The sequence below is a fragment of the Anastrepha ludens genome, chromosome 3 (genome assembly GCF_028408465.1).
Source record: "Anastrepha ludens isolate Willacy chromosome 3, idAnaLude1.1, whole genome shotgun sequence".
In the NCBI taxonomy this organism is placed as follows: domain Eukaryota; kingdom Metazoa; phylum Arthropoda; class Insecta; order Diptera; family Tephritidae; genus Anastrepha; species Anastrepha ludens.
Genome location: NC_071499.1, coordinates 15,872,048 through 15,944,136, shown reverse-complemented (window position 1 = coordinate 15,944,136; position 72,089 = coordinate 15,872,048). Strand labels below are relative to the sequence as shown.

The window sequence follows — 72,089 nt, the reverse complement described above, 5'->3', positions numbered from 1 at the left end:
CTATCTCTTTCTCTGATACTTTTCTCCTTTCCTCCTGGACTATCTACCCTCTTTCAAGAGCTCTAAATACAATGGGCTTTTCAGTCTGAGTGTTTTAGGAGCTACCAAATCTCCTGGTGCTCCTTGGCTCGACCTTTTCAAATTTAATTTCAACCATTTTTCCGATAGTAAAGCCGCGAACAAAACTCTGGCGACGCCGTGGTGCAGATCCAAGCTAGTCAACTCCTGTAAGGACACCAAATCTTATGGTGTGCAAGTATCATTTCTGTGATCTGGATTCCATGACATAGAAACATAGAGGGAAATGAAATTGCTGATGAGCTTGTCAGAAAGGAGACTGAAGCGGTCTCGGAGACTTCCTGCCCGGTTATCGGAACTCACCTGACTGTCGTTGAAGGGAAATCGCGCAGTCTCTTTCTCCGAAAAGATGACGCTGCATTTGTTCAAGTGCTATTTCGAAAACCCCTTGGCTCCAGTAAAATAGACGGAGGACTCAGAAAGCCCTGGGGACTCCCAGCCTTTCAATTTCCTAACTCGTAGCTGTATTTACCGGTCACACACGCCGAACAGCTAGGATTGCCTTTTAAGCCCCCTTACCGAAGCTGCGGGGACCTTTCAGAAAAGGATACGGTTGAGCACTTTCGCTGTAAATATCCAGACTTGACAGCTAGGCGATTGAGGTGTGACTGGGTGCTGTTTTTTCGACAGCCTGGACAGTGCTTCAACCTACATAAATCATATTGCCCTTCTCCATTATATCATCGTTTCTGGATGGCTGTAGATGTCTACCTATTGGAGGTTTCACAATGGTAATGAAACGGCGCTTTGTTGCTACTTGGGGAGTGCCAGAGTGGTTCTTCACCAATTTCACTTACCTACCTAGCTGTCTGAAGTTTCTTATATGGCACATGTAAGCCAATTAATTTAGTAAATTTTCCAAATGCTCTTCACATGTGACTGTTAGTTTCCAATTGAGCACATTTGCATCACGAAACAGCTACAATAGCAACAACTTCGCCGGCGATCATTAGTTTTCAAATCCGACTTCATGGAAATTGGTGCAGAACCAGAGGTCACCACTCGTATAAACTTCACATAAAGCAAACAACACAGCATACATAAATATATATAGTAAATGTGTGTAAGTGTGCAAGAGTAAACAATCCCATTGTAGTAATAATTTACATCTGCATATTTGTGCAAGCCCTGCTAGGAATTCAGAGGCATTATTAGCCAGTTTTCTTCTCATTTTCGGCCAGCGTCTTGTCGAACTATTATACTTGTTGACAGCTCGATTGAACTAAATCCGACAGATATTACCTGATTCATTCAGTATCCTTTTTCGACAGTCTCAAGAATATTAGAATGAAATATTTGGCCATCCGAAACGAAATTTGTGAGTAACTTTGGCTGCTACATCATGGGGGACTTGACTCAGGAATTGTGTTCGCTATTTTTAGACGTATTCTAATGCTTTTCCAATCAGTCGTTTTTCAGATGGAAATAAAATAAAATGAGCGGTTGATTTTTCTCTTATTTGACCAACACAATCTCAATTTGCTTCGACATTTGTTGTAAACAAACCACCTCACTTTTTACGCCAGCAAATCAGCTGATTCCTTCAAAATCGCTCAGAGCCGGTTAACGGTTCGATGTTGGCCACATCTTTGCATTTGGTACATGATGCGATCTTCTCGCACTGAAGTTGATTTCTATGAAGTATGTTGTGTAAATTGAGAGTTTCGACTTCGAGGTCATAAGAGGCTTCGTTTATTTAGGAACCAGCATCAACACCGATAACAATGTCAGCCTTGAAATCCAAAGTAGTATCTCTCTTGCCAACAAGTGCAACTTTGGACTCAGTAGGCAACAAATAGTGAAGTTCTCTCTCTCCGAACAAAATTAACACTCTACAAGACTCTCATCATGCCCGTCCTAACGTATGGCGCAGAAGCGTGGATGATGACAACATCCGATGAAACGACGCTTGGAGTGTTTGAGAGAAAGATTTTGCGGAAGATTTTTGGACCTTTGCACGTTGGTGACAGCGAGTATCGTAGACGATGGAACAACGAACTGTATGAGTTTTACGGCGACACAGACATAGCGCAGCGAATAAAGATCTAGCGGCTACGTTGGTTGGGTCATGTCGTCCGAATGAATACAAATGCTCCGCCTCTGAAAGTACTCGATGCATTGCCAGTTGGTGACAGAAAAGGAAGAAAGCTTCCTCTATAAATAGTATACGAGTAGATTCATTTAGGTAAATATAATTTTCAAAGTTTAAAATAATTTTTAAGAACTTTTCTTTTCTAATGAGTATTAAACAATGCTATTGCAGTTTTTCTCGGACCTCTGGGTGGCCGCCGTAGCTGAATGGGCAAGTGCGTGACTACCATTCGGAAGCTCGCAGATTCGAAACCTTGGGCACGAAAAATTAAATGACAGAAATAAGTAGTTTCTAATAGGGGTCGCCCGCGGCAGGCAATGGCAAACCTGCGAGTGTATTTCTATCATGAAAAAGATCCTCATAAAAAATATCTGCCGTTCGAAGTCGTCTTGAAACTGTAGGTCCCTCCATTTGTGGAACGACATCAAGACGCACGCCACAAATAGGAGGAGGAGCTCGGCCAAACACCCAAAAAGGGTATACGCGCCAATTAATTTTCTATTTCCTTAGTATCTCTTAACCTTTTGGATAGGTACCCTCATTGAGACAAGTATGATATAAATATCCTCTAAGTAGTGCCCTTCGGGTTGATATTTACCTCAACGCGGTTTTTTTTGGAAAACCTGACAGTTTTGTTGCTCTTCGTGAAACTGTAAATTTTCGTTGAACTCCTGTCTCTCTCTACCCTGCTGCACTTTCCAATGTACGAGAAATGTAATTTTTCGCCTTTGACGCCGTCTAATTCGTTAACTTAGAATTGGCGAAATCGTACTTCCCGCCTAAACAGAAATTTCTTCCACTAGCTTAGCGTTTTCTGCAGGGTATGTGCGCTTATTTTAAACCACTTTGTATGTATGGGTGCATTTGTTATCGCGCGCGCATTGTGTAACACCAATGCAGTGGTATTTAAATTACAAATGAAATGGCAGCATAGAAAATGCCAAGAGATGCAAATGTGTGTGGGCACTTGCGGCAAATGCGCGAACATTTCCCTATAGTAGCTTCAGGACATACTTGAAATATTATGCAAGCACACACACATACATAAATGAATATATACATACACACATGTTTATCCACACATATGGTAAAGTATCAGACGGGAGCAGCTGCACTTCGTTGCTCTGTTGCTCTGTCAAACATTCCTTTAATAACACACACACACAAGCAAGCGTCAGCAGATTCTAATGTACGAATATGTGTGTGTGTGCACTGCGTCAGAGCTGTGGGTCACAAAATCCTTTTGCGATTATGAGAGTGAGTGAGTGTGTGAGTGAGTATGCAATTATGCACAGGGTGGTTCAAATGAAAAATTATGAAACGTGTATTATTTCGAAATTTACAGCCTTTACTCGCTTAAAATATTGACTGCTATTCGGTACCTACAGCTGCTGCGGCATGAAATGAGTTCGTTTACAACTTTGGAAGGCAATGGAGATAAAACACGTAAAATTAATTTTTGTAGTCAACTAACACTCTACAAGGCTCTCATCATGCCCGTCCTAACGTATGATCCAGAAGCGTGGACGATGACAACATCCGATGAAGCGACGCTTGGAGTGTTTGAGAGAAAGATTCTGCGTAAGATTTTGGGACCTTTGCACGTTGGCAACGGCGAATATCGCAGGCGATGGAGCGATGAGCTGTATGAGCCTTACGACGACATAGACAAAGCCCAGCGAATAAAGATCCAGCGGCTACGTTGGCTGGGTCCTGTCGTCCGAATGGATACAAATGCTCCGGCAGAGGAAGAGGAAGGCCTTCGCTACGTTGGAAAGATCAGGTGGGGAAGGACTTGGCTTCAATTGTGTTGTTAAACTCGGTCAAAATCGCGTAAGCGGTTATCGCACCAATTAAGAAGAAGAAGAAAGAAGAAGTTTTGTTCCCAGCGTATTCCAAGTGAACCCTGAAACTAAGTCAATGATCCACTAAGCCGCTGAAGTACGAATTCACAAATGGTTTTGACTCGATGATGCTGTCACCTATTCTGAGCTCGACCTTTCAACCCTTTTACGATTGCTGATGAGTACGGCTTCCGTCTTATGGGTAGCCAATCCTAGACTTCTTGCTCCTAACCATTTTTTGACCGCCTTTACAGCAGTGACCCTAGTACAAATCCTTGTGGCACACCAGCTGGGACTTTGTAGTCGTCAGCTCCAATGTCGGTGCCGCAGCACACCACTCAAATATACCTGGGTATTATACGCTGAAAATAATAAGGCACTTGCATCATGCGGAGGTCGCGTATTATTTCTATCCACAATTGAACGCATTAATAACATCTATGATTACCACCAGACAGCATTGTTTTGCTCCGCCTAACCAACGCTTGCCCACAATCGCCTACATGGATCACCCTATGTGGGCATGCATGCATCAGTGTGTGTGTCATTCGTGTTGACCCCATTTGGCTTCTGCTACCACTGCTTACTCTCTCTGACCGACCTTAAAAGCAGTTCAAATTGCTTTTACCGCTTCTTCAGTTGTTGTCGCCACTGCTGTTGTGACTGGCACCGGGGCTGCTGCAGCACCAACCATTACTTAATTAATTAAATTGAATTTAACCCGAATTCGCTACTTTCTGTCTACATATTTTGTCAGCGCTTTTATGACAACATTTATTGAATTTTTGTCTGCTTTGGCTTTGGCTTTTATTAGTTGCAGGTGAACAGGTGAAAGCATGTGGGCACATACCTACATACATACATATATACTCGTACAAGCTAAGCAACTTTCTCCCTGCCGTGTGGGATGCGACATTTTTTTGTTGAAAATATTTTGCGTTATTTATCTTTTTTTCTGTATTGCTGATGAAATTCAGTATTATCCCGATTTGATTGAAGCCATTCAATACCTTTTTCGAGGACATAAACGAAAGCAAGAGTTCAATATTCAATTTAGGTTGTTCAAGTCATGTCTTTGGTGAATGATGAACATACCTACATATCCTCACATATGCTGAGGGAGTGTGTGGAAAACTAATTTTGGAAAGTTAAAATTATTGCTATTTAATTTGATTTTATAATGCCGCTGTCTCATTAAAAAATAGTTGTTTAAAGTATCTCCTCTCCTACGGTTTGAGAATTTAATTTTCTTCCAAAGCTCAAGAGATCTTAACACTCAATAGATCTTACCACTATTTCAAATCATAACTGTCAACAGTGACGAGGGCACCTATACACAAGTGCGCCGACTGTTTGTTCGATGACAACAGGTACTTCGTTTTGCCATCGCCCATTCGCGTAGCTTCTTTCTCCAGTTTGGAAAAAGGCTCGGTTATAAAGGTCGATTAGTGTCCAACTTCCTTGGCCCGGAGCCCTTTCTGACACTCTCTTCTGCAGCTATCAAAGCCACGTTTAGCAAACGGGTTACTCCAACCCACAAGCGAGCTTGGCAGGCTGACAGAGGCTGCAGATGGACAAAACTGATGTTACCTGTCATGTCCGACCGACTGTCGCAGTTCCTCCTGTCACTAAGTAGAGGGGACTGTAGGAGGCTGGCTGGACTGATGACGGGGTATTTTCTATAGACAAAGCACATGGAAAAGGTAGGCATCTCGGACAGTGCACTCTGCCCAGCATGTGGAGAGCAGGATGAGACGGCGAACCACGTTTTGAGTGTCTGCCCGGTCTTCGCTTGAATCAGACTTGAGGTCTTTGGCACTGATGTGTTAAGAAGCGACCACCTTGACTCCTTCCTTCGGAGTTCGGGTAGATTTAAAGAAAATTAAAAAGTGAATCCGAGTGCAGTACAAATGACTTATTTGTGTCTGAGTATTGTACTTGCTTGCCTGTCCCGACAAAAAAAGAGGTCGATCGCCGGCATATGCCAGCAATTGTACGCTCTTATAAAAAATTGTGCCTGAGCGATTCAGATCTGCGATTCGGATGATCCTTTCCAGCAACAAGTTAAAGAAGTCACATGACAGTGAGTCACCTGTCAGAAACCTCGTTTGATATCAAAAGGTTCGGAGAGGTTCTTCCCTATTCGGATGGTGCCGCCGATATTGAACAACGTCATTTTGTATAAGTTTAGCCGTATTAGTTTTGTGGGGATACCAAATTCAGACATTGGGGGATATAGGCAACTCTTTTTCGTGCGGTCGAGTGTAGCTTTAGAATCGACAAAAATATGGTTAGTATAGATTCTCTTTTCATGGGCCTTTTCTAAGACTTGACGTATTGTGAGTATCTGGTCAATGGTGGATTTTCAGGTCTAAAGTCACACTGATAACGTCATGCAATCAGTTGGTTGATGGTGGGCTTCAGCCTTTCACACAATATGCTCGCTAGAACCGTATATGCGAGAGGAACGGGATTCACCAGAATCACTCTTCTTATGGATTGGAAATTTTTTCCTTTTTGCTTACACCTCACGGGAGCATAGGGCCTGGACAAGACTTGTCTTGCGTTGGTTTCGTTAATCTATTTGATTTCTGACAGGGTAGGTGATTAACCTGCCGCTAATTGGACATAGCACACCTAAATTCCAATCGGCAGGCGTGCTTTCATCCCACCATATTTTGAATAGAAGCTGATAGATTCTCCTTACCGGCTCCTCACCACCATGTTTGAGTAGGTCAGCCGGGAGTCCGTCAGTGCCAGCTGCCTAATCTGTATTCTCATCTCGTCATGGTCGGGTAACGGAACGAACGGTCTTAAAACCTTCTGTAAGCCGCCGAACTTTCTGATAGAATTTTGGGGCGTTGCTCCTGTTGGCCAGCATCTCAAGCTCCTCACACTCACGTATTTCGGCCTCTCGTTTCTTCTGTCGGATAATACGTCTCTCTTCCTTTTTTAGCTCTCTGTAGCGATCCCACATGGCTCGCGTTGCGCCCGATCGTAGCGTGGCTCTATAGGCGGCATCCTTTCTTTCAGTGGCAGCATGACATTCCTCGTCGTACCAACTGTTTTTTCGGGCTTGCCGAAATCCGATTTCTTTTTTGGCGGCGGTACGCAGTGAACGAGAAATGTTGCTCCATTGCTCGTGCATGCAGGATTGTTGGGCAGTACTCTCTGAGAGCTGCAGTAAGAGGCGACTGGCGAATTTTCTGGCTATCTGTTGTGATTACAGCTTTCCGATGTCGAACATTCGTTGCGCAGTTAGATGTACTTTTTGCGCTGCACAGAGACGTGCGCGTAGTTCGGCTGCAACAAGGTAATGATCCGAGTCGATGTTGGGTCCTCGGATCGTACGTACATCTAAAACACTGGAAGCGTGTCTTCCATCTATCACAACATGATCGATCCGGTTTCGCGTTTTTCGATCAGGAGACACTCACGTAGCATGGTGCATCTTTTTATGCTGGAATCTAATGCCGCATACTATCATGTGAAGTCGCTCAGCCTCTGTCCGTTGCCGGATGATGCGTTGTGCATGCTGAATTTCCCGACTGTTGGACGAAAAAATCTCTCCTTGCGCACCCTGACAATGAACTCACCAAGCATGATTTTTATATCCTGGCGAGGGCAGCGCTCATAGGAACGTTCCAGGCGCTGAATGAAAAAATCTATGGTTAAAGAGTCTTGATTTGATGCAGATTATTGTGAGACGCTCGTCCGCTGGTGTAAACGTAAGTGCTTGGCAACGAAGCCTTTCTCTCACAACAAGCCCAACACCGAATTTGCGCTCCTTTACATGGCAGCTGTAGTAGACGCCACATGGTCCTATGTTTTTCTTACCTTGCCCCGTCCATTGCATCTCCTGATGCGTGATGGTAGTGATGTCAGCTATCCAGCTATCCTGGGCTCCTTCGCCTTCTTACATTAACTCGCTCTCGAACGGCTGTACGGAAGCTAATTATAGGATACTAAGGCGAGGCCCGGAGCTTTTTCATGGCAGAAATACACTCGGAGGTTTGCCATTGCCTGCCGAGGGGCGACCGCTATTAGAAAAATGTTTTTTTTTATTAATTTTGCTTTCACCGAGATTCGAACCAATGACCTCTCTGTGAATTCCGAATGGTAATCACGCACCAACCCATTCGGCTACGGCGGCCGCCGTGTGTATTTCTGCCATGAAAAAGCTCCTCATAAAAATATCTGCCGTTCGGAGTCGGCTTAAAACTGTAGGTCCCTCCATTTGTGGAACAACATCAAGACGCACACCACAAATAGGAGGAGGAGCTCGGCCAATCACCTAACAGAAGTGTACGCGCCAATTATTTATTTTATTTTTAAGGCGAGGCCCGGAAGCTATGGGCGGCTTGGATCATATGCTGAAGAATCGTCCTGGCCATTCCCAAGTAAATGGCGAACAGCTACGATCTACACTTGTGTGGACATATGAAACCATTCTGCAAATCACCATTAGGCAGATAAAATTCAGTTCATGGGAACTTTCAGGTCATTAAAAAAGGACCATCTCTATAAAGTACTTCTGCTCTTTTCCTTCTGAACATTCATTTTTTCCCCCAAACAATTCTATCGATGGCATGTGAAAGATCAGTTCCTTGACATTGTACACACAAAACAACATTCAAGTTCTTTATGAACCTGAGTATCAGAATATCGCCCAACTAAATATAAGGCACTCGAGAAAGGGAAAGCGAGCGACGACTGATGATGTAAATAAGCTAGGGGAAATTGAGAATTTTTTGCTTCTTCAAGGCTTACTCGCAGGTCACCTCTATCTGGCGCTGAAGGTAGTTTTTTTTCTGACTGTGGTAGGGAAGTTTGTCTCTTCCTTCTGAGTGAAATTTTTGAGTACGCTTGGATCCAGATAAAAATAATAAAGAGTTTTTCAGTAAAAGGTGTTATTTTGAATGGGATTGCACTATCGAGAGATGATTAACGATTTTTTATGGCCGGAGTTGGATGGTATTGATCTGGACAACGTTTATTTTCAACAAGACAGCGCTACGTGCCACACAAAGAACGAAACAATTAATCTTTTACTGTCTGGACCGTGTTATCTCTCGAAGAGGTGACCACAATTGGCCACCGAGATCTTGTGATTGAACACCTTGTGATTTTTTTCTTTGGGACCACGTGAAAGAGAAGGTCCACGCCAACAGCCAACAGCCCAGGGTCGATTCAAGACATCAAAGATGGAATTCGTAAGGCTATCGTGGGCATAGGGCAGCCACTTTGAAATTCGGTTATGGAAAATTTCATGAAAATGATATTATCCTGTAAGCGTGGTCGTGGTGGTCATTTGCCTGATGTTATTTTCTACTATTAACGGCATACCTTTTTCTTTATAATGAAATAAACATCCGATCATTTATATTAAAAAATAGTATTTTTCTTTGAATATCAAAATAACACTTCTTATTGGAAAACCCTTTATCACAATATTTTCTGCTGACAAGGTCATTACATTAAATCTGTCACTCTGCTGATGTCTAATAGAAATAATTTCTAATATATTTCAGTGTCTGTTGCTTATTGCAGTCTATTAAATGAGTTTCTCTATTACAAACGAGTAAACTGTGAGCGCTTTTACATTACTCGCTTAAGGACATAAATAATAATTAAAAACAGGATCCTCCTTAAGGAGTTAACTTCGCTAACAGCAGCGAGAAAGAGAAAGAAAATATGCATTTTTAATTTGCTTCCAAGTAGTACCTGCAAATTGCCTTGCACTACATTTTCCACTTTTCAAATCAAAAAAGCAGCTAATTTCCTGTGAAGATTAGAATGCAACAAAGTCCTTAAGGTCATCTGCAGCTTCCATTAATGCGCTCGCTCAATGTCTGAACAAAAGTCTACACTTTACCACAAAAAAAGCAAAAAAAAAACAGGAAAGAAGAGTTGAAATTTGTTGGCGGCGTGAAGCATTTCACTTCGTTCAAGTAGCTTTTCGTTTGAATTTGTGTTGAAATGAAGGAGTTGGTAAATGTTGTGCTTCAGCTGCCGTTGTCAGGCCGCTTGAAAAGAAAGGAAACTCTCTGAAATCTCTTGGCTAGTAAAAAAGTTTGCAACTCATTTCGTTTTCAAATTCCGCCGAGAGCAGAGTGATGTCGCGTTGAAATTAAAGTACATAAGGAAGGTGGGAAGTACAGAAGCAAATGTAACAACACTACAAATGAAGGAAAGATGGACTTAGTGCAACTATTTGCAGAATCAGAATATATGTACACATTTCAAGACAAAACAAAGGAAATGGAATCTTTGTAGAGCGTGAGGGATTTGTAAGGTTAACGGTGAAAGTTGGACGAAGTTGGACGAAGTTGGGTGCAAATCGACGTGAAAATCACTGTCTGCAGCTTTGAGGCAACACAATTGTTGATTTGTTTTATACCAGTGGGTACTAGTGAACTGGGTATCACATTCTTTGTTATGGATAAAGATATACTCGCGGATATAAATACATATCTATGTACAGTCCGCCATAAAATGATAGAACCTCTAATTTTAACCTGTTTTGTCTATTTTTCGGTGCTTTCTTCTACGAAGGCGGTTCAATAAGTACCCGTGTTTGATGACAGAGGGAGTTCCACAGAAAAGTTGGTGCTAGCATCGTGTGCTGCCACCTATCAAACGACGGCCAAACAAAATTCAGACTGATTGATAGGTTAGTTTGCATTTGGCAGCTATTCGAGTAAGACGTGTTTTGTGATTTTCGCTAAGATGGAAAAAGAGGAGTGTCATTCGGCGATTCGCTTTTTGTTTTTGGATGGGGAAAAATGCGAGGAGATAAAAGCAAAAATGGTTGCCATCTATGGGGGCGCTTTGCCATCTACAGGGTTTGATTGAAAAGTAATGAGCCTTCCCCAAGCAATCAACCGAATCGGCTGGTGGGGGAAAATGATCGTTGGACCTTCCCCTTCCACTAGAAACCGGTCCCAGTTCGCTGTGTGTGTTAGGATTTTGCAGTTGCGAAAATGCAGCGATCGTCACGCGGCAGCTACTTTCACCGCATGTGCACATACATGTATAAAATATTATAATTTCATCATATCGAAATGCATTAAACCCATAAGCGCGACGATGCCATTTACCAAAATACATGCGCTGGGTGTAGTATACCGCCTCACTCTCTACTTACTTCCCTGAACTTTACTGCTTTTTAGTTTGTGGTTTTTGGAGATAAGTAAATCCACGTAAATACATAGATAATGTCTTGAAAAAGAAACCGAACTACGCTACTTAAGTGAAACTGCAGCCGCTCTCGAAATACAGTGATGAGCTTTGTGTAAATTCCAAGCAGTCGAAAATACTTCGGAAAGTATTCAAGTACATTTTCGTTAGACGCGCTGTGGTTGTTGATGTTAATGCGAACCTTGCGCACTATTAACCGATTTTAGCAATTGAAATGTGGCGTGCACGCTCGCTTTCTGCTTTGTTATACAATTTACAGAAGACTCTTCAATTACGAAGGGCTAGACTCTGCCGCTGGAGGGCAAGTACTCTAAAGCTCAGCATTGTCGCTCACTCCTTCTATTGCGACTCAGCTCCAATTCTACTGCAAGTGCAATAGAAAAACAGTGACTTCACTGATGCTGTGTTTCGGAACTCGAATTTTGTCGTGAGCAACGCTAACAGATATCTCATGTGAAGGGACTTATATGGTTAGACATAAATACGTGTATACTTCTTTTTCTTTATTTGCAAATTCTTAATACAGAATGTAAGCGATCAGAGTCATAAATTGTTCATTAATTTTAATACAAATATGAAAAATCCTTTCTTCTTCTCTACATTTAACAAAACAATAAAATATTGTATTACAGGGTGAAGCCCAAAATAAACAAGACTGAGCTAAAATAAAAACGACAGGAGCTTTGTTCTGATAATTTCGAGTTTATTTATTCAGAATATTCCCCTCTGGCTTCTATACAATGTTTTGCGCTATCTAAAAGCTTTTCGAAAGAGTGAAAGAGTGTCTCAGGTCATTGACGGGAATGGCCTTCAGGTTGTTGGTACAAGCCTTTTGGATACCTTCTACAGACGCAAAACATTTTCCTTTCTTGGCAAAATGCAATTTTCGAAATAGGTAGAAGTCACAGGGAGCCCCGAGTTAACTTGTACGGAATGAAACAGACCTTTCGTAAGCCCAAATGATCAGTTAAAATGCAATAAATCGATATTTGGGGATATTCAACTCGGATTTCATGAACGATTTCGGTTGATTTTTGATAAATTTACGAACAATTTCGATGGAGTTTCCTTTGATTACTGATTTTGAGCGGCCCGTTTGTTCATTGTCATTTAAGTCCTCACAACCATCACTCTGAAACGTGTAAATTACTCATGAACTCTGGCACGAGATAGACAATCATCGCCATATGATTTTTTTAGCAATTCAAATGTTTCGGCAAACGTTTCACCGATTTTAAAACAAAATATAATATTAGCTCTTTGTTCGAAAATAATTTTTGTACCGATGACACAAACATACTGACACTTAAATACAATAACTTCGCTTGCACTGAACCGAATATCATCAAGCTTTCACTGGAAGTCAGCTAGGGATGTAACTCCCAACGCATTAACTCATTAAAAGATGGCGCTATCAAAAGTATTTTTATGACCCCAGTCTTATTTATTTTGGACTTCACCTTGTATATATAATATTATGGCAATTGTCTCTGCTTTGAGCTGGTTAATCCTGTCTCTTATGTCACGCAACCAAAACTTTTGCTTCCTTCCAATTCATGATATGACCAAAATATGCGGTTTTGCGGCACTTTGTCATTAGTAAAAGCTCTCTCTACACTTTCTAAGTTTCGTTAAGACTTCTTTGTTATTAACTTTGTTTGCCCACGATATTTTCATCACCAATATAATACAATATAACAGACCAAACGTAACATTTAAGATACCGACGACGTAATTTTATATTCAAGCTCTTATTGAAACAACGTTCCATAATTCAAGAAAATTTCACTCGCTACTTCAATCCGACAGCAAATTTCTCTGTCATTTGTCTATGTTTCGCTAAGCCGGCATCCTAGGTATTTAAATGGCGATTCTCTTTGGATCGGATTATCATATACATAAATGTTTGAATTGGCGACTTGTTGAGAGTTTTTTAAAACAACCAACATTGGTTTTTAGGGTGTTAATATAGGGTTATTCAATAGGTGCGCTTCAACTTTTTTCCGATAGGGAGGGCGAACGACGCAATATTTTTTATTTTTCGCTTGTCATTTGTAAACTTCATTAGTATACATTTCATCATGGAACGCTACACACTTGAGCAACGATTGCAAATCGTGCAAATTTTTTATGAAAATAATCGTTCTGTTGCTGCTACTTTAAGAGCATGACGTCCATTTTACGGTCCATTTAACAAACCGTCCCGTTTTGGGGTTATGTGAAGTCATTGGTCTACAGTAACAAGCCGGCGACGATTTGTGAGCTCAGAGCCAATATTGAACGCGAAATTGCTGGAATTTCGGCCGATTTATGCAAAAGAGTGGTCGAAAATTGGGTTCAACGATTGGACTTCGTAAAACGTGCACGCGGTGGTCATGCAAAAGAAATCGAATTTCATACTTAAATGTATATGTTCAAACTCGATAATAAAAAAAAAATTAGTTAAAAAAGTCAAACCGTTTGCGTTTTATTCAAAAAAGTTCAAAAGTTGAAGCGCTCTTACTGAAAAACCCTATACTTGGATTGTATTGCAAACATTTTTCGCTGACTTCTCTAACGAGATAATGCAGGTAATTAATTTTGTCAGCAAAAATAGCGGGGTCATCGGCAAATTGTGTGTTATTTATTATTTCACCGTGGACTTTTATTCCTAAATTGACTAATGCCAAAGGTTCGTCAAATAAAGGGTGATTTTTTAAGAGCTATAGGAAAGTTTTTCAAAAACACACACGTGAAATTCAGAAAAATGCATGAAATTTTTATTTAAATCAATAGTGCCTTCCATATAATTTAATGTTTGAAGATTATTTCATGCAAATGTTGATCGCGACTGCGCTTCAAATGGTCCATCCGCTTAGTCAAATTTTGGCATACTCTTTCCAATCTTTTGGCCGGTATCTCACATATAAATGCTTAAATGTTGTCTTCCAATTCGTTAATTGAAGCAGGCTTGTCTGAATAGACATGAGGGGGCTTTAGCATAACCCCACAAAAAATAATCTAAAGGCGTTGTATCGCACGATCTGGGGGCCAATTGACAGGTCCCGAACGGGAAATAAAATGTTCACCGAACTCGCCTCTCAACAAGTCCATTGTTACGCGTATAGTGTGGCATGTGGCACTGTCTTGCTGGAACCAAAAAAACGTTGGATATCATTTGACGGTAGCACTCACCATTCACAGTTACGTTACGATTCGCAGCATCCCATTGTGATACCACCATGGCTGCCCCCTCTCCTCACTCCACACTGACCGCATTGTGCCAACCTGTGGCTTTAATGTATTTAACAAGTCTTGTTTTATTTAATTGGTTACCAAGTTATTCAAGGAACTTTTTCTTAAAATATTGAACCTTCTTCTGACGTAATTCAATAGTAGTGTTATTCTGAATATGGTTATCAGCCATTTCATAATGTGGCCCATTGTCTGTTGCAGTTGCGCAGGGACTACCTCATCTGGTCCTGGCGTTTTGTGTGGTTGGAAGTTTTCTACAGCCCAAGTTATCTTGGCTTCTGTGACAATGTTGAGGATATCGGTGCTAGGCTCCGAAGTTGGACTATTGGTGGTTATAGCTTCCTCTAAATTACCTGGGAAGTGAGTATTTAATAGTAGATCTAATGATTCTTCGCTGGATTCTGACTCCTGAAAATACTGTATGGGTTGAGCGGACTTGGATAGGATTTTTCTCTGTCGAAATGCCTCTACCGTAGCCTCGATCTCCCTATGAAAAGTTCTCCATGAAGACCTTTTCGCTTTTCTTATTTTTTTCTTATATATTTTTAGTTTGTCATAGTAAAAGTTCCATTCGCTTTCGTTTTGAGAGAGTTTGGCTTTGCTGAATTGTTTCCTGCCATTCTTTTGTAGCTTTTTCAGGTCGGGTGACCACCAGGGTGGCTTATTCTTCCCTCTGTGCTTATCAGCTGGGGACCTTGTGCAGGGCTTGATTACAGCAATTAGTCAGTCTATTGACCATGTTATCTACGTTCTCAGGAACGTTTTGCTAGTTCCTGAGAATATCTTAGCCAGATTGTTTTCTTATGGCTCCTGAATTTGAGTGCTTTATAATGAATGACCTCTTCCTGGAGCGTGCATTCTATATATCTATGATTAGAGAATGAGTACCCTCCAATTCACTACTCTATCTATAATTGACTCTGAGACTAACGTAATGTCAAGAACTTCCTGACGATTACGTACAATAAAGGTAGGGTCATTACCGCACTTGCAGAGCAATAATATTGTTCCCATAATAAAATTAAAGAGTAACTCACCTCGCTCGTTTATATCTAGACTATCCCAGGTAGTGTGATGGGCGTTTGCGTCGCCTCCCATTAGTAGTTTGTTGCCGCAAGCTTCGCTGTCCAGTATCAGCTATTTTAGCAGCTCCGACGGTACTGGATCTTCGCATGCCATGTAAAAGGACGATAGACGGTACCTGTTACCATCTGTCTCCCAGCTTATCGTTGTTGTGTCGGTGTTGCTATATTTATGGATCATAAATGTGGTTAGCTTTGTTTTTGCCATTATACCAGACCTTGTTTTATCTTCACAATCCGCCGTGTATAGCTTGTAGTTCGGTGTCCTCAACCTGCAGATACGCCCTTCATTGATCCATGGCTCCTGAATGAGGACAAAATCAGGGTTGTCTACTGCCATGCGACACGGCTTGTGACGCTAGTTTACTATGGTGCAGATTTATTTGAAGAAGGCGCATTTGTTAAGGTGGTATTCACATCTTCTTGCCATTCGCTGAAAAGTTCTCTTTCTGAGTATATTGTACTCGAACCAGCTTTAAGCTCAGTTGTTGTACTCGTACTCATTTTCTCTAGTTTAGCTGGACCCTGACGACCTTGACTAACTCCCCTCTTGATTGATGTATCACTCGTCATATCATTTTGTGCCGAATACAAGTTGGAAATACTACTTTGTACTAGGACTTGAAGGCTCAGCAACGCTCCACGCGTTCCCATAGTTTGCTTGAATCCATTGTGTACGACCCACTGATTGTTCGCATTTTGTAAATAAACGGTTGTGAAGGATCTTAAGAAATATTTTCTAGTCATGACTCATTAAACTCATAAAGATAATCATGGCATTTGTTAGCTCTGGATTTTTTAGGCAACGATACAAAAGTCGACTGCAGCCAGTCCTTTGGATATTTGTAGTAAAATTTAAGTTTTTAGTTTGGTTAGTTACTTTTGGTCATAAAAGATCACAACAAATTTAAAAGCAGAACCTAAAAATGAATAAAATTCTCATACGCTTAAAGCTTTTAAAAGTCAATAACCAACCAAAAACGCTTTTTCCGCATTCCTTTGGGTTTATCGAGTGTCGGTTAGGAAATGAAATACGAATTGGCCGCTCAGCACAAACCTGGCAGGCAGCTGGCGTGTCTTTAACCAATAAATATTACCAAACATCAATAAACTGCGCAGGAAAGTAATGCAAAGCGAAATATATAACAGCAGAGCAACAGACAGACATGCGAAGTGCATGGAAGCACTAATCACCCATGCCCCATGCAATGCAACGCTGGTAGGAAGTAAGGGACGTAAGTAGTTACAAGGATTGGGAAAGCTAGACATGAAAGCACAGCACACGCTCGAGGTGTTAAGTGTTTTGGAATTATTTTTGGGTAGCAAACAAATTGGCGTAGGTTGGTAACTGTACTTCTTTGTTGAGCATAGCAAAAGCAGCCTCGTTAACCCTTAAAGTTTCACCCTTTGAAACTAAGCTACAGAAATACTACTGGTAATTATGCTAGGCGTAATTTTTTCAAACTTAAAATGAATGAGATTAGAAATCTGCACAAAGGGGAAGCAAGTAAAATTTCCATGCAAGTAAGTGTATGTATTGGAGTACTTAAAATTAGCAGATTAATACAATACTTTTTACACCAAATTCATATTTGCAGAAAGAGTTTTCTGCATATTTGAGGTAGTCTGTAGGCTACTCGTATTTCAGGGATTCGTGCAGTGAAGACTCTGCAATAACTCGCGGTTATGCAACCCTAATTGTCTACGAGCGATTTTTATCGCTCACGTGGAAATTGGCACTTTGGAAGCGTCGAAGCCACTCTTTACTAGTTGTACTAGATGGAGCGTAATTATCTTAAATATTTATCACACGTTTCAACTGCACTTTTCTTTAGAAGGTAACAATGAAGCATGCCTTCCCGCAAATGTTGTTTTTTCGGAACGACCTTATACATTTTTGACGTCAGATAAAAAAGAATCTTAATGCTTCAAACGAATGTCAACTACTGCGATTGAGACCTCACATATGCGACTTCAAATCACCAGTATATTACCAAAGCGAACACAAAAATAGTATCAGCAGCGACATCTCTTTAACGAGGGCGAAAACTTATTCCCATACCCAGAACATCCAGTAATTTTCCTATCCTAGAAAGAACCACTTTCTTTAAATTTTTGACGTGATAATGTCTTATAATTCGATGTAGCCGGCTGCACGTCGTTATCTTGCTCATGCGTCGTTATCTTGCTTAAACTGCATGTTATGTTATGTTATGTTATGTTATGTTATGTTATGTTATGTTGTGTTATGTTATGTTATGTTATGTTATGTTATGTTATGTTATGTTATGTTATGTTATGTTATGTTATTTTATGTTATGTTATGTTATGTTATGTTATGTTATGTTATGTTATGTTATGTTATGTTATGTTATGTTATGTTATGTTATGTTATGTTATGTTATGTTATGTTATGTTATGTTATGTTATGTTATGTTATGTTATGTTATGTTATGTTATGTTATGTTATGTTATGTTATGTTATGTTGTGTTATGTTATGTTATGTTATGTTATGTTATGTTATGTTATGTTATGTTATATTATGTTATGTTATGTCATGTTATGTTATGTTATGTTAAGTTATGTTATGTTGTGTTATGTTATGTTATGTTATGTTATGTTATGTTTTGTTATGTTATGTTATGTTATATTATATTATCTTATGTTATGTTATGTTATGTTATGTTATGTTATGTTATGTTATGTTATGTTATGTTATGTTATGTTATGTTTACCACATACCTTATAAGATATGCCCTATGCCAATACATATAAACGTACATATGTATATAAAATTTCGCGCAATTTTCAAACAAAAAGAACAAATCTATATGTAAAGATGCTTATGTTATGTTATGTTATGTTATATTATGTTATGTTATGTTATGTTATGTTATATTATATTATGTTATGTTATGTTATGTTATGTTATGTTATGTTATGTTATGTTATGTTATGTTATGTTATGTTATGTTATGTTATGTTATGTTATGTTATGTTATGTTATGTTATGTTATGTTATGTTATGTTATGTTATGTTATGTTATGTTATGTTATGTTATGTTATGTTATGTTATGTTATGTTATGTTATGTTATGTTATGTTATGTTATGTTATGTTATGTTATGTTTTTTTTCCTTGGGCTCTACGCGCTTACTGCGTTTCGAGTAATTTATTATTTCAATTAGTTTGTTTTCTAGAGCAAATATTTTCATACATATGTGCAGTATAACATTCAGATAGATTACAAGTATTTTCAATTACATAAATATTTTATAGTTTAACAAAACTAACTGAAATAAAATGCCTGCGATTGGATACAAGCAGTTAGATGGTTATTCTACTATATTACTATTATGATTAAGACATTAGGTAGGAATGTTTGAAGCATTGAAGTTTTTTAAATTATCAATTATTTTTTTGACAAATTCATTAAATGATGTTATCAAACTAGGATATTTTGAAATTTGTTTTATGTTGAATGCTGGAATATCATATTGTGCACAGAATGTTTCGTGTCTCTGTCGTGCACTGTGAAAGCGTGGGCAGTCGTGCAAAAGATGATGCATACTCTGCACAGTGAGTTGGTCACACGGGCACCAGTCTTCGTCAATGATTTTGAATCGCTTTAAGTATGCCTTGTTGAAACCATGGCCAGTAAAGAGCTGTGTCAATTCAAATGATATCCCAAAGAGTTGTCGGTATAGTTGCGCATCTTCAAGAATTGGAAAGAAAATCTTTGTAATGGAGCCAGTGGTATCGTCGGCATACTCCTGCTGCCATGACTCGAATATTTGAGAACGTATTTGCCGTATAGCATAGCTTAAGGGAAATGCAGTATATACTGGATCGACTCCTTGATTTGCTGCTTCTTTTGCCTGTTCATCTGCACGCTCGTTTCCTTCAATACCGATGTGCGATTTGACCCAGTAAAAGTCAATTCTGTGTCGCTGGCGAAGAAGGTACAGGTGCTGATGAATTGATGCAATTAAAGGATTGGGGTTGCTCCGATTTTGGATAGCTTCCAAACAAGAGCGACTGTCGCTATATATGACTAGCTTTTCAGTTTTCAATTCATTCTGAGCCCATTTAAGTGCAGTGTCAATTGCTAGAGCTTCAGCCTGGAAGACAGTGCATGTGTCATGTAATTTAAATTTACGTGACGTCCAGTCGTCATCTTGTTTATGAACGACAAAAGCTGATCCACAAGCGCCTGTTTCTAACTTGCTTCCATCGGTATAGATGTGGGTCGCATTTGCATCCATAGTATTGTCAGCTTCCTGTTGTGATGCTATACTTTCAAAACGTATAGACTGACGCTCGGAAGGATGTAGTTGATTTTTTGGTGTAGTGCGTTGTTCAAGCATGACGTTTAGTGTTTCATCATATACTCCGGATAATGTTATGTTATGTTATGTTATGTTATGTTATGTTATGTTATGTTATGTTATGTTATGTTATGTTATGTTATGTTATGTTATGTTATGTTATGTTATGTTATGTTATGTTATGTTATGTTATGTTATGTTATGTTATGTTATGTTATGTTATGTTATGTTATGTTATGTTATGTTATGTTATGTTATGTTATGTTATGTTATGTTATGTTATGTTGTGTTATGTTATGTTATGTTATGTTATGTTATGTTATGTTATGTTATGTTATGTTATGTTATGTTATGTTATGTTATGTTTACCACATACCTTATAAGATATGTCCTATGCCAATACATATAAACGTACATATGTATATAAAATTTCGCGCAATTTTCAAACAAAAAGAACAAAGCTATATGTAAAGATGCTTACAAATCATATGGACATATCAAATGTACGAATCTATTCTCTACCATATGATATGATAAGAAAAGTAGGAAATGAAAGGGAGTGTTTCGAGTGTAATGTGTCTTGAAAAAGTCAAATCAATGATGTTGCCTGTAGTTGACTTATTAACGCCTAATGCAGAATCGAAATTGACCATGAATTTGATATATCCATACAAAATATCTATCAAACAAATAAAATTAAAATTTTGTTTTGAAAATTGCAACCATTCCATCAGTATTTTCTTTTTTCAGTAAATCGACTTTACAGACAACCTCTTTTTTTATTAGCCTTTGAATTGTAGACTCGTTTTATTATTTTTTATTATTATTTTAATCAAAAAAGTCACGAGCTTTGCGCTATGTTATTCTTAAAGATCAACCATTTTCTTCCGACTGGGCATTGACTATTGTTAAAGAAGTATTGCCCCTACGAAAACTTTATGCCAATAAAAAAATACAAAAAATGTACGCCAAAATAACAGATATTATTAGGATGCCTTTAAGATAATATTAGATTTTTTAGAAAAATTTCGAGTATGCAGTTTTATAGCCCATTGAGTTTTGTTTAAAGTTTAATGAGGCGCAGAAATCGCGTTGATTTTTCAATTTTTTTTCTCTGGCGTTATTGGGTATTTTCTTCCATAGTTAAACATTTTTGTCGAACACTCCTTAAAAATCTTCAACATTTCGCCAAAACATAAACATGAAAATAAATAAAATAATGCAGTAATAAATGTGGCATTAGAACACCTATGCTATTATAACGGTTAATTTATACGCAAGCGAAGGTCTCGACTGAGTGTGAGCGCCACAATAAATTTCATTCTAAAATAGTTTTGCAACACTTTGATTACTAGCACATTTTTGCAAATTTTTTTCGAAATATTCTCCCACTTTTTTGTTGCTACTGAAAAGCAGTCGGCTTGTATGTATATGCATTGTATATATGGGCATATTTGTAGGTATGTAAGCTCGATGTTGGGTGGCTGTAATGTTGCTTATTAAGCGCTTTGTTGCCACGCTGCATGCCACAAACGAATTCACGCGCTAAATGAAAACAAAAAAACGCAACAAAATATTTAAAAGTGCAGTTAAAGTGCCTCGAGCTACCAACTGACATTGGGCGTGGCAGAAAATACACAAAATCATACACACAGTACACTTGAAAGCGCATCACTTTTGTGCTTCTGGTTTTTTTTTTTTAATTTTTTTTGTTTTTTTTTTTTGTTTTGTACTTACTCGTCTTCTCAGGGCGGAAACATTTTGTGCAGTACAACTGCCATGCAACATGCAAGCTTCAATTTTTGTTTTTCCTACAAAGAAGACCACATCTTGCCAAACTTCGCTACTAACTTTTCTTCCCCCCACACATACTTACATACTAACAGTGCCTATGCAGTGTATGCGCGTTTATGTGTCTGGCTCAAATTTAAGTAGCACCAAGTAGCACATTCCGAGTTGTTCGGGTTGCTGTTGCAGTTAAGTATTTTTGCTTTTAAGTACCTGCACGTATACATACATACATTCTAACATACGTAGTTGTCGTTGTAGCCGCTCAGACTTGCAGCCGCTCATGCCAATCCGCCAGTCACTCGAAGTCAGTTGAGGTTCAGCGCTTAACTTTAAGTACTTCCGACTTTAAAAGCACGTCACATCCGGTTTGGCTCTTTAGCCGTGAAGCGTGCGATTCACCCGGCGAGTTGAATTGCGAGTGATCGGCCGCGGTGCCTGCGAAAAGTCGTAACGTTCCTGAATGTAGTCAGATACCGGTATTGAGCTCATACCTGTCGGGTTTTGGACAAATAAAAGGCGCGAGTCTAATAAACATTTTTTGTTGTGTCATAAACCGTAAAAGGGGTTGAGGTTGAGAGTGTGAAGAAGTTTATCGATGTAGGCTAATGAGAAGTATTAGATTTTAAATTGATTTTATGAATTTCCTGATTTATTTTACATATAGACATTTATATAGAGAAATTTGCGGCCTCCACCTAACACTTCGTTTCTAACAGCGACTTTTTGACATAATCTACAGTGGAGATGTGGGGTAAAGAGAAGCATGCAATGACCATCTTCCTCTCTAAAACCCTTCTGAGTATACAAATAGTAAAAAATATGCATAAGAAACTATGTGATTTCAAATAACTGTAAGTTCCTGATTTGCATTATCGCATATTCCGATGTCCCGTGCGACATTGGAGAATAACATTTTTGACGTGATAACGTCTTATAATTCAATTTATCCGGCTGCAGGTACGAAAAAATGTGTCGTTATCTTGCTTGAACTGCAAGACAAAGCGCGGAACGAACGACAAAGAGGCACAATCGACCCCCGCGTTCGGCAACGTTCGACATCTGGCTCTCTCCTACTTGAGTGAGCATATGTATATATGTATATGTGCATATGTATATAAATTCACATACTTGTATTTGCATATACCTTCTTCCTGTGTGCATGGTAATGAACCATTTCTCTGTTGAGAATAGGACGATGATAGAAAAAGTAGGAAATGAAAGGGAGTGTTCCGAGTGTAAAGTGTCTTGAAAAAGGCAAATCCATGATGGTGCCTCTTAGTGTTGTTGACTTATTAACGTCTGACGCACAATCGAAATTGAAGATATCTTTCATGAATTTGATAAGTGTTTCGTAATTTTTCACGTTTGTGTAAATGTAACTTGACCTATTCCATTGCAATTCCATTTACCTCCTCCTCTATATCCATACAAAATATCTATCAAACAAATAAAATAAAATTTTTTTTTGAAAATTGCAACCATTCCATCAATATTTTCTTATGACGTTGTCACGTTAAACTATCGTCAGTAAACCGACTTTACAGACAACCTCTTTTTATCGCTGCCTCGAAAGTACATGCAGAAAGCTCATCAAATATTAATTACATACAGCTAAGACAGAAATCTTGGTGAAAATCAGGCAGATTTGTGATCTTGGTACATATATAAAGTAGGTCACGTGCGACATTGTAAGTGGGAAACATAAAAAATTCCCTTTCACTTTACCACCAATTCTCGATTGACAGAATTGAACGAGTGCAAGCATTTTTTCTTAAGTTGGCTCTCTCTTCATTGAATTTCTCAGATTCTGTGCCGTGATATGTAAGCAGGCACAGTCTTAAACCACTATTGGGTTGGCAACTAAGTAATAGTGGATTTCACTCATAGAAGGCTTCAGTTGAAGCAGACATAGGTTTGCAGACATAGTACAAACACATTTTGTTATTTGATAGTTGGCAATTCAGCTTTCAATCAATTAAAAAATTTTTTTGATCGGTTGCGTTTTCGGTTTTCGTTTGGCGTTCGTTGAAAAATGGAAAATCAAAACGAATATTTTCGTCATATTTTGCTTTTTTATTTCCGCAAAGGGAAAACCGCATCGCAAGCACATAAAAAGTTATGTGCAGTTTATGGTGATGAAGTTTTAAAAGAACGGCAGTGTCAAGATTGGTTTGCCAAATTTCGTTCTGGTGATTTTTCACTCAAAGATGAAAAACGCTCTGGTCGTCCAGTTGAAGTTGATGACGCCCTAATGAAAGGAATAATCGAATCGGATCGTCACAGTACAACACGTGAGATTGCAGAGAAGCTTCATGTATCACATACACGAATTGACAATCACTTAAAAAAACTTGGCTTTGTTAAAAAACTCAATACATGGGTTCCTCACGTACTGAAAGAAACGCATTTAACGCAACGCATTAACAGCTGCGATTTGCTAAAGAAACGTAATGAAGATGACCCATTCTTAAAACGAGTGATAACTGGCGATGAAAATCGGATTGTTTACAACAATATCAAGCGGAAAAGATCGTGGAGCAGGCCAGGTGAACCAACTCAAACAACATCAAAAGCTGATATTCATCAGAAGGCGGTTTTGTTATCAGTTTGGTGGGATTACAAAGAAATTGTCTACTTTGAACTCTTACTACCCAACCTAACGATCAATTCTGATGCCTACATTGAACCACTAACGAAATTAAACAATGCAGTTGAAGAAAAGCGGCCCGAATTGACAAATCGGATAGGTATTGAATTCCATCATGACAATGCAAGGCCACACACATCCTTGGCCACTCGGCAAAAATTATTGCAGCTTGGTTCGGATATTTTGCCACATTCACATATAGTCCCAACCTTGCACCATCTGATTTCTTTTTGTTTCGATCATTAACAAACTCATTAAATGGTAAGAATTTCAATAATGTCGAATGGTGATGTCAAATCGTACCTGATTCAGTTTTTGCTAATAAAAACCAAGAAGTCGTATGAACTTGAGATTATGATGCTGCCTGAAAGATGGCAAAAGGTCATTGATCAAAAGGGGCAATACATTACAGAATAAAGTTATTTAGTTCCATGAAAAAATTGTCTTTGATTTTCTACTTAGTTGCCAACCCAATAAAATGTAGATCAACCGATTTTATCGCCGTCCTCTTTGTTTCATTTTATTAAGGGCGACATTGGCTTTTATATTACATTTTTTAGAAATGATTGAAATGATTTTCCGTTCCTACTAGGCTTTGATATAATATACATGGTGGCACAAAATTAATCACCCTATTAAACATTTTTAATCTTTGCAAATGGCGTCGTACGCCAATTAGTAGTATGTATATATATATGTACAAAAAGACAAGCGGTGGAGCGCTCAAATGTCACTCAAACTCATTTTGTTTATTTGGTAAAAAAGTTATTTAAATACTAAATTGGATGATTAATTTTGCGTCACCCGTGTATCCGTTACATATGAAAAATTCAGAACAGATTACGTCTGCAACACTTCTACTGCTCATTCTTTTCGTGATTTTAGGAGATCTCAAATTCTATTGAACTTGATTTTACATCATCTAAACCACGCTTTTACGCTGAATTAAATGTGTTTTGCAATCTAACTTAACTTAGCCTAACGTAACTTAGCTTAGCTTTTTTTTCTGGAGAGTGATGTAGGGTTCAAAATGTCTTCGCATTTACAGCGGCAGTCGTCTACTGCGTCGTGTGGTGTGGCCACTAAAATGATCCCTCCTCTCCTTCTGGGAAGACACCCTTCCCGGAACTGCTTTCTATATTACTTCGGTAAGGCCCAGAACGGCATCCATAAAGGACCAATTATATTCACCCACGTCTGGGTCCACCATATTTGTAGCCAGCTTTCATGCTGTAGGCTCGCCTTCTTGTGTCTCTATCTGTGTGACTTCTCTTTGTCGCACTGTGTCGAGGTCAATCTTTTTTTTTCGTAATACGTTCTCGATGTATTTCTTTACCGCGTTCCAGTTGTCCCCGCGTTCGAGCATTTTGCTGAGTATGTATTTCGGTGCGATGTCGCCAATCTGCTCCCTCAGAGCATTTCTTTCCGCGAGCCATCTGTCGCAACTAAAAAACGTGTGTTCAGCGTCTCATGTGAATGTCATTATCAGTACAAGGACCTTACTGATATGATAGGAATATCAGAAGGATCTGTGAAAACCATTTTGAAAGACCATTTGGGCCTACGAAAAGTCAAATCTCGTTTGGTACCGAAAACTCTCAATTTCTTGGAAAAAAGTCGTCGCGTTGTTGTGTGTGAAACAATGCTTTCAGACTATCAGGACAAGCTCAAATGCATCATTACGGGAGATGAGACTTGGATTTATGCTTACGACCCTGAAACAACCGACCAATCAAGCGAATATCGTGCTAACGGCGAGGCCAGACCGAAAAGAGCACGTCAAAGTTGTTCAAAAATAAAGGTCATGATGACAGTTATTTCCGATTTTCGTGGTGTGGTGCACTATGAATTCCTTCCACCTGGCCAAACTGTTGATAAGGAATATTATTTGAGTGTTATGCGTCGTTTCCGTTAAGCAATTCGTCTAAAAAGACCAGAATTATGGGCCAACAACTCTTGGTTTTTGCATCACGATAATGCACCGTCTCACACTGCATTCGTTCTTCGTGACCATTTCGCCAAAAATTCCACGCATATCGTTCCGCAACCACCGTATTCGCCTGATTTGGCTCCGTGTGATTTCTGGCTATTCCCAAAACTCAAGAGACCACTCCGGGGAACGCGTTTCGAGTCGATTGAGGAGATAAAAGCTGAATCGAAGAAGGTGCTGATGGCTATACCGGAAATGGACTATTTGGCATGTTTCGTGGATTGGAAAAATCGTTGGCATAAGTGTATTTCATCGAGAGGGGATTATTTTGAAGGGGATGAAATTGATTTACAAGAATAAATAAAGATTTTTCATTTTACAACCAAATTCACCTTACTTTTTGCACTTGGAATTGGTTACCTTGCAGTATAGGTATCTCCAGAAGTATCTGTGGCTCGAGAGGAACAAAGTTAAGAATTAATTCGCTTTCCCGAAGATCCTTTGGACCCATTTGTCAATTGATGAAATAAATTTCGCCGTCCATCTGCCACCCGGTTCAGTGTCCCATCGGCCTTGCCACCGCAGCATGGTTTGGCATCTCAGTTCTGGGAAGCTAGTGATGACGTGTTTCTTCTTGGAGTCCCGCACATCCATTTGTTCCCGGGCCATGAGGTCGTTGGGTATCTGCCCGTTGATCACAAAAATTGCAGCGAATAAGGCAGTGCAGTAGGCTGAGGAAACTCTGAGTGCCGCTGTTCGTTGCGCAGCCTCCAGTGCTTTGCGTTTGGCTTTGCACAATTCCCCATACTTCGCTGCCGTACAGAAGAATTGAGCTTGCGGCCGCCATAATTAGCTTTCTTTTGCTATGTGCTGGTTGGCACATCGGTGTTTGTCATTAATCTATTTAGCATACCCGTGACCTTTGCTGCTTTGGTAGCCGCATTCCGTATCTGGGCCCAGAAAGTAAGCATGCAGTCAGGTTGAATACCTAAGTATTTTACTACTAGTTAACTTAACTTTATTAATTATCTATTGATGTCAGAAGAAAAACTTATCCCTGTAATTCTGAGCTTATAATCTATAAAAAATGCTGTGTATTTCTAGATTATTATTCGAGTAAATTAATAAATAAATTTTGTTCCTTAAAAGCGCTTGCCACCCGGTAGGCTGCTCATAAAATAACTACTCAACCTTTATTTGTAGGTCAACATTAGGGTCAACGAAAATTGCAGTAGAAGTGCGAAGCTCGTTTTTATACCATTTCCTCCATTTCTTTACTCAAAAATTACTAAATTTTCATATTTTGTGTATTTGAGCGCGACCATTGACTTTTTGTGGCAAATTTTTGATAACAACCTAATGATTCATACCAAGAGTGACTTGTGTATCAAGTTTTGTACTGATATCCAAGAGCATGTAGACATTTATGTATGTAGAACTGTACTAAAGTTAGGTATATATGTAAGTATTGCTAAGAAGAAAGTGCTTGCATTTTTTTGAAATATTTTTTTTTAAATGGTTTGTGTTGTTGTTGTGGAGCTGAGAAGCCCACACTTGGTGCTTTTATGACGCAAATGTCGGCTTTTGGAATTCCGCGAACGAAAAACCAAAGCTTATCAGTAGTAAGCGCTTACGTACTCGACACGTTATGTACGTATGTATGTATATATGCAACCACACATGCCTACATATGCATATGAAAATATTTGTTTTTAACGACTTAAGTTAGAATTAAAATTTGTTGTTTTAATTACTAAAAAAAATGCCTCGCACATGAATCAGATATTAAGAGCTGAACCTGGTTAAGCAGAATTTTTAAAATATTTATTACAACAGTTTATCGCCAGCTACCCGTGAATAAGGTCGAAAATAAGACATCATTTTATTAACTTTTACAATCATTTTATAAATTATAATAATTTTATTAATTTTCAAAATAAAATCAATTAGCAAGTTTTGTAAAATGTCTGCACATCGGCAACTCGTGCAATTATTGACTATAGTTACGTGTGTGTGTATGAAAGAAGCGATTGGTGTTGAGATTCAAAATGCGTGCAACAACAAAAACAGCTGTCATGAATGCATACAAACGGCGAATTGTGCCTGGTGTACGACACCCAACTATAGAGAAAATCGCTGCTTTCACTATGGTTTGGATTCAAGTTGTCCCAAAGAATCGATTTTTTTTCCCAAAACGAGCTACGCATTCATTAGAAATCGACCTTTAACAAGTGAAAGCACCACCGCGCACAATGCGAAAGCTGCAAGAAATAATACGCGAGAAATCGTGCAGCTAAGGCCACAGCGCATGAGTTTGCGTTTGCGCGCGAGTGAGTATCCAATTTTATGTGAAATTTTGTCATAAGTAGTTTGATTTGAGTAATTATTTTGGTATAGAATTAAATAAATGCTAAGGAAGACACTGTGTGGTTTCGATAGGGTGATTAATTTTGCGCCATTTCGTACTTTCATATTCAAAATATTCATATTCACTATTCAAAAGTCGGTGATTACACACAAATCTCGAGATCTATAGACGAAATAAAGCAAGCCAGTTTTTTAATAATATCCATCATCATCATCAGGCAGCGTTACAGCTGGCGGTGAGCTTTAACTTCATCAATTACGAGGGGTGCCTTTTATATGTCGGGATTAGAGAACAAAAATAAATTTTATTCATCGAAAATCACTTTATTGTTTTTCAAAATATTCTCCATGAAGATCTATACACTTTTGCATGCGTTTGAACCAATTGTCGAAGCACTTTTGCCACTCTGAATGAGGTACCTCCAAAACATGCATTCTGAATGCCGCAACCGCTTCTTCAGGTGTCGAAACACGTTGTCCTCTCAGTTTGTTTTTTACGTACGAGAATAAAAAGAAGTCATTCGGTGCCAAGTCAGGACTATACGGCGGATGACCCATTAATTCGATGTGCTCAAAAATGCAGTTGTTTGAGCCGATGTGTGAGAGCTCGCATTGTCCTGGTGAAGAGTGATCCGTCTTTGGCGATTGGTTTTCCTAATTTCTTGGAAGACAACTGGCAAGCAAATGGTTGTGTACCACTCAGAATTTACTGTTCTGCGTTGTTCTAGTGGTACGGTTGCGACATGTCCAGTTTTTCCGAAAAAACAGGCGACCATTTGTTTGGAAGTGCTTCGTGCGCGAACAACTCTTGTTGGATTTGGCTCATCTTGAAACACCCATACAGTCGACTGCTGTTTACTTTCGGGCTCATACGCGTAAGTCCATGATTCATCACCTGTCACGATGTCATAGACGTGTTTCGAAGCCCCGCGATCGTATTTTTTGAGCATTTCCTTCGACCAATCGACACGAGCCTTTTTTTGAGCGATTGCCAAATTGTGTGGGATCCAACGCGAACAAATTTTTTTGACAGTCAAATGTTTATGCAATATTGAATGTATGCTGGTCCCACTAATGCCTAAGATTGTCTCAATCTCACGATAGGTCACATGACGATCTTGCAATATCAGTTCGCGCACAGCATCAATGGGTTTCGGAACAACAACTGATTTTGGACGACCTTCACGAAATTCGTCTTGGAGTGAACTACGACCACGATTGAATTCACCATACCATCGATAAACACTGGTCCTTGATGGAGCTTCATCGCCAAAAAATGAATTAAGTTCATCCATGCAATGTTGCTGAGTTAATCCACGTCGAAAGTTGTAAAAAATAATCGCACGAAAATGTTCACGATTTAATTCCATTTTTGGACCGAGATGAATCTTTTAAGTTACTGTAAACAACATAAATAGCGCTGGTATTTCAAAACGTTCTGAGTACGTAAAAGCCAAAAAATGTCAAACTTTGCGATACTGCTGTCAGTTGCCAGATTGCAACACCAGGGTTGCCAAATCCCGAAATATAAAAGGCACCACTCGTAGTCTTCTCCAAGTTACACGATGCAATGCAGCAGACCTCCAGTTATGTATTTTCAGTTTCTTGATGTCTTCGATAACGTCGGCGAACCAGCTTTTCCGAGGCCTTTACACCTGATGGCCAGTGCGTTGTAATTTAAAAATGTTTTTTGGGGACGTTCCTTGGTCATGCGCATGACATGACCTAATCATTGGAGCCGTTGTGATTTGATGAACTTCCCCTTTGAAAATTCGCTGCAGCTCCTGATGTATCTGGTTCTATAATAACCATCCCCAATCCGGATTGGACCATACTACTTTTCGTAAGACTCTTCTTTCTAATGTTGGAAAATTTTGTTCACCTTTAATTGATATTACCTATGACTCACAGCTGTACGTTGCAACTGGTCTTATTATTGTTTTGTGAATATTGCATTTACAATATGGGCTTGTCGCCGTTGATATGTAGCGCGACAGCTTTTGATTTTGTTCCGATGTTAGAGAAAAGTTCATCTATGTATCTTCGATTTCGAGCGAGGATGGCTATGTCATATATACAATATACGCGATGGTTAGGTTGGAGGAGCTGAAAAGATGAGCGGATTTCAAGTCGTACTTGAGTGCGTACTGCAAAAGCTAATTGAGCACAGTTGTGGATGACGAGTCGCCGTTTTGATGGCACTTTCGATGACAAAGTGTTGCGAGGTTGACTATTGCACGAGGACTTGCCTTTGGTGCTGTTAAGGGTGACCATAGGGTGACCACGCGTAATAGTTTCTTGTTTATATCGAGCTCCGTGAATGCTTGAGTGATTTTGATTCTAAGGACGCTATCAAAATCTTGTTTGAAATCGGTACTACTATTAGTATATTAGTATTATTATTATTATTATTATATTATTATTAGTAAGTATCAAAGAAATATTTTTTCTTTGCATGTGAGGACGATGAAAATGCCTCACACATCATCAAAGCCGTCATCGCAGCAATGGTATGCCCAGTATACCCACGACCGAAAAAACGCCCTTCATTAGATATCCTGGATCAAATAATCGCTGTCGCATTACTTCAAAGTGGCGCTTCACATTTCTCATTACAAAATTATATTTGCAAACCAGCGACCAAGTCCCTCGGTTTCATTTGAAGAACATTTTGCATAAATCAGCTCATACTTTCCCACTCTTCTTTAATAATTTAATGAGGGAGGAAGGATTCGCCTTCCAAGACCACCTTTGATATGAGGTAGAACAAGATTTACAATATTCGCAGGTGGATCTAATATATATATTTTGTCCATAATTGGTTTTACATGGTTTAAAAAAAGATGCTTAAAGCGCCTTGGTATGCCAAACTGCTGAGAACGATTTTGGTCGGTTTGGTCCTTGGTCCTTGGCGACGGTTTGGTCGGTTTTGATTTGGCCTCTTTGGATTAGAAAGAGCATCACCAGTCGAAAACCTTTCGTACAAACGTTTAATGGTGTTCTTAGAAGGCGCACTTTTCACATTATTTAATTTTTTATACGCACGTTGAGTTTTCACAATTGACTTCTTTTGTTGAATGTAAATTTCAACAATTTGGGAGCGCTCGCGTGGCGTGTACTGTTCCATAATAAAAATCTGCTTGGACTGACGCTTCCAACGCGGTATGTCATTAAGCGATCTGACGTCTCTGTCAAAAGATACAGGGTTACCAGATGGGTCCGTCGAATATTGGCAACCCTGTATGGGAACTCTAATTAACTAAGTCGAGAGTTTCATCGAAAATCATTTCGGGTAAAAGTAAGCACGACCTCGACGCTCTTATAGTTTGCTTGGAGATACTAGGTGGTGCTGGCATCGAAATACATATTTCTCATTATTCTAAAAATCGCATTTAAAGATTCGATTTACTTCATATTTAGAACGAATGTGCGGGTTTATCTAACTGGAATTTCATTCAATTTTGTAGTAACTAAATTAGGCACGACTTTTTCGTTGTTAGAAGAAGGTAACCTTGAAACAAAATTTCTATAAATGACTTTCACGGCTGGGTTTACAGTAGCCCGTACGTACAAATTATTGATTACATTTTCGTAAGTTTCGGCACTTATCACAGCAACGGAAATCTCGATTTCAACATCAAGTAGCAACTCTTAAATTGCTTCTGTATGATTGGTGCAGTATTTATGCTTAACGGGGTATCGGAAAATATATCTTAACGGTGTCAAGTCGTAAGCGGGGAATTGGCATTGTCGTTTTGGCAGATTTTTTGATTTTATGTTTTTGTATTTTGAGTTTCGAGATTTGATTTTTATATTTCTTTTAAGTGTCTAATTTGTGTGTATAAATACCAAGGCGAATCTATTAAAGGTGGTGTTGGTAAATCAGCTTATGTGTTTTTTTCTTTCGCCGTGTTCATGTGGCTGTCAGCGCAGAATGAACCAAAGCGAATTCATTATTTGATTTCTAGTTTCCCAATACTTGGCTCTGACAATCAAACGTACAGAATATTGTTGGTGTTCTAGTGCCACCACCTTTAATGAATGCGCCTTGATAAATACTCAACCTCTACGCTGTGAGTCGTGGAACATGACTGTCAGCGATATAGCAAGTGCAAGTTTTATCAACAAGTGTTTGCGACGTATGTTGTGCATTTCCTGGCAAGAAGTCGTTACGAATAACAGACCGTAGGCGATAACTCATCAAGTTGCTATTAACGTTGAAGTTAGGAGAAAGAAATTGCGATGGCTTGGCCACGCCCTTCGTAGGCGTCCTTCGGGCGACGTAACGAAAATGGCCTTCGAATGGAGTCCGCAGGGCAGCCGTGGGCTAAGACGCCCAGCACATACCTGGAGAAGGCAGACCGAGCTCGAAATTGTAGCACAAAACAAGAGCTAAAATTCCTAGCTTTAGGTAAATGTTCACTATGTTCACTGTAGGAGTAATGGGAAAGTATATATCCTTAACCTAAATTTCTGATACATTACCGATATAATTTAGTTCAAAGCCCATTTACATATATTCTAAATGCTAGATTGACCACCCTGTACCTATGCACTTTTTGCAAAAGGAAAAATGCTTCATTTTAGATATTTTTTGTTTCAGACCAACATTTTCATAAGGACGTTGCTGCATATAAGGTAGCGCAAAATTAATCACCCTATCGAAAGGTTTATAATTTCTGCAAATTGCGTCATATGTCAATCATATTTGACACTTGTGATCTAGACAGAAGCAGCATAGAAACAGACAAACAATCGAGTGCGCAAAGGTTAAAATGAATATTTCCATCATTGTTGAAAAACAAAATTGGAATTTTGAGCCACCTTATATCATACATTTTGTAACACGATATCACGCCCCTAACTATCAATGCTCTATTAGACTCCCTAAAGAAGGCTAAGAGTTGTACTTTCTTTAACAAATTTTAATCGAAATCCTGCCAAGTTCGGATATTCATTTAAGATACCCTGCAATGAAATATTCATGTGAGATACCCCTCATTTGCATTCTCGAAAATAATAGCCTCCTGGCCCAGACGGGGTGCCTCATCAGGTACTTAAACCGGCCTTTGCCCAGTCAACATCGAACTTTGTACACTTATTTAATACATGCCTTGCGGAGGGAACGTTCCCATCGATATGGAAGCGACAAAGGTTGATTCTACTGCCCAAATCCGTCAATCCTCCCGTGGAATCGTCTAGCTTCAGACCGATTTGCTTACTCGATTCGGCAGGTTAAGTACTGGAGAGAATAATCTATAACTGCCCCGAGAACGCGATCGATTCCGCCAGGGGAATATCTGACAACCAGCTCGGTTTCAGGAAAGGAAGGTCCACCGTTGACACTGTGAATACCGCCAAAAAAATTGCACAATAGGCGATAAGTGGTACCTGATGGCTCAAAGGTGCCAAAGAATACTGCTTAGTAGTAACTTTGGATGTACAAAATGCATTAAATACCGCAAACTGGTCCAAAATCTTGGAGGCACTGGACATCATCGGAGTATTCTCTTACTTACGAGCAATGATGCAAAGCTACCTCGAAGAACGCGTAAGAGAGAGAGAGAGTTACAAGATTTCAGGTTGGGTCCCTCAAGGTTCTGTGCTTGGACTACTATTCTGGAATATCGTGGTCTAAAGGTGCCAACATTGTAGGGTTTGCGGACGGTATCGCAGTAGTTATTACGGCTAAGAGACTAAACGACATCTGCGAAAAAGATAATCAGATCATAGCATCCGTTAATTCATGGCTGGGGCAAAACAGCTTTCAACTCGCCGAGCAAAAAACGAAGTTCGTTCTCATATCGAGTAGGAAAAAAGTAGAAGTGGTAACTATACAAGTTGATAATCACAGCATCACGACATCACCTACAGTAAAATATCTGGGAATAATAATAGACAGGAGGTTATCTTTTAAAACACACCTGGAGTATGCGACCAAAAAAGTATCACAACTGTAGCAGCATTATTGCGAATAGTGCTAAACGCCCACGGGCCAAAGCAACGGCAACGCCAACTTCTAGCAGGCATGGTGAAGAACCAAATATTATACGGTGCTCCTGTCTAGCCTATTTCCGCGGTATAAAGGCAACGTATCGTTTATGTGCGCTTCGAGTCTGTTCCGCCTTTAAAACTGTTTCAGAAGAAGCAGCGCTGGTTATCGTCGGAATGCATCCAGTAGAGATATTGGCAAACGAAGCTGCAGTATTGCCTGGGAGTGAAACGCAACGGATCGTATCACGGGAAACTAGTACCCAAACTTGTCAGCAAAAATGGAATAACGCAACGAAGAGCCGCTGGACACATCGCTGCATTCCAGACTTGCGAAGCTGGATTGAAAGAAAACACGGAGAAGTGGATTTTTATCTGACTTAGTTTTTTACCGGGCATGGATGATTCAAAGCATACCTCCATCGGTTCAAACACGAATCGGATCCCACTTGTGAATACTGTGGGGTAAATGCGATAAAAGACGTCCAATACGTATTCTTCGAATGTAAGCGTTTTTATGGCTCTAAATTGAAGCTTCGCACCATATTTAAAGGAAACTACGTCCCAGATTCATTCGTGAAATCCATGCCACAAAGCAGGAAAAAATGGACGGCAGCATGCGAAGTCGTAGCAGAGACTCTGAAGAAACTAAAGACTACGACGAAGGACCGGCGACTAATTCGCCTTTCCTCGCCACGATGTAATGCTTGGCCGTTGTCCCGTGGGGTGAGGAGTTCGACGAAACAACAGGCACACCTGTTTATCTTACGGAGTGGCACTGATAATTGTGAGAGCGTTGCTTGAGCTCTGGGCGATCTCGTTAACAGGTTTATTTATTTGAGCTTGGTAGCTCTTAAGGTTTGTTAGCGCACTCTATTGTGGTGTGGCTAAACATCGTTGGATAGTTTAGTTGAGCTTTGTTAACTCTTGGAAAGAGTCCATTTAAGTGAAGATCTGTTGGGCAAATCTCACGGACTTGGCGGATCTCGCTTTAGCTGCAAGTTTGAACGCTGTGTTTGAGATAACCTGTAAACAGTCTTACAAAAAATTCCTAAAAAATATCAAAAAAAATAAGTATTTGACCAGACTACTGCCTTAAGTTGGTCCTACTGAGCTTCAAAAATATTTACATACATTTGTACACAGTTTAAAAATATTTCTTGAACTCTATGCAAAGTAGTTTAAAGCGTTTTAAACGTTCAACCTTCCAAACTTTCGCAGATGAAGTCTACACCACACAACTGACCTACTCACGTGCCGATGATTATCCAGTCGATCTTTACTATCTGATGGACTTGTCGGACTCCATGCGAGATGATAAGTCCAAACTCTCTGCATTGGGTAACAGTTTGGCGGAGACTATGAGCAACATCACTTCCAATTTTCGTTTGGGCTTCGGTTCATTTATCGACAAAGTTCGCATGCCATTTACTGCCGTTTCGAAAAGTTTGTAAGTATGGAACTCATAGCTGTTGCAATTTAAAGTAAATTTTTTTAACTATTTCATTTGCATATCTCGATTTTTTTAACAAAAAGGCCCTGTGAATATATGAACAGTTGTGCCAAAAAGTACAGCTATCGGAATGTGATGCCACTTAGCAATAATACTTATCGCTTCGCAGTGAGTATGGAAAAAAATTTCGATGGGGGTATTCCTTTAAACTAAGAAAAGAGCCTCGAAAAATTCAAGAATGCCCAAAATTTTTCGGCCTTCAAAAAGAAATGACCAAAACTGTTTTGTATAATTATTTTGTAGATACATTTCGCGAATGAAATGCTTAGGAGCTTCACAATATGAGAAGTTGGAATGTATCTCGTGGTTAGAGCTTCAGAGTTTACTCAGGTCAGCAAAAGACGTAGACTACTTAGAAAATGTCTACTATAGAGAATCGTAGTCCATCTGGTACCACTAAGAGCCAATAAGTCTGTGTAATGGCTTTCATCCATCCATTTCAACTTAGCCTAACCTAACCAACATTTCGTGCAATTTTTCTAGCCAAATTGGTTGCAAAAAAATAGCTGCTAAAACTTTCAAAAGTTTCACTGCTGGTCTTAGACTTCAAATCCCACAGAAAAGTCGAAAAAAATGCATGTAGCATAGTACACATAACAGAAATGAAACTTTCAAGGCAGACAAAGAAAGAGGGAGATACCAGAGAGAGAATGAAAGAGAGAGAGAGGGAAAGGATATATTTCTGAATAAATTCACAATATTTGCAGAGAATACAAATAGACAAAATTTACAAAAAATGGACAAGGGCCGTCCGGTGTAGATAAACGCCGGACACAAACCGTGGCAACGCGCACTACTCCGAGCGTTTATCATCCGCACAAACGCAGTGATTCCAGGACCGCAGCAACGGCGCAAATTACCACAGGGCAATACCAATAAATCCGACGCCGGAATGGATAACACTTTATAGTTAGTACGTATTAGCCTGGAAACGGAAATAAGCACCAAAAAAAAAGCCAAAAAAATTGGGACCAAAAACGCCCGGAACAGTAGGCACCAAGGAAATGTAACAACAAAAATAGACACCAAAAATATATTTCCTACAAGTTTGCACCAACAAACAAGCGCCAAAAAGTAGGAAAAGTAGGCAGTGTTATTTCTCACTAGAAATTAGCAATCACAAGGAAAAATTCAGGAAAAATTGCCTAAAGTGTATTTAAAATATATATAGGGTATAGCTTTCTCTCTGCTTTTCCTCTACGTTATATCTTTTTTCTCTCACGGGGAACGAAAATGCCCAAAACGGTGCATGGCCTTGAAGTTTTATACTCCATTCTCACTCGTCCATCGACGCAGTGATGGTAAATGATTTTTTGAAAAATCCCTACACAACCCAAAAAAATTCCCTACTTTTCCCTACGCTTCAAAAAATTTTCTCTACAAAATTCCCTACATATATTTCTCCTGTGTTTACACAATAATAAGGCACTTGCAACGTCAAAATTGAATTATTTGCTTAAGTTTTGGGCTTGGTGCTGTTTTGACACTTTAATAAGAAATTTTATTTAAAAAATATATAGAAATACACATATTTATTATAGGTATTATAAACACATATATAAAGAAAAATTCAGCAAAAAAACTAAAAATTAGACTTTTTCATTACATTCAGTTCTTTTTAAAATAAGACAGAGTTTCTATTTTTTCAGAATCCGGCACGATTACTTTTAAGATTGGAATTAAATGGTCCACAACTTGCAGCGCGACATTATGCTCAGCGAAGGACATGCTAAGTTTTATTTCGAAATTTCTGGAACGATTTGGTTTACTCGGCTTTTTCTTAAAAAAACTGTTTATTTTAGATGTCTTTTTTATTGTCTTGATATTTTTTTGGTACATTTTTGCTTCGGCGTGCTTCTGCAAATCAGAATTGTCGCAGTTCAAATATTTGTCACACTCAGCGCATTTGCATTTAAATACTTCGTTAGCTACACCTTTCAACCAGCCACTAAAATTGTTGTCTTCAAGCCCTTGTTATTGAACTTTTGTTTCCGATACTTGAATTTTTCTCCTGGTGTTGATCCGAAGAGTCAGTTGAAGAGGAGGAGCTCATTTATGTGGGACAACTAACAATTTTCGCGCGAAGAAAAATTCGCATTAGCGTTAACGAAGAAAAAAATGGCAATGTGGCCGTATTAACACTTTAAAAGTATGCTGCTATAAGGAAAAAAACACTGGCATGAAATCTTACTGCGGCTTTTTATTTGAAATGAACTTTTTTAATTTTTGCCGCTATTTTAAAATTTTTTCTGTCCTCTTTGAAAATTCCCTACACTTACAGAATTTAAAAAAATCGGTCCTTCTTTATCGACAAAAATCCCTACATGTAGGGAATTTTCCCTACATTTACCATCACTGCATCGACGCCTAAGAAGTTTCATTTCAAAAAGATTCGGCCCAAAAGGGAGGGGCAATCCACAACACCTTGAATAACATCAAAGGCGAAAGATAAGGACAAAATGGATCACCGAGGCCGCAGATATTTCGGATTGATAAGCAGGCATTTAGAATAGTAAGGGAGTACGGGGTCATGAAAACGCAGGGAACCAGGGAAGTCCAGTCTACGTAAACTGCGTTCCCACAAGGTGCTTTAAAAAATTTCCACATTTTCGAGGTTTCCGACTTTTCCAATTTTCGCGTTTAAACGAATACCCTTAAGAATTTTTATTATGCTTTTATGAAATTCGATTTACCAAACTAAGCGTACACTTTTCCTGTAATAGTCCCAGGTGGAAAATGCTGTGATTGGCGCAAACATCGACTCGCCCGAAGGTGGGCTGGATGCAATGATGCAGGCAATTGTATGCCGCAAAGAGATCGGCTGGCGTGAAAAGGCGCGGCATCTGCTGGTTTTCTCGACCGATGCGAATTTCCACAGCGCCGGAGATGGCAAGGTGAGTGCAACGATAACATTTTAAGTCATGCAATCCGATTGCCAATATTATATTATATAATAATTTTTCCAAGCTATTGACTCTATAATATTTCAAGCTGGCCGGTTTGATCAAGCCAAATGATGCGAAATGCCATCTGGACGGCAAAGGCTATTATACGCATGCGGAAATTTTGGATTACCCAAGTGTGGGAGCGATAAGGCATCAAATCAAAGAGAATTCTATTAATGTTATATTTGCCGTTACAAATACACAATTCGACAGATATAGGCTGCTATCCAATCAAATTGAGGGCTCTTCGTGTGCAAAATTAACTAAAGATTCATCGAATGTTGTGAATATCGTACGAGAACAATATCAGGTGGTTCTTAAGATAAAAATTGAAGAAACTCTATTAATGTTTTAATAGTATTTGAGAGAGTATATGCATTGTTATGTATGTGTGTGTGCTAGAGTGGGTCAATTTGTGTGGAACGATTTTTCTCATCGTTCCCAGCAGAGTCGGATTCTTCATGAAATGCTAGGAAAAAAAGTTCATTAGAACATAGCTCTAGAGTCAATTTTGATCATGGGATAATTTATTTTGCAATGCCATCATAGGGCTTTTTAAACAAAAATTATGTTCTATTGGACTTTCTTCTTAGAATTGAAACTAGAAATCGAGTCTGCTAAGAACCATGTCGAAAAAAATTTACCCACCCTAATGTATGTATCTATGGCGGACCCTGGTCACTCGAAGTGTAACCAATTAAAAGGGCCATACATTTAGTTTGGAAAACTACTTTTATTCAATTCAAAGTAAAAAATGTGTGGAAATAATACAGAATTAAGAATCAGTTTACTTTTCCTCGATATGACCACCTTTTGCCTTGACTGTGGCCTTGAGATGGTGCAGAAACGAGTCGCAAGCTGCCCGAATGTGACTTGCAGGTATTTTGGCTCACTCGCAGACATTGGTTTTTTTCGGCGTCTCGAGATTGGTGAATCTTTTAGTTCGGACTTTGCTATCCAAAATTGCCCAAAGAGAATAAGCCATCGGATTCGTGTCTGGTGAATTTGAGAGCCATTGTGTGGACGTTATGAAGTTCGGAACGTTGTTTTTTAGCCATTCTTGGTTAACTCGAGCTTTGTGAGACGGTTCCGAGTTCTGTTGAAACGTCCATGACCAGCCACCGAATACTTTTCCTATAATAATTCGAATTTACCTTGACGCTAGGCTCGATGAAAAGGGTTGGAGAGCGACTATCTGCGGGTGCTGCCTGCTGGTGGCCAACCGATGACTCAAATCCTAGTATGAACGGTGGCTCAAATAAATCATATTGTTTTGAGAAGTTAACGAATTGCTCAATTTGAAATATTTTCTCGTCAGAAAACACAATATTCGGAAATTGACCGCTTTCGGCCAAGCGAAACAGCTTCTTCACTCTCTCAAGTCCGGCTTGTTGCTGCTTTGGGGTGAGATCATGCGCCGTTTGGATCTTGTAAGGCTTAACTTTGAGATCATTTTGCAGTATGTGGCGGACGCTACGGTCAGACATTTTTAGTTCTTTCGTCATTTGACTGGCACATCGTCGGGGATTTCGCTCAAGTCGCTTCTTCACTTTTTGAACCATTTCACGTGACGTTGCAGTCTTTTGATGACCACCTCCATGACGTTACGTGATGCTACCAGTATCATTGTAACAAGTAATGGTGCGACAAAGAAAAACTTCAGCTACGCGAGCGGCCTGAAGTTGATTACACTTCGAGTGCCGGACTTTGTATTTACCCATAACTGACTCGTACAATCTTTTTTGAGGGCTTGGCCGAGCTCATCCTCCAATTTATTGCGTGTGTGTCTGACTGTGTAAAGTGATTTTAATATACGGTGGCGCAAAATTAAGTACTCTATCGCAAGATTTTTGCAAATGACTTCGAATCTCAATAATTTTTGTCAGTTGTGAAAAATGCAGCTGCAGTACTAAGCGGCAAGCAATGAAGCCCCTAAAGGTCAAAATAAAGATTTCCATCACTTAAAATAATTTGTAATAAAATTTGTAAAATTTATTTAAAACATAATTGGATGAATAATTTTGCACCACTTTGTACAAAACGTTTTCATGGCAGAAATGCACTTGAGAAATTGCTATTACTTATATAGGGCGGCCGCTATTAGAAAACCGTTTTTTTATAATTTGATCTTTCATCTGAACATCGAAGTCGGGCCCATTGAATGGCAGTTTAGCACAAGCACACTCGGCTACAGGACCGCCAAGCCTACGCTCTTCTTAAAAAAATAGTTGTTTACAATTGTTATCAAAAAAATTCTTTAAAAATTACAGTTTAAAATCTAAGAAGCTGCAAAATGGTTATACAATTCTTGTCTTCACAATTTTTGTCGGTTTCTGATTCTATCTCACGAATGTATCGGGTGATTTTCCTCTTAAGTGTCCGAATCGTGTCGGTAGTAATAGTAGAGCAGCTGATTTGATTTACAGTGGAGGACTTAAGTCTACATGCAGCAGTGTATTTTCTTATTTCCCGAAGGTTTACAATAATTGAAAAAGCTGTTAATGTATATTAGTTTTTTCTTTGGAATTCATATCTATATCTATATATCTATATATATAAAAAGAAGTTACATTTCCTTGGTAATCTTATAACTCAAGAACGGGCTCACCTATCCAAACCAAATTTTTAGGCTTTGTTTGGACTATTCAGTAGATGGTTTGTGTTTTGAAATTTTAAGAATCGGATACCAGGGTCTCGAGAAATAGGCCAAAACGTGAACCCGGGTAACCCTAGGATGTGTTCGTACAATATGGGTAGCAAATGGGAGCTGTTGATGATTGCTATAGTATAGAGTATTTTTAATGCCCCTCCGTAACTAGGGTCTCGAGATATAGACCAAAACGTGGACCTGGATAACCCTAGGATGTGTTTGAACCACATGAGTATCCATTGTAAGTTGTTGATAAATGCTAATGAAAGAGGACTTTTCATTTCTCTGGGTAACTAAGGACTCCAGATATAGACCAATTGGGAACTCGCCTTTAGGTTAAGAGATTGCATTCTTATGTACTACAACCAGTTAAAATGTTTTTAAAAATTCAGATCCGTTATCTACATATATTTCTCGAACTTTACGGATTCAAGGTCAAATATACCATAGAGCTGGGTCTTTGCTACCATTCCCAGATGGTGACCATCAATTTTTGCAAATATATTTTATTGGTGATGAGAATCGTGAATTAGATCAGCGCTGTGCAATTTCGACGAATACGAGAAGATCAATCGTGAATGAATTGCAAACAATGTTCCATCAACACAATGAATTGTGGAAATTGTTCAAAGTGGCACTCGATCTGATGCCCACCGATGGCCACAAAATCATAATAAAAGCCGATAAATCACCAATTGGGAGCACGCCAGACGATTCAATGTACCAACGATTGATGAAGTAGCTATTGTTGTTACAGTTTCAGCCACGAGATATTGTTTTGTATCGTAGAAATGAGCACTAACAACGTATTTCAGAACTCTATCGCTGTTATGATGCATTGCAATACCCCATTTTGTTTTGGAGAGGGGACGATGGCTATCATATCAACATACCAATGATAAATCCAACAACTGGTACATACACATTTTATTTTTGTTTAAATATGATTTTTAAATAATTTTCATACGCTGATTAATTTTTGCATCGCAGGTCAAAAATCAACGAAAACCGTCAGTGCGATGAATTTTTATTCGTATCGATTGATGATTCGCCCTCAAGAAAACAATTTTATTTTGCGATGCAATCAACTTTCGCATCAATTTTTTATGGAATTGCAAGTCATTTTGAACGCAAATATAATAAAAAATTGAATGCTCCAGGAGGAACTGAAAGAACATTTTTAACTTTATTTATTTTAGCATAATTTATTTAGCGTAAAAAATTGAAATGGAAATTAAAGAATCAAAGTTTAATTACAAGTTTTTATCGGCTCTTGCACCTTACCTGTATATATGTAGGTGACCACAACAATAAAATTTTAAAAAAGTACAGAAAAGGCTATTGTGACATCTTTAGAAAGTATGTTGAATGAAAAAAATCAACTAATTCAACTGTTTAAACATTTTACGAGTTCTATAAAGAAAACTTAATATGAAAAATTTCTTGCGATATAAAAAAACATTCTATGTATGGTGGTGCGAAGCCCACTGGGAAATGCTAGTATATATATAAAAAGAAGTTACATTTCCTTGGTAATCTTATAACTCAAGAACGGGCTCACCTATCCAAACCAAATTTTTAGGCTTTGTTTGGACTATTCAGTAGATGGTTTGTGTTTTAAAATTTTAAGAATCGGATACCAGGGTCTCGAGAAATAGGCCAAAACGTGAACCCGGGTAACCCTAGGATGTGTTCGTACAATATGGGTAGCAAATGGGAGCTGTTGATGATTGCTATAGTATAGAGTATTTTTAATGCCCTTCCGTAACTAGGGTCTCGAGATATAGACCAAAACGTGGACCTGGATAACCCTAGGATGTGTTTGAACCACATGAGTATCCATTGTAAGTTGTTGATAAATGCTAATGAAAAGAGGACTTTTCTTTTCGCTGGGTAACTAAGGACTTCAGATATAGACCAATTGGGAACTCGCCTTCAGGTTAAGAGATTGCATTCTTATGTACTACAACCAGTTAAAATGTTTTTAAAAATTCAGATCCGTTATCTACATATATTTCTCGAACTTTACAGATTCAAGGTCAAATATACCATAGAGCTGGGTCTTTGCTACCATTCCCAGATGGTGACCATCAATTTTTGCAAATATATATTGGTGATGAGAATCGTGAATTAGATCAGCGCTGTGCAATTTCGACGAATACGAGAAGATCAATCGTGAATGAATTGCAAACAATGTTCCATCAACACAATGAATTGGTGAAATTGTTCAAAGTGGCACTCGATCTGATGCTCACCGATGGCCACAAAATCATAATAAAAGCCGATAAAACAATTGGGAGTAGCTATTGTTGTTACAGTTTCAGCCACGAGATATTGTTTTGTATCGTAGAAATGAGCAATAACAACGTATTTCAGAACTCCATCGCTGTTATGATGCATTGCAATACCCCATTTTGTTTTGGAGAGGGGACGATTTCTATCATATCAACATACCAATGATAAATCCAACAACTGGTACATACACATTTTATTTTTGTTTAAATATGATTTTTAAATAATTTTCATACGCTAATTAATTTTTGCATCGCAGGTCAAAAATCAACGAAAACCGTCAGTGCGATGAATTTTTATTCGTATCGATTGATGATTCGCCCTCAAGAAAACAATTTTATTTTGCGATGCAATCAACTTTCGCATCAATTTTTTATCGAATTGCAAGTCATTTTGGACGCAAATATAATAAAAAATTGAATGCTCCAGGAGGAACTGGAAAAACATTTTTAACTTTATTTATTTTAGCATAATTTATTTAGCGTAAAAAATTAAAATGGAAATTAAAGAATCAAAGTTTAATTACAAGTTTTTATCGGCTCTTTCACCTTACCTGTATATATGTAGGTGACCACCACAATCAAATTTTAAAAAAGTACAGAAAAGGCTAATGTGACATCTTTAGAAAGTATGTCGAATGAAAAAAATTAACTAATTCAACTGTTTAAACATTTTACGAGCTCTATAAAGAAAACTTAATATGAAAAATTTATTGCGATATAAAAAAACATTTTATGTATGGTGGTGCGAAGCCCACTGGGAAATGCTAGTTTATTCATAAATATACAAAAATTTGAATTTGAAATATGACAAAAGTCTACATACAGTTCAGTTAGTTAAAAAAAAGCATTCATTTTAAAACTAGCTTTTGTGAATATTTTTAATATTTAGTAGGCTCACCACCATTATGAATTACCGTTCAAAGGTATCGGGGCATTGGTCCATCTAGTTGTGTAAGCTCTTCTTGTGTTATTTGGTTCCATGTCTTGATCTCATCAATTATTTCTTTATTGGTTTTTCGTCAATTTCTATACTTTGTCGAATTTTAGTCTCCCGGAGCTCTCAAATAGGCTCTGTCGTATTTAAATCCGAACTCCGCAGCGGTTATTAAGGGTCTGGATGCATAATATATATAAGGGCTATTCATTGACTCTTAGTCCAGTATGTTTAGGGTCATTGTTCTGTTTTCAAACCCAACCTTACCCAATACTCAAGCATTATAGTGATGACTTCAAATGTTGTTTCAATATGTTTTTGTATTTAAATCGGTCCATAGCACCTTGAATAAAGGTCATACTTCCAACGCCAGATGCACATAGGTCTCCAAGCCATTACGCTACCACCGCCATGCTTGACAGTTAAGTAGGTAACATATTTTTCATTTCCATATCCGCATTTCTTCTTCTCCATATACCTGTATTAGCATCACTTCCAAATACATTGAAATTCGATGCATCAGTAAATAAAATTTTAGACCACAAATTCGTTTCCTTGCCAATCCCTTGTGACCGTGCAAGCTCAAGCTGAAAACGATGGTTTTTTCTGAAATCAGAGGCTTTTTAAGTGATGTTCTGCTGAAATATCCGCTATTATTAAAATATATTTTAATAGTACTTTGATGAACACTTCTTCTCGATGTCTCGACGATATGCTGGATCATTTTCCGAGTATTAAGTCTCGGAGTTTTGTCGACTTCTCTTGAAATGGAGCTTACATCTCTTCTAGACAGCATCATTGAGCGGCAATTTCGCCATAAGATTTACATATTTTCTTGTCTGCGCTTAACCTCCGATTTTCTTAAATGAGAAGATATTTCTTTTTTCAAGCTCAATATTTTATCCATTTGAAAAGACCAGTTTTTGCAATTACTGTATACCTTTAGGGAAATAAAAAAATATGCTGCTGTACGAATATGTAGACTTTGGTCCTTCACTTCATCTATTTTATTTCATTATCTAAATTAGTTTCTGTAAATATGTATTTTTTCCTACCTTTAAACTTGGTTTTGAATACGTTGCGACATCGAATTCCGGAGTCCTGTCTACACTTCCATACTCTCTTAGCACGCAGGGACAATATCAATTTCTTTCTTATAATTCCTTTCGTCTTCGGCTATTATTTTCCAGTGAAATTGTTTTCTAATATCTCTCGCCTATCGTTGTAGCAAATTTCGTCCACTATCCAAATACTCGATAATGCCACCCACCATGTCAAGGTTAGCTACTATTCAACTTGCGGCACTGATGGCGCCGCAAGACCAACTTCGAAATGCGATGGCGTACGCATCGGCGATAAGATTACATTTACCGTGAATATCAGCATACAGTCATGCCCAGCTGATCCACGCGATTGGCAACAAATCATACAAATCTACCCGGTCGGCATTAATGAGAGTCTGATTATCGATCTCGAAATGCTTTGCGGTTGTGAGTGCGAGAGCCAAAAGCTAACACTCAGTGCAGAGTGTTCCTCTCATGGCAGTCTGGTGTGTGGCGTTTGTGTGTGCGATGAGAAATACATTGGAGCGCAGTGCGAGTGTTCCAGTGCCAATGTGCAGGCCAACAATGGTAATAGTCACTTTTGCCACGACAACTCAACATTTATCGACTGCAGTGGGCGTGGCATTTGCTCGTGTGGTATATGCCAATGCGACCAACGTTCCAACGCCGAGGAAGTGATTTCGGGCAGATATTGTCAATGTGACAATTTCTCTTGCGAGCGATATGAACGGAAAATTTGCTCTGGTGCGGAGCATGGCACATGTGAATGCGGTAAATGCGATTGTAAGCCGGGTTGGACGGGACCGGCATGTGAATGTCAAGTGTCTACAGAGAGCTGCAGGCCACCGGACGGCGGTGAGATTTGCTCCGGCAAAGGGACATGCGAGTGTGGCGTGTGCAAGTAAGAAATGTTCAATTAATTTTTTAATTACCAATGAATAACTCATTAATATGCAATGTAGATGCCAGACCACTGCTCAGGGTCGCTATTCGGGGCAATACTGCGAAATGTGCCCGACGTGTTCAAGTCGTTGCTCTGAAATAAAACATTGCGTACAATGCCAATTGTACGACATGGGAAAGCTGAAAGATAAGATGGACTGCGCAAATAACTGTTCCAACGTCAAGACAACCGCCCTAGAAAAGGATGTCTTTGAAAAATACGAATTAGTTAAGGGCGAAAAGAAATGTGTCTTCTACGATGATGAATATTGTAAATTTAGTTTTATATTCCAAGAAATGGACGGTACCGATGAAGTGCGTGCCCTAAAAGAGCGCGAATGTTTGTCAAAGGTCGCCTTGCTTGGAATTCTAGGTGGTGTGGCCGGTGCTATTTTAGGCGTGGGCTTGGCCACGCTGCTTTTGTGGAAAGCCATCACTACCATTCAGGATCATCGCGAATATCAGCGATTCGAAGAGGAGCAGTTAAAAGCGAAATGGAATTCGGTAAGAAGTTTTTAGATAATACTTTTTTTATCAGAAAGTCGATCTGTAATTAAAGATTGGTATTGATGTTCATGTTAATATTGATATTGTTATTGGTGATGATATTAAAATTAATCCTAACTATCTAATGTGCAAACAGACACCGGTGCAAAATGAGGGTTCATAGTTCCGAACAATTTAGACACCGAAAATATGAATGTGGAGTTGAGTTCACATAATCTCTTGTAATTTAGGTACCAGGTGAGGCAATCTGGTTAATCGTGGGTTTAACCAAAACCGCCCCTGCGAGAGGACTGCCCTAAAGCGTTGGAGCTGTCAAAGGCTTTCGATACAGTTAGTCATTCTATGCTCTTAGATTACATCCAACAGTCGATACTCCCGCAGGGACTGAAGAGAAGAAATTGAAATTTGAATTGGTCGAGCCAAGGAGCACCAAGAGATTTGGTGGCTCCTAAAACGCCCAGGCTGAAAAGCCCTAGAGCTCTAGAAAGATGGTAGACAGTCAAGGAGGGAAGGAAAGGAATAGGAAAGAATAGAGACGGAGACAGAGGTAGTTAGACCTGTGAGAATTTTCCAGATTCTTTGGTAAATCTGTAAATATCCTCCAGTTTTGGAGAACGAATATTATTCATTCTCACGACACCGGAACCCAAAACTCGTAGCCTTGTTCTAGCAAAGGCAGGACACTCACAGAAAAAGTGCTCAGTGCTATCCGTCTCCTCCTTGTAAAACAAGCACATTGGGTCCTCAAAGATTCCAATTGTAGTCATATGCTGACCCCATGGGTTGTGTCCTGTAATGATACCGATCATTAACCGAACGTCTTTCCTTCTAAGTTGTCGTAGAAAGTTTGATAGTTTTCTGTTCGGACTTGTCACAAAACACTTTGCAATTCTGCAGCGTTGAAGACCGAACCATCGCTCTTTATGTAAATTGCAGACATAATCATTGATTCATTCATGATTCCTGCGGAATTGTTTCCGATTATTGGCTCTGGCCCTTGTGGTGGAACCGCTGATCCACGGTTAGCCAATTCATGGGCAAATTCGTTTCCTTGAACGCCGGAGTGTCCTGGAACCCATATAAGTACAAGCCTGTTCTGTTTTACGACAGAATTAAGCTTCTTCTTACATTCTTGAACAACCTTTGAGGTTGCTTCGCGTTCTCCAGGGCCTTCAGAATAGCCTGACTGTCACTGAAAACTGCAATCTGTTTCCTGCTTCATCTCCTCTCGATTATCCATTCGGCTACTTTTACGATGGCAAAAATTTCTGTTTGGAAGGCAGTTGCCATTTCCCCCATAACATAGTGATACCTATTACTATCGTTTAAGTACCATCCGGTTCCAGACCCTATTCGATGACTGAAGAGGTGGTCCACGAACTATTTGTGTGGTCAACAATGATCTGTCATTTTTCGAGACCGTGGCTCCATACAGAGGAGGATAAAGCAAGCAGTGCCGCGGGGTGGTGCCTGTTGTTGTTGTTGTAGCAATAACTTTAACTCTGAGGGCGGTGTCTCTTCACCCTTGGCTTTCAACTTCCACATCTCGAAGCTCTTCCAACCACCAAAGGTAGCTTCATTGGTGTCCTATGCCGCCGCGTGTTCGATAATGGCGTACGGCAATAACATTGATGACTTTTGTTCCAAAGTGACTGATTATCACATTTGCCTTTATCGCTTTATCACTGCGCGGAATCTCTAGCTTTCCCCCTATATTCACCTAAACACTTTTTACCACCTGAACGAAGGTGCCAAGCTGCAGTTAAAGGTAAAAGTCGATGAGACACCAATACCGACAGTAAGCAACCACAAAATCCTGCGAATCACGTCCAACAGTTTGCTCTATTTCTCTGCGCATACAACTGCAATTGCCAATAATGACAAAAACTGCAACAAGGTCTTCAAATCGCTAGCAGCATTTAAGGCAAAGACAAAGAAATGCTGCCGTCGATATTTAAAGCAATTATCCGTTTGGTTATAAATTAGGCTGCGCGCGTATGGTCTCCTGCCACTAGTGATTCGCAGTAGACATAACTTCAGATCTGTCAGAATATTGTCACCTCCACTGCCTTGGAATGCCTTCTGATGTCTCCTCTACAATATGTGACCTCCATGCTCTCGGTTAGGTTAGGATAGGTTATGGTGGTAGTCGGTCCATAAGTCGACAACTCACTTAGATCTTACAGGTCCGCTGTGATACCACTGTGCGATACGGGAACCGTGTTTATTTATTTTCAAAAAACCATTTTGAGCCTCTTATTAAGCGCAGGATTGGTCTAATCCCCGCGCAAAACAGCTCTGTAAGAGAATTGAAAAAGTGTTCACCTAGACAGCCTGCTCTGATTTTAGCTAAGGCTGGACAATTGCAAAGGAAGTGCTCTACTGTTTCTTCCTCCTCCTCATCTCCAAAGCTTCTACAATATTCATGGGAGAATACTCCTAGTCTCAAGGAATGCCTCCCAAATAGCCAGTGGCCGGTTACACAAGCCACGACCTCCGAGATATCATCTCGTGAGAGGCTAAGTAATTCCTTTGTCTTTTTCTTGTTTATTTGCGGCCATAGAGCCTGGCTGTTACGCATGTATCTTCATCTTCCCATGACCTATTGGTCTCTTGGGTAATGTTGTTTTTTATTATTAATTTACTCGTGGCCAAAGGTATTCCAATGGCACTTTTATCACTGAACAGTTGAAGAGCAGTACCTTTTCTAGCTAGCTCATCGGCTCTACAGTTTCCCTCAATATCTCTGTGTCCCGGAACCCAAATAAGGCTGACCTTGAAAACGACGCTAATATCAGTTAGGGCTGCTCGGTATTCCTGTGCAACCTTCGATCTTAGTATAGCAGCATTCATTGATTTAATGGCCCCTTGGCTATCCGCGAATATATTTATAGTCGTTTTTGTTACGGCTTTCCGTATTTAGATATGTAGCTACTGCTTTTATGGCTAGAACCTTTGCCTGATAGACGCTGCAGTAGTCTGGTAGTCGAACGAATATTTCCAGTCCTAATTCCTTCGAAAATACTTTATAGTCAACCAGTCGTCTAGCTTGGAACCATCTCTATAAAAATTTAATTCCCCCCGCTTCTCCACAACCTTGGTGTCTGCCACTCCATTTTTGACGGTATACTTGTCTTGAAGAGCTTGTCAAAGGTAAGTCCAGTAGTAGAATAGTCTGTTGTTTGTGACTGTTCAGAGTGTGCAAAATACAGGCGTGGCCAAACCGCCATTCTTTCCATAGCGCCATACTTTTGAGTCTAAGCGCTGAGACGGCGTCCACGTTTTTATGCTCTCGGTTAAGGAGTGCAACAAAATGCTCAGCGATCAATTTCTGCTAGGCTGGTACTGCAATAATTACACTTGCGAGAGGCTTAGCCACCTCCTAATCGAATCAGGAGACATCTCTCCAGGACCAGACATGACTTAAACTACTGCATATATACTTTAGCGTACAGACTGATATTAATCAATATGCACCGTGTGTTCTCTAACAACCCTCCTAAATTCCTGACCTCCGAATGGCGTCATCGAAGTCAAACCACTATCCATCGCAGACGAAGAACTTTAGTGGTCTCATGAGACTCGTACAACTTTAACTCAATTACGTTCTAAATATTGTAGCAGCGACATACACAATCATATATCCACTTTATTAAACCCACTCATCTACCGTTAGATAAGATATACGATGCTGATTGGTGCACTGCTACAACAATAATCTGAAGGACACTTAGAGTGTAGGTACAGTAAGGCTTGGCAAGTTATCATAAATCGTTTAATGTTAGAGGAATATTTCCAAATTGTGAAAATTTACTTTGAAAAAAAAAAACAAATAACTCGTAGTCGCTGAGGACATATATTGGCTATTCAAAAAATAAAGGCCATGAGATAATCTACCATCATCTCTTCTGTATAATCATTTTTAGTTCTCAAGCCCTTAAAAAACCCCGATACTTTAATTTGTTTTCTGTTCTTCCCGCTGCTTCTAGCTTCCCTTTCGACTGTTCGCTTCCAGGTTTTCCTTGGTGTACCAGGTTTGCCACCACCAACCGACCGCATGCTAACTTATAGTCTATTGGTCGCTCCAACTACACATTTATGGTTGCAGCTCCTCACAATTCAAAAAGTTTCTTTCCTTCTTTTAACATTTTCTGAATTTTTGAGAAATTTGTTATAAAATATCAGCACATTCTTTATTTACTAAAATGATTCGGTTCCACTTTGCAGATTAGCTGACTTAGATTGTCTTTGAGCCAATTTAAATCTTGATTTTCCCCCCTGGGTTTTTTGCACATTCTCTTTTAAGGAAGTCCAAGAAAATCTTCGGGCATTTAGACGATGACTTTTCATCTCCGGCTTTTCTTCTTTGTTTTTTGACGTGTTTCGAGCTTACTTAATTTTGTCAAAGTTGAAGCTTTGATTTTGGCTTAATTTTTTTCCTGATATTGGTGTTGGCTTGGATTTCCATCTTGATCTCTATTGTAAACTTCACTTATCATATTTTTGACTTGGATTTTATTATAATAATTATATTTATTTTATTACATTTTCAGGATCACAACCCGCTCTACAAGCAAGCAATTTCTACTTTTAAAAATCCTTTGTATCCCTCTCAATAGACTACAGAAAAAAAGCTAGTTTAAAATTATGCCAATAGTTCTTTTACAAAAAAAAAAAATTAAAAGGTATATTTTATCCTAAAAACAGTTATACAAACAATGTATAAAAATAATATAACAAATGTTAAAAAAAATTAATATAAAAGCAAAATTTACAGCAAAAAATGAGAGAAAAGAGGTCCGATGATATTTCACTTTAAAACTCCACATAAGAAGTTTCAATAGAAAAAAATCATAAAATTATTAAATTATTTTACTTTTAAAATTCTTTGTATCCCTCTTAATAAACTACAGAAAAATTAGTTTAAAAATTATTCTATACTAATACATAGTAATATTTCAAAAAAAAAATTCTTTTCTAAACAAAAATTTTTGTAAATGTTTATTTTAAAATCAAAAAGCTAATTAAAAAAATTTCCAAAGAATTTTAAATTTTATAACAAAATTTTAAAAAGTATAAGAAAAATTATCAAAATTTTTTAACAAAGTTATAAAACAAATTATAAAAAAAATTATAAAAAAAGTAATAAAAAAATTTACACAAATTAAAAAAAAATGTATAAAAAATTATACCAAGATTGTAATCAAACGATAAAAAAGGTATAAAAAAATTATAAAAAATTTATAAAAACTATAAAAATATTTATAAAAAATTAAAATAAAATTATAAAAAAGTATAAAAAAATTATAAAAAAAGTATAAAAAAATGTTAGGAAGACTCGTTTTAAAAGCTCTATATAAAAATTTTCAACAGGAAAAAAAATTAAATTAATAAATTAATTTAGTAAATATTTCCTAAGGTTTTTTTTAAATTTTCTTCTTATAATATTTAAGTCTGAAAATGAAATATATTCCAGAAAAATTTGCGACAATTCCAAAATAGGCATTAAATCGCTCAAATATGTACAGGGTGGGCCATATAGCGTTTGCTTTTTAAACCACCTATTTTTTTGAGAATGGTTTGACATTTACGAAATGGGACGCTATACGGTTGAACAAAATTGGGAAATATTGAAAACCCATTTCCAAAGTGGTGAGTCTTCTTCTACTTCCGCGGTTACAGTAAATGGCGAGCGTTACCGTGACATGCTCAACGAGTTGTTTCCAAAAATTTAAGAGGATGACATGGACGACATTTGGTTTCAACAGGACGGTGCAACTTGTCACACTGCCAAAGTTACACTCGAACTTTTGGCTACCGTTTTTGAAAACCGAATAAGCAGCCGAAATTCCGATATCAACTGCGCGTTAAGCCCGTTGGACTATTTTTTGTGGGGAGCCGTTAAGGACAAATGCTATGCGAACCATCCAGAGACGATTGATGCTTTAAAACACGAAATCGAAGTTGCCATTCATGAAATTAGAGCCCAAACAATCGAAAATGTACTTAAAAATTGGGTTGATCGAATGGCCTACTGTAAAGCCACTCCTGGCAGTCATTTGAACGATATTATTTTTCTTTAATAAATGACAATGTTAATTGTTTTCTTTTATAGCCGATTCAAAAAGCAAATTTTACATGGCCCACCCTATATATAAGAAATTTAAAGGCATTGATTAAATAAGATAACACGTTTGGAATTAAGTATTAGTATTGACGTTTTGTAATCTCAATTAATTATTTAGAAAAACATAGTTCATACTACAACAAGAAGTACATATATAAATCAGAGTTTCAGACTTTCATCAATGTGTCAAACTTTTTACTGAGAACTTTTAGAAAAAATTCGGATACGCAGTTTTATAGCTCACTGAATTTTGGTATCCCGTTGATTTTTGACAATTTTTTTTGCTGACGGTATTTGGTGTTTTCTCCCATATAAAGAAAAAATGTGCAGTAGGCATTAAATGGAAAAAATGCCCGAGAGCGTCCGAAAAAAATTCTCAAAAATCAGTGTGATTCCTGATCCATTTGAAACTTGCCTTTTATTACATCAAAATTCAATGATCTCTAAAACTGCGTACCCAAAATTAAAAATTCTGAGTAAAAAGTTTGAAATTTTAATGAAAATTTGCCGAAATTTTACAAATTATACACAACGCTCGAAATTCTTCTTTATGTGGTTCTTGTTCTGGTAAGAAAAATATTTTTATAAAGAAATAAATAAGATTACATAATAAATAGTAAAAAATTATCAATATGAGGTGTACTCTATATTTTGTCGCTGCCAGTATATGCATCCATATAGATATAAGCCGCCGGCCCTGGCAGCCAGTGCTTTAGAATCTAAGTGTAGCAATTATTTTTAATTATTTCTCTTGTCTGTTAATAAATGAATAAAATAAATATATGTACGCCCCTGTGCGCAACTTTTGTTTTCGATTATGTTATAATCAATTTACGCTTTCATTTGTTTAACCCTAACTTGCGTGGGTAAGCAGCATTACTCTAAACAATAAAATTTCCTATGGATTGGATAATCCGGGCGTGGTATTTATAATAACTCCTGCCGATCGCACCTGACTCATTCTCATACAGTTGATTTGGTGTGGTCAGTAGGCACAATTAAATCCTTTTAGATGTGTGTATATTAGGGCGGGTCACTTTGTGCTCAATAAACATAACCGAATTGGTTTCGGTGAATGAAGTATTCTACTTTAAGTTCTGAAGAAACAAGTCCAGGGAAGCATATCGCTAAAATGGATTTTGAGCCTCCTTAATTTTAGTGTTAAGTCTTAATACACAAATAGGTTATGGTTTTTGCAAAATTTTTTTGGAAGAAAATATATTCAAGTGGGTTTTTATTTCGCTCGAAACTCTCCGCTGGAGAACGTGGAATCGCAAAGTTTACTCAATTTCACTATCTTTAATGGGAAAACCGATTTTTAAACTACAAAAAATAGTTTTAGTAGAATAAAAAAAAACAGTTTTTATCAATTATTTGATTCGAAATTATGAAAAAAATGGAAAACATAAAAGTATTTGATAGTAAATAAATTAAAGCACTAAAATGGTCCAAAAAGAAATATATTCACTATACAATTTTTTTCGAATGCATCGACGTTTTCTCAGGCTTAGTTGTATTGACTCAAAATCTGGATTCAGGACCAAAAAAACAATGTTTCTTAATTTATAACCTATATTTATATTGATATATGTAGGTATAAAGTGTTAATAGAAGGAGTCGCAAAATTATTCACCTCATCGGAAGATTTATAATTTTTCCAAAAAGCGTCTCACCTCAATCCTATTTCACACTTGTGGATTAAATAGCGGCAATATACAAACAGGCACGCAATGATTAATGACTTCAGGTGCGTGAATATTTTCTTAAATCAAAATCATTTATTTATTTATATTAGTAAAAAATTATTCAAAAATAAATATGAATGATTAATTTTGCGCCATTGTATATAATTTAAGGAATGCTGGAGCGGGAAGTTAGGTTAGCTTAGGTTTTAGTAACAGTCGCTTTAGAATAGCTAATTCACTGAGATCATGCGGGTCCGTTGTGGTACCACTGTGTAACACGAGAAACCTCAATGCCTATTCATCATTCGAACTTTTTAGGCCCTCTTATGAAGCGTAGGATAGATTTTATCCCAACACCGGATGGTTCCGTAAGAGAGTCCAAAGAGTATTTTCCTAACAACTTTACTCGACTCTTAACTAAGGCTGGACAAATAAAAAAAAAAGTGTTCTGAAGAACTGTTTCTTCTTCCTCTTCGTCTTTAAAACTTCTGCAGTATTCATGCGAAAATACCCTTTGCCTGAAAAATACTCTTAGCCTCACCTACTTTTATTTGCGGCCGAATTAGCCTGGTAGTGACACAAGTATTTTCCTCTCTTCTTTTTCTTACGTTACCTATTGGCCTCCTAGAGAATATTATTTCTTATCCTCAATTTGCAAACTGCCATAGAAATCCTAATATTGCCTCTGTTGCTAGCTCATCGGCCTAGTAATTTTCTTTAATATCTCTATGTCCCAGAACCCATATAGGGCTGACCTGAAAGACGGTGCTCATATCATTTAGATCTACCAGGTATTCCTGCACAACCTTTGATCTTAGTACAACCGTCTCCATTGATTTGAAGGCCGCCTGGCTGTCAGAGAAGATATTGATCGTAGTTTTTGTTACAGCGTGAATAACAAAGTATTGTTATACCCCTTAACTTCCTATTTTCAATGCTGCCAGCCGTTTTACTGATATTAGAGTAGCTTCATCAGACCGCGTTTATACAGGGTTTTTGTTGTTTCAACTTTGCGAGTTCTCTTCTAATGTTCCCGTCGTCACCAACCTGCCCTGTATGAATGTGCGAATGCTGATCAGACCCATTCTCCTTAACGAAATTATAGTCTGGTGGGCGGCTCTCGACAAGACAACGATTAGAAACAGGCTTCAGAGCGTGCAACGTATGGCGCTTATATATATCAGCGACCGTTTTAGAACCACACCCGCTGATGCTCGGAATACTCTTTTCTTCTTACCTCCCCTATATGTATCATATTTGGTGAACAGAATGCTGGTAACACTGCTGCTCGGCTTGCCGCAACCAATCGATGATGCGATTTAAGGTTTGTTTGAATTAACCTTACTTTAATGGTTTTTTCAAAAATTATTTATTTATTAATATCTAGGTTGTCGCCTTCAAAGTAATCCCCATGAGATATTATTCACTTGTGCCAACGTTTTTTCCAATCTTCGAAGCACTTAAAAAAGTCACTTTTTTGTTCTTGTTCAGCTCCTCCTTCGATGTCGAGCATTACTTAGCGTCGTCCTTTCATGGGCCTCATCACTTTCGGGAACAAGAAAAAGTCACGGGGGCCAGATCTGGATATTCCCCAGGTGTCTGAGGCATCATTAGTATATTGTTTTTGGCCAAAAAGTCGCGCACAAGCAACGATGTGTGAGCGAATCCGTGTTGTTTCTGGCGGCTTACTTCCCTCAAATTGCGAATAACTTGCAGGTATTATTCCTTATTGACCATTTTACCCTATGGCAAGAGCTCATGATGCACAACGCCCCTGCAATTACCCCTGCGAAGAAAACGGTAAGCAAAACTTTTACATTCGACCGAACTTGGCGCACTTTTTTCGGTCTTGGTTCGTGCGGCAGCTTCCATTGAGATTATTGAACTTTGGTTTCCACGTCATAACCATAAACCCACGATTCACGATTCGCCACCAGTTATAACCCTCTGGAGCAAATTTGGGTCTTCGCGGACAGAGTCCAACATCTCTTTAGCAATGTTCATGCGATGCTGTTTTTGGTCGAAATTGAGCAGTTTTGGTACGAAATTTGCAGCGACCCGTCTCATGCCCATATCATTGAAAAAAATCGAATCGCACGAACCAAGCGATATGTCTAGGTCCTTAGCAATTTCTCTAACGGTGATTCGACGATTGGCTAATACCATTTTCTTCCCTTCATAAATTTTTTCGTCTGTTGTTCAAGTGCTCCGGCACGCCGGTACGCTTTTTGTCGTTCATATCTTCTCGGCCTACTGAGAACATTTTGTACCACCGATAAACGTTGCTTTGGTCCAAAGTAGCTTCTCCGTATGACAGAGTCAACATTCGGAATGCATCCGGGCACTTAATTTCGTTTTTCACACAAAATTTGATACGAGTTCTTTGATCCATCTTTTCGAGTAGGTAAAAATCGAAGACGAGCCGAAACACGTGCAAGCAAAGCAGCTGTCAACAATTAACTGAACATTCAAAATGGGCGAACTCGTCGGCATGAGTGAGAGAGAGACATGAGTACCAACATATCGCCACAAAAAAATCGAAAAATTTAGCCAGCCCTAATGTGTATATAATTATAAGTATGTATGTACAATCAAGTGTATATTTGAAGCTCCAAACTGGTTACAAAGAAATTACTTTGCTGCTGTATGCATTTAAATACGCAATAAATGTTGTATTATGTATGTAAGTGGTAAATGAAGAAACCACTATTGACTGCTTAATTACCTTACTACTCGCCTTGTAACGCCTCCACTTTGCGAAGGTTGGTAGGTGGTAGGCGGTACCCGGTACGCGAAAGGAAATGAAGCACTTGGTATAAATTTTCGCTTAACAGTCTAACGGAAATGAGATAAGCACTAATTTGGTTCACCGTCCTGTCTTATCTTTGTCTCATCAACTTCACCTTGTCATGATATTTTGTTAACTGCTGTCATAAAAATGTCTCATCAATTTCAATTGCTTTCAGTTTTGTATATTATGTTTTTTTTTTTTTTTGTTTTTTTTTTGTTGCTTTCCCTGATATTTACTATAATAAGTAACAATTAACTGGGCGTTGAGCTGTGCTGTGGTTTGTTAGCAGTAGGAGTACGAAAGTGGTCAGAGCGTATTTTGTGTATTGCCACGTGCATTGCTGTACCGGCAATGGGGTGGTTGCAAGGCAAACCGGTACGCTGTTAATTTATGTATTTTCTGTATTTGAAGGCTGGTATGCAAGCAGGTGGTTGATTGGCCTTCATTGCGTGACTAAAATTATGTTTCATCACTCTGTTTTTTTACCGTTATAGCACTTTATTTTTATTTGCTGTACGAAATTGACTTTCATTCCATCTAATTGCTCATTATTCTAATTATTTGCCTATTTTATTTTCGTTTTTTGGTTTTGTGTGTTCCGAATGCAATTGTCCCCTTATATAGCGACCTTTATTTCTACTTCGAATGACATTTTTAATTTTAGTTAATGGCTTATTTCGTTTCAAATTATTTCCGTGATCCAGTTTTTCGATGAAAAGTAACATAGCCTTAGTCTATATTTAAAGGCAAAACTGTGCGCCTAGTGCACGCCTCACTTCAACAGGTAAAACTAGGTAATTATCGCTAATTTGCTTTATTTAAGTTGAAAAAAAGGAATTAACTCATTGCTGTCTCCTGTGTAGTTTTATCATCAAATCTGATAACACGGGCAAATATTTTTAGTTCCTCTTTTGACATGGTAGAGCAAAAAATTGGTTTTCCTGCGACTGAAATCCCGAATTTTTATTAATTCACCGCTGGATTTTTATTCAATGACTCAAACGCTTAACCTTCCGTTGGACACCTTTTTCAAAACCTTCGGTTGGGTACCCGGGTTTGGCCTGTTTCGTCCTATTCGAGGATCGTTTTTAAAAGGTTATATCCATAAATCGATAGAAAATTTAATTTTTTTAATTTGGAGGATATTTTTATAAAATTAAGGATATTTGTCATTCACATGGAGTTTTCATATTAGGTGCGCAACTAAGTTCTCGCAGTTTTTTTTATGAAAAAAAAACAACTTTACTCTGAAAAAATGGTTACAAGTGAATCATTGAAGGTATTACCCATCGCTGGCTATTACTTTTTCCCATCTTTCTGGTAGATCTCGTATACCGTCGCGGTAAAACTGTTCATCTGTTGGGGGTATCCACGGATCAAGTCATTTTTTGATGTCTTCATATGAATGGAACTGCTGGTCAGCTAGCCCATGTGCCATCGATCGGAACAGGTGATATTCGGACGGCGCAATATCTGGAGAATATGGCGGGTGGGATAGGGGGTAGGATTTCCCATTTCAGTGTTTCCAGATAGGTTTTAACGTAGAATCACTTGCTCCTGCCTCTCCGTGTATTGCGGCCGCTTCTTGCGCAGTGCTCGACTCAATCACATCAACTGAAGTCGATACCGATCCCCAGTGATGATTTCGCTGGTTTTAACAGTTCATAATAAATAACACCAACTTGGTCCCACCAAATACATAGCATAACCTTCGCAGCGTGAATTTTCGGCCGATGCGACGACGTAGAAAAACATGACCGGGCAGTTCTCATAACTTTCTTTTCTTTCGATTACTCTAATGAATCCATTTTTCATCACCCGGCACGATGCGATGAAGAAAACCCTTTCTCTTTTGCCGCTGGAGCAGTTGTTCACAGGCGACACTGCGAAAAAACGACGTTCAACATCCCTTGGTTTTAACTCATAAGGAACCCAAGCCCTCTGTTTCTGAATCATTCCCAAAGCATGCAATCGCTTAGAAATTGATTGGCGAGTACTCTTACTACTGAAGCAAGCTCTTCTTGGGCTTGACACGGATCCTCATTGAGCAATGCCTCCAATTCAGCGTCTTCGAAGGTTCTTGGCCTTCCTTCACGCGGACGGTTGTCAGCATAAAAATCGCCGTCTTTGAAGCGACAGAACCAATCCTGGCACGTTGTTTCACTTAAAGCAGCATCCCCATAAACTGTTTGTAGCTCTCGATGCGCTTCAGCCGCCGTTTTTTCGAATGAAAGAGGAAACTCAATCCTTCCCGCAAATGAAGATTATTCGGCACAAAATCAGACATTTTCACAAAACCAAAAGTATATGATACCAAAACAAAATCACTAATGTGTCGAAGCAGTTTGTTTACCATATGTCTAAGCTTGGTTTATGGCGTTTAGGTTATGTTATTATGTTAGAATCGACTAGGACACACTGCTGGCGGAATCTATTGACAAACAGCGGGAACTTAGTTGCGCACCTAATAAATTACTAATTTTTACTCCATTTATTCACATAAATAAATTATTTTTCATTCACGATTTTTATACAAGGAATTGAAGTACAACGCAGTGGTTTTGCCAATTTTAACGATTGGATGCTTGTTTGGTAGGAAGCTCTTCGGAAGTGCTATAATATCACTAAATTGAGGAAGGGGCAAAGGAGAGTACATTCATTGTCATCACCAGAGGATGTTGAACTTGCCTCAGTGCTGCCCGGAATGACCTTTTGCACTTACCTCCCAACTTTTACGTAATTTCCATCGCTGCGCGAAGTGCGATCAGTTTAAAGGAGGTTGGCCTCTGCACGCAATCTCTCAAGGGACATGGTAACATTTTGTGGTAGTTATCGCCGTATTTCCTTGAACTTCGGACATACGAGTATCTCTCTCCGCAAACTGGAGTTTGAGAGTCCTACCAAGGCAATATTTGCAAGTTGGCAGGATTGAAACGAGAAAAGATCTACACCGAAACTGGTCCCTAGCTGTCCTCACTGATGGCTCCAAAATGGAATCGGCAGTCGGAGCAGGGGTTTTCTCTAAATCAGCCAATTTATATATTTCCTTAAAATTGCCGAACAGGCAGAAACCTTTGCGATCCTACAGGCATGTAAAATGTTTGTGGGACGAGGGAGATATTAACATTTTTTCTGATAGTCAAGTCGCGATTAAGGCTCTGATGACGCCGTGGGGCAGAATGAAATCAGTAAACTCCTGTAAGGAGTAAATCAAATCTCTTGGGTGTGCAGGTAACATTTCTATCATCTGGCTTCCAGGACTTAGGAACATAGAGGGAAATGAAATTGCTGATGAGTTTGCCAGAGAGAGGTCGACTGAATTGGTCTCAGAAGTCTCCTATCCGGTTATCGACATCTTCCTGACTGCTGTGAAAGAGGAACTGAACAACTTATTTCTCAGCGAAGCGCAGAAGAGATGGAGCTCCACTTTTTTGTGTGCTATTTCGAAAACCTTTTGGGGCCAGTATAATTGAGGGAGAACTCAAAAAGTCCTGGGGACTCCACGCCATTAAATTTCCAAAGTGGTAGCTGTGTTTACCGGCCATTGAACGATCGGCAAACGTGCGGAAAAGCCAGGTTTACCATTTAACCCCCATTGTAGAAGCTGTGGGGAGCTTTCAGAGAAGGAGACTGTTGAGCGCTTTCTTTATCAATGTCCGGCTTTGGTAGTTAGACGATTAAGGTCACTGGGTGCTTCTTCCTTCGACAGACTGGTGCAATTCTCCAACCTTACTCCCATCAATCTTCTCCATTACATCAACGGATCTGCCTGGCTGGCTATGAGTATCTGCCTGTTGTAGGCTTCATAATGCTATCAAAACGGCACTTTGTTGCTACTTTAGGAGTGCCAGATTGGTACTTAAATCATTTCATCTATCTACCAACCTATAAATTTGTGAGGAGGAATTTTAACTTCAAATCAGCTGTTTCGTGCATATTTCTAATTTATTGTTAAGGCAAAAAAGTAACAAATTATCTTTAAATATTAAATTTATATACTTAACTTTGGTTAAAATCGGTAAAATTTTAAAGAAAAAATGCACTCTATTGCATTGTATTTAGTAACAGAGGAGGTAGAGCACGAAGCTATGCCGGTAAGAGTAGGGCGACGGCAGCTATGAAGCCGAATGAATCCTTGTAAGTTGGATTTAATCACACATATGGATACCTAAGAGAAGAAAAGGAAAAAACAGAGCTTAACAAACTTAGACTTAGAGCGTCATCTGGCGGTTGTTCCGGGAACTTCTTGATGAAGGGGTAGGTGGCATACTCAGTTCGAAAATTTGGTTTCTAATTTTGTTTGTACGCCTACTTAATATGGTAAAGGAAATATTTTTCAGAGAAATATTCGTTTGGGCGCATCAGAATACTTTTCTATATGAGTGATATTTGAGCCGAATAACGCCTACATACGTTTTTTTTTTAATTTTAACTATCCAAGTTTTGTGAATACAGATTTAAAGATATGTAGGTTATGTACAAATACTCAAAGTACTATGGTTCTAGGCAAAAGTTACAAAAGTAAAAGCATCATGGAATTCACAGCGGGTAAAATTTTACCCGTACATCAGATGAGAGTTAAGGGGGTATTCTGGTCTAGACGCCTAAATTTTACGTATTTTTAAAACTAAGATAAAAAAAATGAAAAACATTTTTACTATCCATTTTTTTATGGTTTTTATTAATATTGGAAAAGTATAAAAAAAACAATAAAAAAAAAATAAAAAAGTCGTGGAATTACAGGCCGGCGGAGTGGGGGCTACATAAAAAACGGTGCTCCATGGTTGGCATGATTCCAACCCGTATAGTGATCTAAAACAAACAAATTACGAAAAATTCTTCATAAGTTAGGATGTCGCTATCGGATTACGCCAAATCAAAAAAAAAAAAATTGAAAACAAAAAATTTGTTTACCCTCTTTTTTTACCTTTTCAAATTTTTTAAAAATACTTCAAACTTAAATTTTTCAAAATTCGAGGCAGGCGCGATAGACAGATGTATAATAAAAAATTCTTATCAAACTTCTCTCGGTTAAGTAGAACTTGAGATATCATGACGACCGTCTCAAAAAAAGAAGAAAATCGCGTTTTAAGTTTGAGCACGAATTCCAATAGAATAACTTTGATCATAATATTTACTACTCACTCTGGATTAATCGGCGATATATTTCCAGGCATATATTATATAAGTATAAAGTATATACATATACAATATATGAATAGAATAAATAAAGGTTGTGTGGGATACAAAAGATTTTCTGTAAAGAACGAGTCCTGAAGTCATCCGGTAACATCTGCCCTTCATTGTGTGATTCGCTCCACTCGGCCGGCTTAGACGCCACGTCACAAAACCCGCTGTATCTCCGAAAATAATTCGAATTTTGAAAAATCCGTTGAAGGGCATATTTTTGAAGTTCTAAGCTATGAAAATATGTAAAAAAATCGATTTTTTCCAAATTTCTAGAGCAAAATACCCTCTTAATGCAATGAAGATGTTGGCTTGTCTTTTATGAATTCTTACACAGCTTCAATGATTTTTCATTCACAGAAGATCTCGTCGTCTTTCAACCCTGTCCAACCTTCTTTAAGTCTTTTAAATCACACAAAAGTAGAAGTACAAGATACACAGTCGACTGACCATACGTCTTTTGCATCATCTGGTGCGTTTCGGACACCTTTTCAGAAAGTTTAAATACAATTTAGCACTGAGTTTTTATTCAAATGTTTTTTTGCGGCCGACGTTTCAAAAGTTCTTTCCCATTAAAAGCCAATGACTCAGCTTTTATTAAACCAAATGAAGGCCATCTGCCTATGTTCATGTTCAGAGATCAACTTAGGTAGAAACCTCCGGAATGAGGGAATTGCCATTCTGAGCGACAGTCAGGTGACACTCAAGGTGTTGTCATCCTTTGAGGCTGAGTCCCCATTAATGCTTGGGTGTATCGGGAAATTAAATTTGCTGGGAATACACCAACGCATCCAGCTCTTATGGGGTACACCAGCAACGAAGTAGCGTATGCATTGAGCTCTTCCTTCCCATGATACCCCACTCCATCAAGTGAAGAGCTAATGCTACGAGGTTTAAGTTCACACCAAACTATTTGGCTATGCCAGGTAAAGTACTTACTGGAAGGATTATAATCAAAAGAGACTCAGGTAGCTCATAACCTTCTTTAAAGACAAACTTTTTTTTTTTTATTATTTTACATTGCGACTAGTTACAAAGAAAAAATTTTATTAACTAACGAGCAATTTGTTTAGAACTTAGAAAATAAGGTATATACAACAGTTCACGTTAAGGTGTGGTTAGTACATTAAGTCTTTGGGCTTTCTGCGTTTCAGTCTTCTTCTCCAATTAGCTGGATTAGCGAGAATAGTGGCCTCCGTATTGACGTGGTTTTTTAACCTTTCACCATGGGCTTTTGCTATCTTTTTTATCGTGTCTACCACCGAGTCAATATTTAGGTCGCGTTCAAGATCGGAGCTACGGATATACCACGGAGAACCGACTGCACATTTAATAATTTTGTTTTGGAGCCTTTGTATAGATAGAATGTTACTTTGGCTGGAGCATCCCCATAACTGTGCGCCGTAGGCCCATACAGGCTTCAGAATTTGTTTGTATACAATCATTTTATTATTGGTGGATAGTGCTGATTCCTTTCCCATAAGCCAATACATATTTCTGTATTTTAATTCTATTTCTTCTTTCTTTTTCTTTACATGGGCTTTCCATCTTAGCTTGGCGTCTAGAGTCATGCCCAGATACTTTGCAGTATTTGAGTATGGAACCTGTCTACCATTTAAATATATTGGAACATATTTGATTTTGTTTTGGGTGAAATTTATATGCACAGACTTGCTTTCATTTAATGTAATATGCCATTTATTGGTCCAGTCATATATTTCATTTATGGCTAATTGTAATTGTGATGTCGATGTGTTTTCCGTGTTTCTTATCGAAAGAATAGCTGTATCGTCGGCAAAAGTAGCTGTTACGCAGTTTGAATTGCATGGCAGATCGCATGTAAAGAGCAAATACAATAAAGGGCCAAGTACGCTTCCCTGGGGAACCCCTGCTTTGATTGGTTTGAGACATGAATATGAATCTTCTTGTTTTACTCTGAAGTAACGGTCGGATAAATACGTATGTAGGATGGTGGAGTACTGCTTGGGTAGCAACGCATTTATTTTCTTCTGTAGCCCATAGTGGCATACTTTGTCGAATGCCTTGGATATATCAAGGAATACCGCAGAGCAGGTTTTTCTTTCTTCAAAAGCATTTTCTATTATTCGCACTATCCTATGTACTTGATCGATAGTCGAATGCTTCGTGCGGAATCCAAATTGGTGCGTCGGTATAATTTTTTTGTTTTCTATTATTATGTTGATCCTTTTGATTAACAATTTTTCCACCATTTTCGATAGTATTGGAAGAAGGGAGATAGGCCTGTATGATGTTACAGCGTGAGTATCTTTACCTGGCTTATTGAACATAACGACTTCCGCTGTTTTCCAATATATTGAAAAATATTTTAGCTTAAATGTGGTGTTGACGATATTCGTCAATACAGCAATAATATTGTTCGGGAGCTGTTTCAATATTTCAGCAGTAATGAGGTCGTAGCCTGGCGATTTTTTTATCTTTAGATATGAAATTTCTTCTAATATTTCGTCTTGTGAAACCGGAGGGATCTCATTTATAGCATTGCTATCGCCGTCGTGATCCATATCATCAGCCATTACCGATCCATACGGTGTGAACGTCTCCTCGAGGTAGTTTGCGAATGTATCTGCTTTTTGTTTATTTGTTTTGGCCCACTTAATGCCATGTATCTTGATGGGTGCGTTCTGAGATAACGGTTGTTTTAATTTTTTAGTACATTTCCACAGTGAATAATTTGTCTTCCGTTCATTTGTTAATTCTTGCAGGTATTTTGTGAATGAACTGTTTTTGTACGCTTTAATTTCGTCGCTAAGTGTTTTGGTTATTTTATTTAGCTGAGCTTTGTCAAGAGGTGATCTTGTTTGATGCCATCTTCTTCGTATTTTCCGTTTCTTCAATACCATTTCCTTTATTTCTTTGGTATACTTGTGACCTGAAATGGTTTTCCTTATAGTTGGTGTACTCTGCCAAGCTGCGCGTTGGATGTTATTTGTCAATCGAAGTACTTCGTCATCGAGTTGATCCTTTGTGCTGATTATCGGCAGGTGGTCATCTGGGCCTTCCAAAATGTGTTTAAAGTAATCCCAATCTGTAAGGTGGTTAGTCAGTTTAAATGGATGTTGTATTGTCGTTACATTTTCGTGCAGTGTTAGATAAATAGGAAAGTGATCTGATGACATATCCATGCCATTCTCAATGTTAACATAAGCGGTTGATACTTTTTTAGCGATGAAAAAATCAATTAAGTCCGGTGTTTTATGTGGATCTGTTGGCCAGTACGTTGGACTGCTCGTCGATATAGCAATACATCCTGTCTCCTTAAGTGCATCGTAAAGTTCTCTTCCTTTGGTTGTTGTGAGTCGCGATCCCCAGTGAGTATGCTTGGCATTGAAGTCGCCACCCATTATAAATCTATTCTTGTGGCTGTTTATCAGTTCAATGTATTGGGCGCATTTGATTGTATGTCGTGGAGGGCTATATACCGCGGAAATTGATATTTCAGTTTTGGCGTATATCGTAACAGTTGTTACCTGGAATTCTTCCGTGAATATTTTTTGGTCTTCGTGATGTTTCAAGTTTCTTTTGATGATAATTGCACTCCCTCCTCTTGCACGGTTGCTAGGGTGGATAGTGTGATAAACATTGTAATTTTTAATTTTTATTGACGACTCCTTTGTGAAGTGTGTCTCTGCAATCAAACATACATCCACTTTTTGAGAATCTAAAATAAATTCCAGCTCTTTTTGATGCTTTAAAAGCCCGTTTGCGTTCCAGAGCATTACTTTCAGGAAGTTTGGCATTATAACTTATTTTGCAGATATTTTTCGACGTTTTGCAGTCTTTTTTCGAGTACCAAATTGAATTCATGTTGTTTTGTTAGTTTCTCTAGGATCAGTTTCAAAATGTTATCTTCCTCAATTTTGTTAGCCTTCAATGCTTCTGCAAATGTAAGCACCTTTGGTGCCGTATCTGATGATAGCAGAGTTTGCTGTTTATTTTCTGTTTCAGGTAGCCCATCTTTATTAACGGCTTCAGCTACTTTTTTGTTTGGGTGTAAAGTTCCGGTAGTAGCTTTATTTTTGTTAGTTTGCTTGTCACGTATCTTTTGTAGCTCTTTTGCTACAATGCAACCTCTGTAACTAGCCGGATGGGCTTCTCCACAATTGCAACATTTCGATTGATGTTCCTCCGGTTTTGTGCAGAGAGAAGTTTGGTGCTTGCCTGCGCACTTAACACATCTAGGTTGCTTTCCGCAGTAGTTATGGGTATGTCCAAAGGATTGACAGGACTTACATTGAGGTATAAACGTTGGTTGTCTAACTGGTTCAATATTGACTACTGAATGCAGTATGGTTTTTATATTATAAATTTTATTTATGTCTTCCGAAGTTTCAAATGTAAGAAGGAACATATCAAGCGGTTGCTTAGTTTTCCATTTTAATTTGTTTATCGCGTTGGTTATTTTTAATCCCTGTTTATTCAAGTCGGAAATTATATCCTTGGGGTCACATGAGTGGTGTAAATTTTTGGCTATGACCTTAATTGGTCTTGACTGCTTATCTTCATAAGTGTACCATGAAATATTTTTGTTTTTCAGTGCTTTCGTAATTTTCCTATAATCATTTGGGTCCTTGGTAGATACTTTGTAATATTTGTTGCTAAGCAGTTTAATTTGAAACTCTTCGCTTGCCTCAACTTTCGCTATGTTAAAAAGCTGTTGGTAATTACACTCTACCGAGACCATTATAGGTGGAGGTCGATGGACCTTTTTTTTTACTTCCTTGGTTTCTTGAGGATTTTGAATAATTGGTGAAGAAACCAATAGTTCGGGGGAAGAATCGGCTTTCCTCTTTTTGCTGGATCTCTTTTTGAGTATCCATTCCATTTCACGGGTTAGCTCTTCTTCATCGGTTTCATATATTTTATCATTTGCGTTTTCTATTTGAAGTGCATTTTTTCCAACATTGGATTTTAATTGGCCATTTTCTGATTTAAGGTGTACTACTTCTTTTTTAAGATCGGCGCATAGCTTTTCCAAATTTTTTAATTTCTCTGATAACTGATTTATTATTGTTTCATACTGGTTATTTTTAGTTGCAATTGGCTTTGCTTGATTTCCGCCACCTCCCGGTGGAGGTGCACGATCGTCTCCCATAATAACGCAGAGTTTAGTTTATGCGATTTACTTAGAAGCAAAATAAGTTGAATCTAAGTATGGTGTTTGTTGTAATCGTAAATCGCGAGATATCTTCAAATACATCCGGATCAACTTTGTTAGTATGAATTAAGCAATAAATACATATATATAAATTTAAACTGAGAAAGTTCACTGGCCTTCTTACAGTTCAGTGCACATTAGCAGTCATCTGTATAGGCTTGTGATAGGGCCCAAGTGGATGTACCAATTTTGTTTTTGATTAACTTTTCCACGAAATAAAAAAAGGATTTTGAATGATGGAAATCTTTATTTTGAGTTTTACACGTTCCATCGCTTGACTGTTTGTATAAAGCAGCTGCGTAATCTAGTCAAGTGTGAAATAAGTTTGACGTACGATGCAAAAATTATAAATCTTTCGATGGGATGATTACTTTTGGGCCACCTTTTATATTAAATTTGAATTCTATAATTTACGATAACCAGTCCAAAAGGGTTTCTGAAACTCGACTTCCATTGGAAATTCAATGTTCACCCTATAGTTTTTATCTTCAACATACCTTTTTGAGGCGCTAATCAGTTAAGAATAGAAGTAGTTGGGAGGTGTGGGCATTTCGGAGAATGCATTTTAAATTAATTAAAAATAGTTGCTTATTTATATTTATAAGAAAATCACATAGAAACAAATAACTCTGTGTGTCACGACATTTGAAACCTTTTATTTTTTGCTTTAGATAATAAAAGTGTCCTAACATTTTTTGGTTACATAAAAGAGCAAAGTTTTTTATTGCAAAATTGTACGCTTCCTTTCCATTGTTGCGCCACTAAATATGTATACAAGTACAAATTGGCAAACAAAGAGAGACAAATACAAAGGAAGTAACTAATTAGCTGCAATAAATGCGCCAACACACTTACACACTGCAGAATGTGAACAGTTGGATGGTACCTTGTAGGAAAGTCCTATCGTACTGAGCCATTGTGCCACTAAATCAAAAAAAAAAAAAAAAAAAAAATGGGCGCGTACACTTATTTGTTTGTGTTGGCCGAGCTCTTCCTATTTGTGGCGTGCGTCTCGATGTTGTTCCACAAATGGAGGGACCTACAGTTTTTTAAGCCGACTCCGAACGGCAAATGGCTTTTATTAGGAACTTTTCCATGGTAGAAATACACTCGGAGGCTTACCATTACCTGCCGAGGGGCGACCGCTATTAATTGATTGACTAAAAAATTTGTCCTATCAGTTTGCTCTTTCATCCACGAAGACTTGAACGTAGGCCCTCCCGAATGGTAGTCACGCGCCAACCCATTCGGCTGCGGCGGCCGGCAGTGTGCCACTAGTGAAGTTAAAAACATCCGCTATACACGACACTGATGCCACTCTAGAGTCCCCTGTCTAGTCAACTCACCTGCTGGGCTATGGGTTCTATGCCGAGCTGGGTTCCCGCTATGTCATTGTGATCGGTAACCCAAATGAGCCTAATATCGAATATTCGGTTGCAGTCGAGGGAGACGTTAGGCATTCCCCGACTAATTTCGAATGCACCAACAACAAACCTGGGGCTGTAATTGTTGCTTGGCTCTCGTAGTAAATACACTGCTTCTTTGATTGCGGCTACCTCCGCTTGGAAAACGTTACAGTGATGCGTTTGAATCGAGTGCTCAAAGAAAAGCGGCCGGATTGGGACGATAGACGATAGACATGACAAACTGATTTTGCTGCATGACAACGTCAGCCGTTGCTAAATCGGTCCAGAAATATTAAGAGAGAGTGAGTTGAGAAATCTTGCCCCATGTGCCGTACTTCTCAGACATGCACCTTCGGACTACCATCTGTTCCGATCAACGCAGTCAACCCTTATTGGAGAGCAATTCACTTCTTACAAGAGCATTGCAAACTGGCTCAACGAATGGATCAAGTCAAAAGAACTTGAATTTTTTGTCAGAGAAATCCGTATGCTGCCTGAAAGATGGAATAAAGCTGTAGCCTCCAATAGCACATCGATAATTCGTATAATTGGGTCGAGGAAGCTAGCACCGCCACAACGTCAAAATCAAAAACTTTTTGTGCCCAATTTATGGGCTATTTATGGGCTAATTTTGGGCCGCAACAAAAATTTTTGGGCTCTTCTCAATCTAGAATCATTGACACTTCAAAGTGGCGGTGCCAGCTGTAAAATAGCCAGCACCGCCACAATGATAACTCGAGAACGGTTGGTCGTAGAAAAATCTCAAGGATATCAGAATTTTGGGCTATTTATGGGCTTTCAAATCCATATAAACAAATTTTTAAAAAGTCACCCTCTCTGCATAAACTGACACCCCCACATGCATATGTCCTGTAAATAATAATGAAAACAACAAACTAAAATTTTTTCACAGCACTATTATCAAAGTTACTTGCTACTCAACACTATTCAGTTGCAAAAAAAAAATTTTTATATTTTTTTGTCATTTTTATTCACGCAAGTTGAGGAGGGGGGTGTTAGTGTACACAGAAAGGGTGGTTTTTTTTTGTTTTGTTTGTATGCATTTGAAAGCCCATAAATAGCCCAAAATTTTGATATGCTTGAGATTTTTCTACGACCAACCGTTCTCGAGTTATCATTGTGGCGGTGCTGGCTATTTTACAGCTGGCACCGCCACTTTGAAGTGTCAATGATTCTAGATTGAGAAGAGCCCAAAAATTTTTGTTGCGGCCCAAAATTAGCCCATAAATAGCCCATAAATTGGGCACAAAAAGTTTTTGATTTTGACGTTGTGGCGGTGCTAGCTTCCTCGACCCTTTACTATTTTTAGAAAGTATTTCCATAGGTAGCAGTAGTAGACGCTAGTCGAGATAGACTGATCTTACACAAGATACTTGAATATCTGTGAATGTAAATTTTGTAAATTCATTTTCTACCAGAGCTTTTGTGCCAAATTTTCATCGTTTACGGGATTAGTTGTTTGCATGTCTGAATACCTTGAACAATACGCGGCCTCGGTAGTCTGGCATAAGTGCACTAGCCTGCCATCCCAGAGGTTGTGGATTCGAATCCCACGTAAAGCACGGTCCTTTCCCTCATCTCATTCCTCAAATCCAAAAACTTATCCTTTCCATCTTTACTCCCGCACAATAGTCAGCACATTATTTGCATTGTGACTGCTAAAAAAAGCAAAAAAATAAAGAAAGGGACATAGTTACATATTGTGACAGTGGCGCCAGCAAAAGGAAGCGGGCAGCTGCGGTACTAGCGCACACACACCAAAATTTAGCGAAGTCCTCAACCATCTGTGCGATCCTTCTGGCAGAAAAATGTGACACACAGATGGCGCTCGAAGCAGTAAGAAAGCGTTGCTCCTAATCAACGACAGGTGGGCATTCAGACTATTAAGGACTGGTAGCGGCAGGCTAACCACCTGTCAGAAATCAAATAGATTAACGAAACCAACGCAGTCTTGTTGAGGCCCTATGCTCCCGGGAGGAGTGAACAAGGAAAAAAGAAAGCAAAAATGTATTGATTGATTAAAAAACTTCTCTTTTGACCAGTGACAAAAGCTTTTCCAAATTCTCAATATGAAAGCGCTGACTTTGATCCTACAGGGCACCTATTGTGTTTTCTCCTCGTATATGTGACTGTTCCTGTTGCTGTTTGTACGTTAAGCTGTCTTTCAGCTGAAACTTCTGCGCACATTTCCGCTTCCCATTTGGGTAATTTGCATATGCTCTATTTACATATATCTGTATG

General features: G+C 38.5%; 1 protein-coding gene across 1 annotated transcript; it reads left to right on the top strand.

Moving 5' to 3' along the window:
• The first annotated feature begins 28,232 nt into the window (after positions 1-28,232).
• LOC128857057 (integrin beta-PS-like) lies at positions 28,233-52,087 on the top strand. Its single transcript, XM_054092596.1, has 8 exons — positions 28,233-28,557; positions 35,807-36,035; positions 36,143-36,206; positions 38,822-38,992; positions 39,090-39,353; positions 46,150-46,886; positions 46,948-47,431; positions 51,988-52,087. Exons 1-8 carry the CDS (start codon positions 28,245-28,247, stop codon positions 52,051-52,053), a joined length of 2,328 nt encoding a protein of 775 aa, XP_053948571.1. The 5' UTR covers positions 28,233-28,244; the 3' UTR covers positions 52,054-52,087.
• The last annotated feature ends 20,002 nt before the right edge of the window (positions 52,088-72,089 follow it).

Excerpts from the sequence above, each read along its gene's own strand:
- LOC128857057 (XM_054092596.1), top strand. The coding sequence starts at position 28,245 with ATGAAAGAAGCGATTGGTGTTGAGATTCAAAATGCGTGCAACAACAAA. Across the intron at positions 39,354-46,149 it reads TCGTACGAGAACAATATCAG|CAAATTTCGTCCACTATCCA; the intron begins GTGGTTCTTAAG and ends CTATCGTTGTAG. Across the intron at positions 47,432-51,987 it reads TAAAAGCGAAATGGAATTCG|GATCACAACCCGCTCTACAA; the intron begins GTAAGAAGTTTT and ends TTACATTTTCAG.